This window comes from Lagenorhynchus albirostris, chromosome 3 (genome assembly GCF_949774975.1).
Source record: "Lagenorhynchus albirostris chromosome 3, mLagAlb1.1, whole genome shotgun sequence".
In the NCBI taxonomy this organism is placed as follows: Eukaryota; Metazoa; Chordata; class Mammalia; order Artiodactyla; family Delphinidae; genus Lagenorhynchus; species Lagenorhynchus albirostris.
The window spans coordinates 94,501,507-94,573,595 of NC_083097.1; the positions used below are offsets into that span (position 1 = coordinate 94,501,507).

At 40.1% G+C, this 72,089-nt stretch overlaps 2 protein-coding genes and 1 non-coding gene across 5 annotated transcripts; all 3 read right to left on the reverse strand.

Moving 5' to 3' along the window:
• Positions 1-2,837: 2,837 nt before the first annotated feature.
• On the reverse strand, positions 2,838-17,786 carry TICAM2 (TIR domain containing adaptor molecule 2). Its single transcript, XM_060143410.1, has 2 exons — positions 17,722-17,786; positions 2,838-4,738 (listed from the first exon to the last, which is right to left on the reverse strand). Exon 2 carries the CDS (start codon positions 4,681-4,683, stop codon positions 3,976-3,978), a length of 708 nt encoding a protein of 235 aa, XP_059999393.1. The 5' UTR covers positions 4,684-4,738; positions 17,722-17,786; the 3' UTR covers positions 2,838-3,975.
• A 14,729-nt stretch (positions 17,787-32,515) lies between these two features.
• Positions 32,516-51,021, reverse strand: TMED7 (transmembrane p24 trafficking protein 7). 3 transcript variants are annotated; one of them, XM_060143413.1, is made up of 4 exons: positions 50,443-51,019; positions 45,121-45,366; positions 35,365-35,538; positions 32,516-32,856 (listed from the first exon to the last, which is right to left on the reverse strand). In XM_060143413.1, exons 1-4 carry the CDS (start codon positions 50,635-50,637, stop codon positions 32,815-32,817), a joined length of 657 nt encoding a protein of 218 aa, XP_059999396.1. In that variant the 5' UTR covers positions 50,638-51,019; the 3' UTR covers positions 32,516-32,814. The 3 variants fall into 3 exon arrangements, with proteins under 3 accessions (XP_059999396.1, XP_059999397.1, XP_059999395.1); XM_060143414.1 differs by having other exon boundaries at positions 35,411-35,538; positions 50,443-51,015; XM_060143412.1 differs by having other exon boundaries at positions 32,516-35,538; positions 50,443-51,021.
• TRNAW-CCA (transfer RNA tryptophan (anticodon CCA)) lies at positions 44,048-44,120 on the reverse strand. The gene has a single exon. It is a non-coding gene; the product is annotated as a tRNA-Trp (tRNA).
• Positions 51,022-72,089: the final 21,068 nt, after the last annotated feature.

The following is a 72,089-nucleotide window of genomic DNA, read 5'->3' on the forward strand; positions in this document are numbered from 1 at the left end:
TATCTGTAAAGATGAAAATGTAAAATACTCAAATACCATAGAACTGAAATAAAGATACACGGTGAACATCAAAGAAAAAAACACCAGGGCATCTGACTCAACAGTGTGAGGGAGGGGGAGGTGATGGGAGAAGTCCGCCTGGATGCAGGTGGAGAGAATTTACAAATAATAATAAAACCAATTAGAAGTCAGATGGCTTTTTATTATCACCATAAGCAAGTTTCAACAATGCAGTGAAGAAATAGTTTTCCTCACTTGGGTGAACCACTCCCACTGTCTTATTAGGCTGGATGCTTCAATATCTGTGCTTAACACTGGTGCAGCCGTAGTACAACTTTAAGGAAAGCCCAGCTGGGAAACTGAGGATGGCAGAACAAAAAGGTGGAAAGACCATATGGGTTTTTAAAAAATTACTGTGGTAAAATATACATAAAATTTACATTTTAACCATACAATTCAGGGGCATTAAATACATTCACAATGTCATACAAACATCACCACTACCCTTTTCCAGAACTTTTTCATCATCCCAAACAGAAACTTTGTACCCATGAAACATGACTCCCTATTCTTCCCTCTCCCCTGCCCCTGGTCACCTCTCTTTTTTTTTCTCTACGAATTTGCCTACTCTAGGTACCTCATATAAATGGAACCATACAGTATGTATCATTTTGTGTCTGTCCTTTTTCACTTAGCATTGTGTTTTCAAGGTTCATCCACGTTATAGCATGTATGAGAATTTTATTTCTTTTTAAGGTGGCACAATATTCCACTGTATATAAGAACTAGGTTTTTAATGACACCTTTGAGGCACCATACCTTAGGGGACCTAATGTTAGGTGAGATAGTAAGTTTACCTTATAGTGTACAAGTCACATGGTATTGTGGTCAGGCTTTTCTGTTTCTTACAGCTGAAAGAATCCTGACACACAAGGCACAACTCAGGTTCTTTTTTTTTGCGGTACGTGGGCCTCTCACTGTTATGGCCTCTCCCGTTGTGGACCACAGGCTCCGGACGCGCAGGCTCAGCGGCCATGACTCACGGGCCCAGCCGCTCCGTGGCATGTGGGATCCTCCAGGACCGGGGCACGAACCCGTGTCCCCTGCATCGGCAGAGGGACTCTCAACCACTGCACCACCAGGGAAGCCCATAACTCAGGTTCTTCCGTGAAGCTCCAGGGTGGGCAATGAGACCCACAGACAACCAAAATGGATGCTCTCCAGCATGTGGCAAAATTTTACAGAATTTCCCTCTAAGTCTGAATCTATACACGTGTACACGCGTATACACACACTCACACGACTAGCGTCACACCTTTACCTCTTCTCATCCTCAGTTTAGCTATTTTGATAATCCCTTATTACAACGTTTAATTTCAGCATAGACAGTTATTCAGTACTTAACATCTTTATTCATCATAAAAATATATATATATAACTTCAAATCGAGTGAGACATTGTGCCTGGTGCTCTGTGGAGGAGTACAGATTGATGCCTCTTTTCAAAACACTTCTCCACAGTCTTCACTGGACTTGGAAATAATCAAGCTTAGTCAAAGGTAAAAAGCAAAAACACTTATTTAAAAAATACCATCCAGCATTAAATGTGCCAACTTTGGCAGGCAGGCAGGGTGGGTGGTTAATGTTTTATTTGTATATGAAATTGGAGATACAGGAAGCAGTGTGGCAAAAAAAAAAAGAATGCTTATCATCAGAACTGAAAGAAAAAGTGAGTAGTATGCTAATATGATAGAAGGGAACTTTGAGTCACCACACAAAGAGAAGAATCTCATCTTTGATAAGTACTAGTAGTGGGGGAGGTTTGACTTATTTGCAGGATTATGAAACGTGTTGATTCATGACTATGAAGAGGCAGACTGTAGAAAGCTGTGAGCAGACCCTAGTGTTAGTCGGGGATATGGAGAAGTGGGAATAAAGAGAAAGAAAAATAGGGCAGAATGTTTTTGCTCAAGGGTCCCTAGAAAAAAATTTAAAAATTAAAAAAAAAATCTGAGGGGCTTCCCTGGTGGCGCAGAGGTTGAGAGTCCGCCTGCCGATGCAGGGGACGCGGGTTCGTGCCCCGGTCAGGGAAGATCCCACATGCCGCGGAGCGCCTGGGCCCGTGAGCCATGGCCGCTGAGCCTGCGCGTCCGGAGCCTGTGCTCCGCAACGGGAGCGGCCACGACAGTGAGAGGCCCGCATACCGCAAAAAAAAAAAAAAAACTGAGTAAGCACGTATTGTAATATTTTTCTGTGACTATAAAAATGTAATGGGAAGCATTAGAAATCAATTACACTGTAAACATATACAATATCCTTTCATCGTGAGCATATATATGAAGCCTCCTGCAACTATTATAAAATCACGTTATAAAATTCTACCTTTTTTTGCTTGTTCCCTTTTCTGGTTCCTAGTTATTCACATTCTGGGAGAGGACAAAGGCCTTTACAGATTCATCAATCCAATCCTTTCTTTTCACAGATAAAGGAGGGTAAATAGCTTGCCCGCGGTCCCATTCATCCTCAGTGAAAGAGACTGGACTAGAACAACCAGGTCTCCTGATTCCCATCTGGTGCTTTTCTCATTACAACATGACCTGATTCACACGCCGCCTTGTCCCTGGTCTGTACCTGGTGGTTCTCCCTCAATCTCAGCTGGGGCAGAAGGGCTGTGAAAGAAAGGACCCGGTCCTCTTGGGGCCTCTGGTTTGCTATGAGTGTGGGGCACTAGAAGAGGACGCCAGAAAATGCATCGCCCACTTCTATCCCAAGTCTGAAAGTGATCTACCACACACACACACACACACACACACACACACACACACACACACACACACACACACACACACACACACACACACACACACACACACACACACACACGGTCAGGCTCTGTGATCACCTAGCTGAGAAATATTTCCTTGATAGGGCATTGTGTGAGAGAGGAATTTTTAACAGCTGCCATAGGAGAGGTTATTGATTTTAAAGGAGAACATCTGGCCAAGGATACATACACCTTTCAGAAGCTCCTGGTCACAGACAATGACCAACAATGGAGAGCTTCCAGCTCCAGGGGTCATGTCAACACCAGGCACGAAGTCCCTGACCACAATACCATCAAATGGGCCACTAATCAGTGGTGGGAGCTGCCTCCAAATATGCAAATTCAAACAGAAAGGAAACACATTTGATTGGATTCTTCTGCCCCACCCCCCCGTACGGGGGCCTCTCACTGTTGCGGAGCGCAGGCTCCGGATGCGCAGGCTCAGCGGCCATGGCTCACGGGCCCAGCCGCTCCACGGCAGGTGGGATCCTCCTGGACCGGGGCACGAAACCGCAACCCCTGCACCGGCAGGCGGACTCTCAACCACTGCGCCACCAGGGCAGCCCCTGATTGGATTCTTTTAAAGAGCCCTACCATTCTCACATCTATTTTGGGTTTCATATTTATCAGCACTCAACATTCTAAATGTTCTAGTCTGGCTATCCCTATTTCTGGGTGACAACACCGGGAACACTTTATTGCAACATTCATGAGAGGTGCCTCGAAAGTGAGGGTGCTCGGATCTCTCGAGGCCATTTTTTTCTGCGGTTCCTTTGAGAACAAAATCAGTGTTATTGTATTTTTTAAATGTCTATCATATAAGGTTTTGGTCAAGTTCAATACGAGGAATATGAATTTAAAATATCCTTTGTTGTAATCATGAACTAGGAAAACTGAGAGGAAACAGTTTTTTTTTTTTTTTTTTTGGAAACAGTTCTTGAAACTCTGACAATTTCAAGTTTATGGAAACATTGAAAAGTACCACAATTCTATAGACTGTCCTGCAGAAATTTATCTTTCTTGGGCTCCATAAGTTTCTGTAAGAATAAGGTTCTCTTTCATCTAAACTCTTCCTAGAAATTTGCTTTCTCAAGTGGAGATAAGTCATTTGTTTTACAAAACAAGAGCCTGTTGTGTGTTGTGTGTTCCGTCTCAAGCAATAAATTGCCTTTGTACCGTATTTCTGGTCTCTTTCCATATAGCCCGCTGTATCCTATATACAGAATCCTGAAAAATCCTTTCCACTTGTGTAGGAAAGCCACGACTTTCTTCCTCCAGGGCGTTGATAGTTCGCAGAGCAAAGGGAGTCCTTTCCCGGGGCAGGGGGTTGTTCAGAGGCCGCATGGGGATGACGGAGTTGTACTTGTGCTGCCTGTTAACAGAGTTCATGAGGGACGTATAGAATTGGAACTTACACCAGGTATCTCTTAAAAAGTTTTGGGTCAATAATAAGATTGTCCAGGCAGACCCATTGACAGCATCATCCAAATTCTGTAAATGCTGCCTGCCACATGGCATCTCAGCAAAGATTATTCCAGGTTTGATGCCGAAGTCATTTTCCAGCAGATTCTGGACTCGGAGGGCTTCGTCTGTGTCTTCTTCAGCATGCAGTATCACAAATTTGAAGAACACCTCTTCTTCTGCTTCCTCTTCTGGCATCTCCTCCACTCCCTTGGCTCCCTCCTGCTCCCCTGTTGGCATCTCTGCTGTATTGCTATGAGCAGCAGCGTCACTCAGGGACGTTTCTTCAGATTTCTTGGAATCTGACTTGTGCTGTCTTTGACTCGTGTCCACACTGTGGCTTTTACCCCAAGTGAGAGAAAGAGGGCAGGGATCCGTTTTAGACTTTCCGATACCCATTATAAAGATCCAAATCAGAATAGGAAAGCTTTATTTCTCAGCATTTCATTTCATTCTAAAAGGAGAAATAACAAAGCAGAAGAATACCGTAAACTTAATCAAAACATTAAAAATGGAAAATTTCATTCACCCCGAAAACCTCAAAAAGATTATAATATAAAGTTCTCTAAGAAAGAATTGCCAAACAGCTCATTGGGAAATGAAATCACTGGTCTTTTTTGAGCTTCACAAGGGCTACCATAGGTAGTCAAAGGTAAGTTAAACAGAGGGTCCAGTTTAATATGACAGGAGACATTTGGAAATTTTAAATCGTATTATAACCACACTATAAACCTCCAAATTAAAATAAATTACTTTGGTATTTTAGAGAAAAGGTACCATATCAACTCTACCCATATGGAGTTTAAATCCAACTTCTCCATAACCAAATTACTGTGTAAGCTAGAAACAGGAAAACCTAAAGAAACCAAATATTCCAACATTAAACACAAAATCTGTTTTTGTATCAAACACAAATACAAAACAGAATACAAATATCCTAAAGGCGGCTAGCAGGCAGCTCTACTGACTCAGAACAAAGAGAAGATCTGAAATGTCAAATGACTTATTGCCCAGAATTCATGGGTTCAGAGCCTTTTTGTTTGTCTAGGATCAGGCCATGTTGTAGTGGGGCTGGTGCAGAAATTGTAATAAGGATTGTGAAAAGTAAGGAATATGTTTTCCAGCTCATCTTGGGAATACTTAAGAAAACATTTATTCACCTAGGGAGAAATTAACATCTTGGTTTGGAAGTGAAATCTGGAAACAAAGCCTTGTGATTTTCACCAGTGAAATTAACAAATAATCACTGTAGTCTATACTTGTTCTTTTATTTTAAAGATCCTAAATTCAGAGTGTAAGAATTAGATCAGCTGTGAAAGAAAGGTACTCCATGTAAATCTAATTTAAATAAATCTTCAGATAATGTTGGCAATGTTGTTAATATAACCCCCAAACAGGCAGTTTCAAGGGGGGTTCTTTTTTATCAAAAGACAGAAAATTTAGAATAATTATAAATTCCATGTTTTCAAACTATGGGCCCATAGGCTATATTCTAAAGCATTTTTATTTATTGTTCGTTGGCAAAGACCAGAGTTCAAGAAGAAATCAGAATTTTATTCATTATGACCTAAGTAACATAGCTACATATACCAAAATATTTCAGGTTTAGAAGAAACCATTCAGCAAAAATGGTGAAAAACTGTTATGGGAAGAAAAAACAAGGAAAAACACAGGATTTTTTTCTAATGTATATATGGAGTGAAAGGGTTTGCTACTGCCTCTGAATAGTGAAGGAATTGCTGGCTATTGCCTGTCATTTATTCTGTCTGTACTTCAGGTTCTGATCCACAGTATATTGTGCCAGCCACCAAGTGGTAGTCTAAGGCATGACAACCTGCCAATGCTATTGATATCCCAATTAATAAACCTAAATGAACTCAGACTCTCTTCACTGGTTAGGATTAACTGCTGACTTTTTTATTGTATCATGAAAAAAGTTTTACCATGCAGAATTGCGAAAGAAGGTTCCCCTGAATTAAAAAAAAAAAAAAACTATCCAGAGAAATCTATTAAAGCATCAATTAAAATGATCTTCACTTATTCGTTGAGATAGGTTTGTTAAACCAACTTAACTTCATTATCTTCATCACTAGTTGCTGCAGATGAGTGCATGTGAAGTAATATAAAAGATTTTCACTAAAAAGTGTTGAAAACTTCTAAGGTAAAATGGTGTGTTGAGTCAGAACACAGAATCTTTTGAGATAAATAAAAATAAACAACCAAAGAATTACATTATGAATAAAAATTACAATTTTACGTCTCATTTTTCTTAAACACTGGTCAGCAAAAAACAGCAAAATACTCCAGAAATCTACGATGTGCTGTTTCAACTCCCAAGCACTCCTGCCCACCCCCACCCCCCACCCGAAGCAGACCAGCAAGAAGAAAATTAGTGACAATGTCTGAAAAGTTCACCATAACCTTCTAATTTGGAGAGGAGAGTAAGGAGTTAGCCAAGGGGAAAAGATGCGCGAAGTTCTGCGCTGGAGATCTGCCTTTCCCACCACCACGTGAGTCAGAGATGGGGAAGTGGTCCAGATTCTTCACAGGGGTTCTCAAGGCTGGAAGGAAGCGTGGAGAACCTGACTGTGCTCACCCTGAGCTAATTAACTCCATCAACAAAGAGAACAGAAGGAAGGCAGGGAACGCAGAAAGAAATAGGGGAGGGGAGAAGGCTGGCACAGAGAATCCTGCAAAGCCTCTTCAATGTCCTCCTCCTCCAACAGGGACAGTTAGCATCAGGGTTAAAACACTGAGACTTCAGCTCCTTCCCCTCATCTAAGCGGGAGGAGAGTGAAGGTGGCTGCAAGGGAGAGGCACACAGAATCACTGTTCACAGGAATAAAAACGTGTGTGTGCGTGTACATTTTTTTATTTACTTTTTTAAAAGGGTAAACTTTGAAAATATTTATATTGAAAAGTCCCACTCCCATCCTTGTCTTTCCCATCCATGCTGTCGCCTCCATGGCCTCTTACTGGTGACCGCTTTTATTAGTTTTTCCTATATCCTTCCACTATTTCCTCATGAATACATATATTTTTTCTTTCCTTTTTTTAAGAAAAGTATTAATGTATATATACACATACACTGCCAAACAGCAGTAGGTAGGTAAGTAGATAGACAGACAGTAGATGGCTTTTTCCCTTAGTAATATAACTTCAGAGCCTTCCATATCAGCACACGGAGAACCTCCTCTTATTTACATAATCTCGTAGCATGTGAATGTACCATAACTGTCCCGTTCTTCAGTATGTGATTTGTTTCCAGGCTACTATTATCATGAACAATGCGGCAATGAATAACTTTGTACAAAGGTCATTTATGTGCAAGGTCATCTGCAGAATAATTGCCCTAAACAGGATTTCTGTATCAAAGGACAAATGCATTTGTCATAGTGATAGATTTGGCCAAATCGCTCTCTGTAAGATTGAACCTTTTCCGGTTTGGTTTTGCTTTTCACTTGACAGAATGACACCTCCACCTCCATCCCTTGCCCCAGAAAAGATCTAAGACCAAAACTACCAATTACAATTGACCACAGCCCAACTGAGCTAATCACATCCCTTCAGGGCAACAGAAATGTGGAAAGATACAACCCATCAGGATGGAGCCCTTAAACTGAAGTTCTGAAGGGAAGATCAACAGGTCCAGGATAAAAAGGAAAGAGTCCAGAATGTATTCACTCTATATCTAGGCAAACAAAGGTGCCAAAGGAATCCCCCCACATTCAATAGGAGTAAGATGAAAAGAACAGCACGGCATATATGCACACTGGGCAAGTGCGCACATATGTTACAGGAAATAAGAAAGAAGAAGAATCAGAGCATGCAAGAGACAAATAAAAAATTCCATTCTCATTAAGACTACGTGCTCTGGAATCAGACTGCCTGAATGTAAATCCCAGCCCTACTATAAAAAAAACTGCAAGACTTTGTACAAATTACTGTACGTGTATCTCTGCGTTTGATTTCATCATATGTAAAATGGTGATAATTATAATACCTACCTTTAAGGTTTTTACAAAGATCAAATGGCTTAGAAGAGTGCTCCATAAATGTTAGCAGTTAGTATCGTGATTAAATACATAACAAAGAAGCTAAAGAAAACTTTACGGTTTCACTTTAGTAGCAATAAGAGAAGGCAGAACTAAGCTGTGTGCCTACAGGGGGGTGAGTCGGTGTGGCAGAGGACACCTGCAGAAGTTCCCTCTGACTGTTTCATTGTTCTCAGTAAAACAGGAAGCAAAACCCCTTCCTTAGGACTGCCCCAAACCTCAATCTCATTTTGCAGTATAAATGATACAGGATGGAGGCTACTGGGGTGAGATTACCACGTCCACAAGGTTATTATTCTTCCTCAGCCCCACCCAATGCTGATTAGTGTCTGTGTGTACTCTTGCTCCCAGCAGAAGACTTCTGTGGCTGGAGGAGAGTGAGGGCAGCACCCGTTGGGTCCTATCCCAAGACAGCCCCTCTCCATGCAGAAATTTCCCAGGAGGTTCCTCAGGGTGGTTACAGCCATCAGCCCTCTCTCCCCTGTCCCAAACTAAAAACTGAAACTTCAGTGTGAATTTCTCTTTCATACAAAGTTTACTTTCCTCACCAAGACCTTTGTGAGAGTCAACTGTATGTGTCAGCTGGGCTAGGCTACGGTGTCTAGTTGTTTGGCCAAACACCAGTCCAGATGTCGCTCTGAAGGTATTTTTTAGGTGAGACTGACACTTAAAGCAGTAGACTTTAACTGTAAAAATAATGAATCACTCTGCTGTATACCTGAAACTAATATAATATTGTATTAATCAACTATATTTCTATTTTTTTAAATAAATAAAGCAGTAGACTTTGAGTAAAGATTACCCTCCATAGTGTGGGTGGAACTTACCCAATAAGTGAAGGCCAGAGCAATACTGAGGTTCCTCAAAGAAGAAGGAATTCTGCCTTGGGATGGCAACATAGAAACTCCACCTGAGTTTCCAGCCTTCAGACTCAAGACTGCAGTCACCTCCTGTCTGTTTCTAGCCCTGCAGATTTGGGACCTGCCAGCCCCGCCAGTCACATGAGCCAATTCCTTAAAATGAATCTCCCACCCTCCCTCCCTCTCTCTCTATAAAACCTACTGGTCCTGTATCTCTGAAAAACCCAAATACAGCCCTCCTTAAAAGTTTGTTGCCCTAGAATTAAGAGTTACTGTTTCCATTTAAAAAAAATTTTGACCACTTGGGAAGAGAGGCTCCCAAAAAGCAGTTAAGTAAAACAATGATCAGTAATAATCTGATAATAAAATACATATGCATAAACCATTTTCAACCTGTCCATGCATTTACCACAGAAAAAGCTTATGTGTTTAAATTACTGCCTCTGAAATTTCACACATTTAACGAACATTTAGGCATCTAGTACTTGGATCCTTTAGCCCTGGAGAACTTTTCAGTTGTCTTTCCTATCTGAATAGCACCATCTTGTGGGAAATACATACAAAATTAATAGTTTCTTCCCTTAATTCAATTAATAAATAGGTTTTGTCATTATTAATAAGGGTTGTTGAAAACTTACTCTGCACCAAGACCTGCTGGGTTTTAGGGATGTGGACCCAGGATAAGCAGATGATTAGGACTCACTGCACTGCTGCTTCATTCAAATAACAGGTCCTACCAGAGCACTCAGGATGGACACGCAGTGGGGAGCACTGCATCAGTAAGGCCGTGAGGCGGACGGTTTCCAGGCAGTGGGAGCGGCACTTGCCAAAAAAAACCACTGAAGCACCAGAGGGCACAGTGTATTAGGATCATTTTGCACCAGGTGTTTAGATGGCTCAAGTCCAAATATGCAGGGGTGTGAGGGGAGAGGACAGTGGTGAGAGATAAGGATGGAGAGATAAAAAGGATGAGAGTGAGTAAGGAACCTAGTTTACTTGGTTCAGGACTTTGAACCTGATCGTGTTGGCAGACAGAGAGCCCCTGGTGGGTATTAAGCAGGGGAGTGACACGATCTGACTTGTTTTAGACAAGAGTAAGGAGACTAGGCTTAAGGACTGTAAGGCCCTGGATGGGGAGAACAATCAGTTGAGAGGCTGTCACAGTAACCTAGATGAGAAAGCAGAGCCCTGAACTAAGGAAGTTATGGTGGAGATGAAGATATGTAGGAGGTGCCGGGGTTGGGAGGGTGACAGAGAAAGAATGATCAAGTACGCTTCCCAAGTCTATGCCTTGTTACATTCGCTGAGTCGTTTGCTGAGACAAGCAGGGTGTGGGGGTTGGATGTAGCTGACCAGTTAATCCAGTTTGGGACACAGGGAGCTTAGGGTGCCTGTGACCTGGAAGAGGAGCTGTCCAATAGGTACTTACACATGTAGGTCCGAGGCTGAGGAGAGCATCTTGATGGGAGATAAAACCTTGACACTAGCTCAAATCTGTGAGTAACTGAAAACAAGTAGAAAGAAAAGAGAAGGAAGAGAGCTGAAGACAGAATCAATGCCTGAGGGGCACCTGGAGGAGGGGGACCCATAAAGCAGAGGGAGGAGTGGCACCCGAGCAGCAGGAAAATCAGGCACAGAATCCGGAAGCCAAGGCAGGAGAGTACCTCGAGCAGCGGTCGGCATCCAAGGCATTGAGCCCCTTGAGGTTCACCGGAGCAGTTACAGGGGATGGTAGGAGTCACCAGTATGCTCAAGAGTCTAGAGGATGAGGGGGCGGGGGAGGGGAAAGCTTAGCTAAGAAGGAAAGAAGCCAACAGCTACAAATGAACATAGGGTGGGGAGAGGATTCCATGAAGAGAGGAGAAACTCGGAATGCTTGGAAACGGAGGGAACTGGCTAGTAGAGAGAAAGGATGAAAAGTATGGATGGGAGCTTCTTAGAGCTGAGCTGTTCTCTTGGTCACTGGGCAGTTCTCTCTCCTACTCCCCCTTTCCCTGAGAGAGGAGAGAGGCCACCTAACTCCTGAGGGTGCTAGGTCCCGGGGTAATGTCTGTGATGAATACTGCAGATGATGTGGTCACCTATAGAACTTTGGGTTTTAGCTTCTTGGGAGAAGGTGAGTGCACTTTGCTTTTTTTAAAATCAGGGATGGCTGCATTATATTGTAAGAGAGCACATTTCTTGCTGGAGGTTTAGGTATGGAAAGAAGGGAAGGTATGGATATTAAGTAGCCAAAGGGGCGTTCTGTAACAGATCCTGCAGATTTGCTCACGCAAAACTTATTCCAACTTCCTTTTAGTGAACCTCCCGGTACTTCCTGTGCCACAAGTACTAAAAGCTCTATTTCCTAGACTTCCTTGAAGCTAGGGTTCTGGATGTAATTTAAGTTCTGCCAATCAGATGTACTTACTAGTGTGAGTTAAATATGAAGGGAGGCAGAGCATGAGGCAGTGACTTTGCTGGTTAAGGCTCTAGCAGAGTTGGTGTGATTCAGAGCTGGCAGCTTGCTGATCTGGCGGGAGGTTTCATGGTTGTGGCAAAAGCTCCAGCTCCGGACTTCCCTGGTGGCGCAGTGGTTGAGAGTCCGCCTGCCAATGCAGGGGGCATGGGTTCAAGCCCTGGTCCCGGGAAGATCCCACATGCCGCGGAGCAACTGAGCCTGTGCGCCACAACCACTGAGCCTGCACTCTAGAGCCCACGCACCACAACTACTGAGTCCCCGTGCCACAACTACTGAAGCCCGTGTGCCCAGAGCCCGTGCTCCACAACAGGAGAAGCCACCGCAATGAGAAGCCCGCGCACCGTGACAAAGAGTAGCCCCCACTTGCCGCAACTAGAGAAAGCCCGCGCGCAGCAACGAAGACCCAACGCAGCCAAAAATAAATAAATAAATTTTAAAAAAGCTCCAGCGCCACTACACCAATACGGTAGGTGGTGGTCTGAGGTATTCCTAGAAACTCAACCTGGACTCTAGTTCTTCAACTTACCCAGTGATACTGTACATTTTGTAATATCCTCTAATGCACACTTTTCTGCTTAAACTAGCTATAGTAGACTCTGTTCTCTGCAACAAAACTATGATTGATACAACATCCAAATCCAGGCCAGGGAACTACAGCAGGTCAGCAGCAAAACATGGTGTGCCACCTGTTTTTATAAGTTTTACTGGAAGACAGCCATGCCTATTCATTTCTGTATTGCCTATGGCAAATGTCATGCTACAGAGGCAGAGTTGAAGAATTCCAACAGGAGCCGTGTGGCCTGTATCGCCCGTGGTATTTATTGTCAGGACCCAACAGAATAGACCTGAGCCAGCCAGACAAGGAACATGCAGACTTTTCTTTCAGACTTCTTCACACTGGAAATATTTTATTAAAATAAAATCCCAACTAGGGTGATCAATATCTTCAGGAATAGGATGGGTAGAATTTGAATCCACCTGTTCTTTACTGAAATAACATTATTGAGAGTCAGCTGTCATTTATTTATTTTCTTCTTTTGGGACCTGCACAGAATCCATAAGGATAGCAAAGGCCCAGTATAAAGGAAAGGATTAATTATCAAATATTACCCATTGACACTTACAGTCTAACTAAGCTAGTGCCTGTGTTTTTCATTTTAGGTACCAGAGCTTGCATTAGAAATGTTAAGGATCTGTAGGAGTCTAAAACCCTATATCTTCCCTTCATGGCTCTAGTCACACTACAATTAATTACATGTCTGAGTATCTGCTTAGTTTCTCATCTTTCCCATTAGACTGTAAACTCTATCAGAATTAACACCAAATCTGTCTTGCTTGTCACTGTATCTCCAGAGTCTTCCACATAGTCAGCATTCAACAATACCTTCTGAATGAATGAATGAAATTAGACAATTCCAAATATGAGACCTAACACAGTTTTTCAAGTTGAGAGATAGCTGAACAGATAGCTCTTTATCATCCCTAGCATATAAATTATTGACTCAATCAGAATAGGGACCAGCCTATCCAAATGTATGGATTTTTTAATGAGCAATTATGTTACATTTTTAAAAATTGTGTGAATATAAATATGGTACATTCATTTCAAGATACAGCTCAAGGGTCATATTTGGCAGAATGCTTTTCCTTTGATCTCCAGGTTAAGTACTCCTCCTCCGGCTGCCCATAATATCTTGCTCATATTTCTTATAATATGTGTCGTACAGCACTTTTAACTTGTCTTCCTTGCTGGCCTGGGAGGTAGCTTCCACCTCATTTTCCCAGACTTCTCCACCATGGAAAATGGCGCCATCATCTGCCCAGTTACAACAGCCAGAAACCTCAGGCATCACTGACACTTTCCCCTTCCACTCCTACACTTTCACTTCCAAGCTGTCAGCAAGCCAACCCGTAAGACACATCTCAAAATGTTCCGCTTCCCTCCCCACTGCATTTTCACTCTAGATCAACATCTCTCCCCTAGTCTACTACACTGCTCCTTCCTAATCGGTCTCCTACAGCCACTCTTGGTCAGTCTAATCCATTCTCCACTCAGCAGCCACAACGATCTTTTTAAGTACATACAACTGATCAAATTACTACCATTTACACCCCTGCAATGGGTTCCTACTGCTCTTAGAATCAGAATTTCTTAATATGGCAAGGATGCCCTGCATGATCCAGCTCCTTCAGCTCCAAGCTTATCTCGTGCTTTTCTTCCCTCTGCTCCCCCAGTTCCCTACATGTGTGTCTTTTTTTGTTTCTCAAACTTGCTCAGCTTTCTCCTGTCACAGGATCTATGGAAACATTTTATTGCAATTCTGAAGTATGAGTTACATGACTATATTTTCTTATTAGAGAACCTGTACATAGTATCATAGGCTAGCCAACATTCTATTGGAGGTACACAATCAAAATGTTCAAAAAGTAGGGAATGGCAACATAAACTATGTCATATTATTCATATGGCTGAACCCTATTAAATCATCAAAATGTTTACGAATGTTACAAATTATTTTAACGACATGAGAAAATGCTTCCATAACAATAAGTGGAAAAAACAGACTATAAAATAAAATATACTGCAAAACTTTGTAAAAACAAACTATAGAGAAAATAGATTGGAATGAAGTATACCAAAAAGTTAACATTGGTTAGCTGTGTATGGTAGATGTGTGAATGTACATGTATCTATGTCTATACACCCTTTTTCTACGATGATAATGTAATCTGGAAAAAAGAAGATTTTTTAGTAAATACATTATTCTCTAGATTTTGTGTTTTTAAATAGAGGTCACATTCACTTAATGCCTCAAATAGTATATACCTTATGTGTCATATCTGCACATTTTGGATGGGTTGAGCTCACCTCCAGGTTTAACTGCTTGATCTCCTGTTTTTGTTTTTTTTTTTAATCTACATGAAAATTTTCCAATAGTCTGGATTTGCTAACTCTAAACCCAACAGGGGTCCTCCAATATCTTACTTAATTACACATACTGGAAGGCAGAATATTCATCTCCACAGTACCTAAAACAGGTCCTTGAGCAAGTAAATGTTTAATTAATTTTTTAAAAATTGCTTCTATCAGGTAGAAAAACAAAAATACACAAACTGGTCTTCCCCTGGGCACCGTCTTTTCCACCTGTGGAGCCTGTCTCTTTTCTCAGCTGCTAGGAAGGTCCAGGTCGATGAGTGCTGTCTAATCAACATACAGAAGCTTGGGGCAGGAGATTTGATCATGATTTTCCTCATGGCTTTCCTTTAACCCTCCTACTCTTTGTTCCATATTCCAAATCCCTTTATTTTAAAATTTTATTTAATCTTCTATTGTATATGTTTATTCAAGCATCTGAAATCCCAAATCTGAAATGAGAAAAAAAAAAATGTTTTTCTGTTCTTTTAAAAGAGAGGAAGGTATTGGGTTGGCCAAAAAGTTCATTCAGGTTTTTCTGTAAACTTTTTGGCCAGCCTAATAGTACCTATTCTACTGGTAACATCACAGAACTAGTTCCTTGGGATTAAAATGACAAACATTATGTAAATTAAATGGTCTTTTATTCCCCAACAGCTTTCCGTGAAGATGAAAATATTGTTTTTCATTTCCATTCCCACATATTTTAAAAACAGAACTGAATCTTGCTATGAATCTTGTTATTCTGACACTGGCTCAGTCACTACACAACTTAAAGACGTGTATAATATTCTCTGTACAAGTGCCTTCATTTTTCTTCTTCCCATTAAAACTACCTGTTTCTGGTACCACTCAACAACGCTCTGAATCAGAGACTACTGCTTCCCACTGAAGCAAAGGAACTAAAAAAAAATATTGCATATTCCTTCCAGTAAACAGAGTATTTTCCTTTCATTTTCAATATTTAAGAATGAGAACTAGCCTTAAAGGGCAAACCTTCTCCAAACCAGGAACAACATTTTATAAAAACACAGATGGTAAGGGCAAACTTGCACATTTTATCAAAGTGAGACTCAAGAGAAAGCTGCTTGTGCACTTTCAATATTAGAGAGTCCTAGCAACCAATAAGGATTTAACGGTGCCATAAGCTTCGTGGAATATTAGAGAACAGCGCTCAGTATCTAACAGCCACCAACCCAGAGGATCAGTGACAAGAAGATGTTACCAGGACTAAGGCAGTAACCCCTGAGACAGTATGTGAACAGGGGAGTGAGGAAAGTGAAGGTGTACAGCCTGCGATGGCCTAGCAGAGGCCTGCTGCAGGCAAGGAGAACAGGAGCAAGATCAGAGCCACTCCAGCTGAGAGGTCGGGGCCCGGGGCGGGGCCGGGGGCAGCAGGTGGGAAGCAGAAGATAAGACCAGGGAATCAGTCAGGGGTGAGATGACACAGGGCTTTGAGCAATGGTAAGAATTTGGTTTTTATGATTCTGATAAGAAGCCACCAGGTTTTGAAGGGACGTCAAAGTTCTGATCAGATATTTTTAAAAAACCACTGCTGTTTGGAGAAACACTATAGAGAAGCAAGGGTAGAAGCTGGAAGACCAAATCAGAGTCTTCACAGTCGTCCAGTAAAAGAGAATTGTGGTTTGTGTTAGAGAGGGCACATAATACGTGGTCGAAATTGAGCTATCTTTTCAAGGTAGAGTCAACAGAGTTTGCTGGATGCTTGGATGTGCGGTCAGAGCTGAAAAGAGGAGTCGATGATGATCCCTAGAGTTTCAGCCTCACTGAATGGCAGTAACATTTCCTGTGATAAGGAAGGTAAGTGAGGGGCAAACAGAAGAGGACTGGGTGGGTGTGTATCAGTAATTCTGTTTGGACATACTACATTTAAATGCTGATCAGACTTCCTAGTGGAGATGCTGAGCAAATAGCTAAACACATGCGTCTAGAGCTCAGGACAGAAGTAAAACTAGAAAGAAAAATTTGGAAGTCATCAGCTTATAGATGTTATTTATAGTCATGAAATATGGCTTGGGATAGAAATTGCCTTGGGAGAAAGTTATGGCTCAAAAGAGAATATGGCCAAGAACCAAGCACTGTGGCAGTCTAACAGTGGTTGAGAAAAGAAGGAAAAGCCTGGAGACACAGAAAGAGTGACCAGTGAGGTGAAAGGAAATGCAGAAGAAGGTGGTGGTGACCTGGAAGCCAAATGCAGAAAAAATATCAAGGAGGAGGGAGCGAACAACTGTGTCACAGGAAGTGGAAATGTACACAGACACTGGATTTCACAAGTGACATAGGGGTGATGGAGACAAAAAGCCTGAGATGAGAGTGTGGAGGAGGAAACAGGAGGAGGAGAAATAAAAGCTTAGAGGCAAGTCTTTCAAAGAGCTTTTTCTCATTCTCTTTCTTTTCTTTCTTTCTTTTGTCTTTTTAAGTAAAAGGGAGCAAAGAAATGGGTGGGACCTAGGAGGAGACGTTTGGTCTAGTGGGGATTATTTAAAGGCGAGTTATTTATCAGCAGGTATTTGTTAAATGAATAAATTTAAAAATACCACAGGGAGCCAATGATTCAACAGATGAGGTGCAAGACATCCAAACATACAGCTGGAACTCTGAGTAACATTTACTTTGTTTCAGGAGAATGTAAGGCATTATTCTATATATGACCATCTACTTTCTGATTTCAGTGAGATATAAAATGGAGTTGCTTATCTCTATTTATAACCAACGCACTATTTAAGATTATTTTTAAAGACTTTTAAAACCAAAGTTTACTGCCATGAAAAACTGGAGAGGTCCTAACTAACAAAATTCTGAAAACGAGCTCACAGCTGCCAGCCCAAATTATTTTTAGCCAAATTAGCTTTGGGACAAGATCCTAAATCAGCAAACCAAAACCAAAACTTTCTGCACTGGCTCAAGTGTGCCTGGAGGAGGCTCCCACAGAACCTTTAAGCCCTCTGAGACGCTGGGCTCTTTGCTTAGGGTTCTGAGGTTTCTTTAAAAGATAGGTTTCCTAGTCAAAATGAAACTTAAAAGACAGGCAGAGAGTTGGCGGGTGTGCTCCTTTCAGAGCGAGGCAACTGTGCTGGAAGGACGGCCGGCTCGCCCACCCCCACGCCCGCCCGGCCCCTAGCCCACCCGCCCGGACGCCCTCTACTTGCCGGGGAGGCGGGCGACGCGGCAGCCCCGCCGTGGCTCCGTCCTCCGCGCCCGCCGAGCGCTGCGGGACTTCCCGTGGTCGTAGGGAAAGAGAGGCGGCCCGCCCACTACGCGCCGCAGACCCCGCCCCACGCCCGCGGCCCCGCGCCGCGCGGAAGTCAGGGGGCCGCCGAGTCCCCTCCCCACGGGGACGTGCCGCCACTTAACCCTTCAAGGCCGGCCCCGCCGGAGGGAGTACGGGTTTTACGAGGCTGGAAGTCTCTGGGCGGCGGGAAGGAGAGGCCGGGAGGGCGGAGGAGGGGAACTCGCGCAGGATAATTGTCCCTGCGCTGCATTTTGTTTTCTCTCTTTTTTTTTAATGTCCCTTGAGGCCCGCCTTGGAGGCCAGGAAGGAAAGGGACTCAGCTGTCTGTTCCTTACAGACGTGAGTGCGGGCTTGGGAGCTGCATTCGCTGCTACCGCGCCTACCTAGCGCGCCCAGCATTGAGTCTGCAGCGGAGCCCGGGGCTCCCAACAGAAGCGCCTAGACTCTAAAGGGAGGAAACATCCAGTCTCACCCAAACAAACCCTCTAAGACCTTTCCCGAGGTACAGCGACTCTCCGGGCCCTCCAAGTTGGTCCCTTGGCCCTTCCTTTCTCTTTGGGGTTCTCTCACGGACTACTGCTGCAGTCAACCACATCCCTGGTTGGGGGTGGTGGCGTATCAGTACCTCCCCACTCTCAACACCAACCAAAAGCCACCTTGAGAAAGATTCCTTTCTCAGATTCTTTTTCACAGCCGGCTTTTTCACAGCCAAAATTGGAACTCCGCTTAATATTTAGGGAGAACAGAAAAGCAACCGAGTAATTCTAAGAAGGATAAAATGCCTGATAAAGCCAAATATGTTATCCTACCATATCTATCTCAGGCTCCCAATCCCAGTCATTCCCAAAGAACCCAGTTCAGAAACCACATACCCCCCCCCCAACCGCCGCCCCCGCCTTGTTTTCAGGCAATCCCTACTCACTGCCAAAGGAGGAGAACCCCATTACTAAACATCAGAGAAGACAATAGTACATTGGAATTGAAGGTCCATACCTGGATCTTAGAGGCTTACTACTGGTAGAGCTAAGTTATTTTCTCTTCCTCTCCCCACTACCTAACATGAGGATGGGCCATTGAAGGTGGCACTGGCAGACAGTAATTACTTGGTGAAATGCCCAATTAACCATCATGTCAGTATTCATTATCCACTGACAGCTGGTTTCTCCTCCTCCCTCTATTGACTTTTCAGGTAAACAGTGGCCTCCCTGTTACTAAATCTGGTACTTTTTGTTGCCTTTATTTCCCCTTCATTTCCTAATCTCCCTTTGGCAATTGACAAGGTTGATCATTGTCTCCTCCAGATACTCTAGTTCCTTGATATTAACAACCCATGGGGCCTTCATGCTTATCCTACTTGTTAAAATTCTTCTCTTTCAGTCTCTTCTGCCTGTTCCTCTTCCTCTGGCAACCCTTCATACCACTGCTTTCCAAACTTCTTCATTGAAATATCACTAATGACAAATGCGATAAACATTTACTTCCCCATTCATCACCCACATCACATGCATAAGTGAACCTAAAGTCACTAATGTCAAGGGCAAATTTACTTGAATTGTCTCATTTTATGTTTTAAATTGCTCCAAATTTTGCACTGTTCTTCATAAATATTCACATGTTGTACTAAAAAAAAATTTCAAATTGGTTACCAGTTAAATTTTTCTCCCCAAATTATCAAGTATACATGTCAAGAAAATGCACCAATCACTTATGCCACAAATATTTAGAGTCTTCTAAAGGCACTAGGGATATAGTGTGAACAAGACAGAGATGGCCCAGTCCTCATGGAGATTTTGCAGTCTAGAGCAGGAGACAGAGGACAGACATTATGCACAATTTCAGATCCATTCATTGAAAAGAATGAATGGAAGAAAGCAGAGTAAAGTGGGGAGGAGTGCTAATTAAGTCAGGAAAGAGATGGCTTCTCTGACATGTAAAATGTCTTTCCTGTGGCTTCATACCCTTAAAACCCTTGGCATTCAATGCTCGTGTTTTCAGGGTCTTGATCCACTGTCCTCTTTCACTTACTCTACCATTTCCCTGGATTATCTTACATATGTCCATCAGACTCACAGCTCAATCGGTAAGGATATAAATGATTTGAACATGATTAATGAACTTGACCTCATTGACAGATACAGATTATGGCACCCAATACAGTTTCAGAACACATATTCTTTTCACGTACATATGGAACATTAACAAAATCAGACCATGTTTTTGGCCATTGAGCAAGTCTCCACAAAGCAAATCAAAACAAATCAAAAGACTGAAATAATATGAATGTGTTCACTAACCACTAATCTGAAAAACAGAAACGAGAAAAGCCCCTATATGTCTGGAAATTAAATGACACATTTCAAAATAAGCCGTGGGTCAAAAAATAAATCACAACAGAAATCATAAAATATTTCAATTTGAATGTTACTAAAAATACTAAATATCAAAACTCGTGGGATATAGCTAAAATACAATGAGAGGGAAATTTCTGGTCTTAAATGGGCATATCAGAAAACAAAGCCAGAAAGTCAACTGTCTAAACAACCACATCAAGAAATTAGGGAAGGAAAAAAACCCCAGGAAATGAAATCCAAATAAAAAGATAGAAATAATAAAAATAAGACCAGAAATTCAAGATTAGAAAAAAAATAACAGAGGATCAACAAGAGCAAAAGATGGTTCTTTGAAAAAGACTAATAAAATTAATAAACAGCTGGTAAAACTAGTCATCAAAAAAAGAGAAGACACAAATAACAATAGTAGAAATAAAAAGGAAACATCACCACAGATCATGACATTTAAAATATGAAAGATATTAACCACTTCATTCCAATAAGCTATTTAGATGAAATGAACTGGGAGAGACAGTTATCCATGTGTCTCGTATGTTCCTCTATGTCTTACTGAGTACGTGCAGGATCCTGACTACTCTTTACCTGAGCCATTTCTCAGGGTAGCATTTACTTGAGATATGAGGTACTGTCTCCTTCCAGGATAGAGAACAAGCTTGCTTACTGCTTGCTATAAAAGTGGTGGATTCCTTAAGCTCAGTGTTCCTCAGATGTGACACAGACCCACTGCACGTGTAGCACGGACCTGGGCCTCGTGTCACCCACAGGGGGGCTTGTGAGCAAGAGGAACCATTGCAAATATGCTGATAGTAGTGCCGCTTGCTGTGCCATGAGTAACGAAATCCTTTGTCTCTGATCCAGGAGTTTTGTGTCTTCTGCCAGAATCCATGAGACAGTAATAGGCTAACTTATTAGATTGTAAGTGGGGTAAAATCAAATCCCAGACCTGACAAAATGGATAGGAGGGACTGCTAGTGACAGTGAAGATATCATCAAATTCTCTCCCCCCCAAACAAATATAAACTGGACAAAATTGTCAAAAACAATCAGTTGAGGGCTCTGGAAATTGACCAAAGGAAAACAACAAATTGAGAATCATTTATTCACTTTAAAAAACTCTGCTGAATTTTGGGTAGGAGTAGTGGGAAACTGCAGCATTCTAACCAGAAGCTGCTCTTATCTCCCAACCCCCATATACTCCTCAGCTTTGTTGGGGCAACAGTGCTACCAGCATGAGGCCAGCAATGAAAGCCAGGAGCCCCACAGCTGGAGGCAGCCAACTTGACTTGGTGGAGTAGAGGGCAAAAAGTCCATACCTAGTGGTGCTGTCAAGAAAAATTGCACCCTTGGGAGGAAATAAATGGAGAAAGCCCATAGCTGTTAGCCTGAAGTCATGATCTCACGTGAGGTGTGCAGCAGACCAGTGGATTTAAGTTCTCTTTTGGCCAAAAATTTAACAGGGAGATCCTGGAAATGAGAGAGCCACTGAGGGTCAAGATAGGCTCTTCACTTATCTCTGCGTGACTGGGAGGCTGCATATACACAGGGAGACACAAGCTTGCCCCTACAAGCCTGCCCCTGCAGACATCTGCATTTGAACCCTGGTTCTAGCACTAATTGTGTGACCTTTGTCAAGTCAATTTAACTGTTCTGTGCATCAGTTTCTTAATCTGTAAAATGGGAAAAAGCAGTTTTTAAATATAATAGTTATAATAAATACAATTTATTTACTTGAGAGAAGTAAATAAATTATGTTGAATGCAGAACATAGTACAGCAGGCAATAGTATTACAAAAGTATTTACTATTATTACTTCTCAAAATGTGGTTTAAAAACACTTGCCTCAGAATTCTGGAGGGAAGTCCAAGATTCAATCCAGGTGTACTGAATCAAAGTCTCAGGTTCAGGGGAAGGAACCTGAGAAAGATCAGTTTTTTACAAGTTGACTAGGTGATTCTTACACCACCAATGCTTGAGAACTATTATTTTTAGGTAAGATTTCTGGTTTTCTGTTTGGGGTCTATGTGCACATGCTTGAAGGTATAAATTATCATATTTACTTCAGTATCCTCATTGCCTAGTACACAGCAGACATTTAGTCAAACATCTATTAAATAACAGAAAGCTTTATTTAAAGTCCAGCTCTGCAATTCCCACAATGTGGAATAAATAACAAATTAGGCTTACAATTCAAACCTTTATATTAATATGAAAGAGCTAAAATTACTCTAATATCATACAGAGCAGGGATTCTTTAATACAACTTTTTGAGTCATGGACTCCTTTGAGAATGTGATGAAAACTACAAACTCTCTTCAGAAGACTGAAGATATATATTAAACCTTGCAAATAATTTTAAAGGGTTCACCTCAGGTTAAAAACATCTCATATGAAAACTGGCTTGTTGTCTGTCTCCTAGAACAAAACACTAAGTTCTTGTTTATCACTGAATCTCTATTTCTAGAAAAAAGGACAGAGCATACTTGGCACTAAATAAATATTTGCTGAATGAATAAATGAGTCACTGATAAAAGGATGCTATCTGGAGGTTATCTGGAACTCCTTGAGTCACCCAAGGGTGATGTACAGTAGAGAATGAAAGCACAGATGTTGTATATCTTATTCATGACCAAGATGTAACCTTGAATTTCTAGAGGTGGGTAATGAAAAAACAGGTCACTTGGACCAATGTTTCCACTTAAGATGAAATATGAAGAAACACAATAAACACCTTGAAGACGTAAGACAGAATTTACCTCATCAAATTCAGGAAGAGTTTGAGTTCAGGAAGCTACTTTTGCCCTTCGGGTGGCTGCCAATCTAGAGAAATAAGTTGAGAAGCAGAGTTGTACTGTCATCAACAAGAGTTGGAAAGACAACGGTTGGGTTTGGTATTCACCAAAAGTGGTGAAACACCCCTTGCTCTACACTGAAGCCCAAGGGCGCTACCCTGGAGTGAGGGTACAAACTGCAGTGCAGTGGGCCCTCTGGAAGGCCATAAAATCTAAAGCCTAAGTTCCAGACTGCTAATGACCACAGGTACACAGCAGAAAGAAACAAAAACCTCTTAGGGAAGAGAAAATCATCCTAGATCTTACATTATTTCTGGGTTTTTTTTCACGTTTCTAATGCAAACAATCAAAGATAATGAGGTAGAAGAATAACCAAGACAGCATTAACTAGAAGCAACATGAACTACAGACAGCAGAAACAGAACCAAAGCAGGCTATAGATATTGGGATTCTCAGACACAAAGTGTAATCCATGGAAATAAAATCCTTACTGAAAAATGCAGCAAGGGACTGGATACCATAAAAAGTAACAGAGCAGATAAGAAAAAGAATCTAACAGAAAAACAGAATTAAAAAATATAAAAATAGAAATTATGAACTCAATGAATGAGTTTCACTGCAAATTAAAAACACCTGAGGGCTTCCCTGGTGGCGCAGTGGTTGAGAGTCCGCCTGCCAATGCAGGGGACACGGGTTCGTGCCCCGGTCCGGGAAGATCCCACATGCCGAGGAGCGGCTGGGCCCGTGAGCCATGGCCGCTGAGCCTGCGCGTCCGGAGCCTGTGCTCCGCATTGGGAGAGGCCACAGCGGTGAGAGGCCCGCGTACCGCAAAAAAAAAAAAAACCTGAAAAGTGAAGTTGTGATTTAAAAGCTACATAAGAAGAAACTATCTAGGATGATCAGAGAAAATAAATATAGAACATATAGAAGAAAAATGAAGAGATATAAGAAATACACCAAGAAGGTCTAACATATGTTTACTCAGGGCCCCAGAAGACAGGAGAGAGAATATTGGGCAGAGGCAATATCTAAAGAGATTATAGTTGAGAATGTCCCAGTACTGACATGTCAGCTCATCCAAGATGCCTAATAAAACCCAAGTGGGAAAATACAATGAAATTTTCACTTAACACAGCATAATTAAACAGCAGGAAATCAAATACAAAGACAAAATCTTGAAAGCAGCCAGAGGAAAAAAGACAGATTAGTTTCAATGGAGCAAAAGACTGATAGCTGATTTCTTCAGAGTAACAAAATGGAAGCCAGAAGACGATGAGAAGATATCCCCAAGTGAATTCTATGTCCAGCAAAAATCTCCTTCAAGAATGAAGCCAAAATGAAGACATTAAAAAAACCCAAAAAAACGTGCATTTGCAACCAGCTGACTGGCACTAAAGGAAATTCTAAATGTATTCTTCAGGTGGAAGGAAAATTATTCCAGATGGAAGCTCAAAGACACAGCAAAGAACAAAGAGCAGGACTTCCCTGGTGGCGCAGTGGTTAAGAATCCGCCTGCCAGTGCAGGGGACATGGGTTCAAGCCCTGGTCCAGGAAAATCCCACATGCCACGGAGCAACTAAGCCCGTGCACCACAACTACTGAGCCGGCGCTCTAGAGCCCACGAGCCACAACTACTGAGCCCATGTGCCACAACTACTGAAGCCTGAGCACCTAGAGTCTGTGCTCTGCAACAAGAGAAGCCACTGCAATGAGAAGCCTGTGCACCACAACGATGAGTAGTCCCCTCTCACCGCATCTAGAGAAAAGCCCACATGCAGCAACAAAGACCCAACATAGCCAAAAATAAATAAATGAATAAATAAATTTACTTAAAAAAAAACAAAGAGCAAAGAAGGTGGCAAATCCATGGGTAAATCTAAATGAATATTGGCTATATAAGACAATAGTAATGACTTCTAGATGCAGAATATATGACAATATACAAATTGAGAGGGTGGTAAATGAACTCATAAAGCAATTGTCAAAAAATTCCAAAGAATTTAAATCATATACAGAATATATTATCTGATCACAATGCAATTATGTTAGAAGTCAATAATAAAAGAGAACTTAAATACTTATTTTTGGAAAGTTAAGAATAATAGTTCTAAATAATATCTATGGCTCAAATTAGAATAATGAAATCAGAAAATTCTTTGAAATTGATGGATAACTAAAACAGATATCAAGACTTGTAGAATGGAGTTCATGGTAGGCAGAATTCTAAGATGGTCCCTGAAATCCCTCCCTATGTCCATATCCATATCTTTGTGTGGGCAGAACCTATAACTTGCTTCTTACCAAAAGAATATGGCAAAGGTGAAAAGATTTTGAAGATGCAGTTAAGGTCCTTATTCAGTTGACTCTAAATTCATCAAAAGGGAGATTATTTAAGGGTAGGGCCTCTGATCTCATCAGGTGAATCCTGTCAGTCTTTTCCTGAAAGAAGAGACTCAAAGCAACATATTTCCTCCTGCTGGCCTTGAAGAAACAGTCATGATGTGAAATGCTTATGGAAAGGAGAAGCCTCCAGTGACTGAGGGCCTCAGTTCTACAGCTGCAAGGAGCTGAATTTTGTCAACAACCTGATGAGCTTGGAAGAGGACCCCCAAGCTCCAGATAAGAAGGCATTTCAGGTGACTACTTGACTGTAGCCTTGTGAGACCCTGAGCATAGGACTTAGCTAAGCTGTGCCAAGACTCTTGACCTATAAATACTGTGCAATTATAAAAGTATGCTGTTTTAAACTGGTATGATTATGGTAATTTGTTATGTAGCACAGAAAATTAACATGGAGCTAAAGTACAATAAGAGGTACATCTAGTTTTAAATATGCATTAGACTGCAAAGTTAAAAATCTGAACTAAATATCCACTACAAGAATATAGAAAAATAATGACCAACTCAACCTAGAGAAAAAGAAAATCATAAAAAGCTGAAATCAATGAAACAGACAACAAGAAAAACAACTGAAATAGTGGCTCTTGTACATATACAATGGAATATTACTCTGCCATAAAAAAGAATGAAATCTTGCCATTTGCAACAACTGGGTAGACCTAGAGGGCATTATGCTAAGTGAAGTCAGACAGAGAAAGACAAATACTATATGATTTCACTTATATGTGGAATCTAAAAAACAAAACAATGAACAACCATAACAAAACAGAAATAGTCATGGATACAGAGAACAAATAGGTTGTTGCCAGAGGGGAGGGGGGTGAGTGAAATAGGTCAGGGGAATTAAGAGGTACAAACTCCCATACAAGATAGATGAGTCACAGGGATGAAATGGATAGCACAGGGAGTATAGTCAATAATAACATAACATCTTTGTATGGTGACAGAGGGTAGCTAGACTTACCATAGTGACCATTTTGTAATGTACAGAAATATTGCATCACTATGTTCCAGGAACTGGCATAGTGCTGTAGGTCAATTATATTTCAAAAACAACCAAACAATCTCATAGAAAAAGAGATCAGATTTGTGGTTACCAGAGGTGGGGATGTGGGGATGAGGGGTGAGGGGGAACTGGATGAAGGTAGTCAAAGGGTACAAACTTCCAGTTATAAGATAAATAAGCACTAAGGACGTAAATTACATGATTAATATAATTAACATTGCTGTATAATATATATGAAAGTTGTTAAGACAGTTTTAAGAACTCCTAAGAGTTCTCATCACAAGGAAAAATTTTTTATTTTTCTTTCACTAAAATTATTGTGGTAATCACTGCATGATGAATGTAAGTCAAATCATTCTGCTGTACACCTTAAACTTATACAGTGTTATATGTCAATTATATGTCAGTAAAACTGGAAGGAAAAAAATATTGGCTCTTTGAAGAAAACAAAAGTGATAAGGCTCTGGTAAGACTGGTCAAGTAAAAAAGAAAGAAGATACAAATATTTTACATAATACACAGTGGTATAAATTTGTATACTACAAATAGCAGTAATAGGAATGAAAAGAACATCAGTACAGATTTGGCATATGATAAAAAGTGGGCAGGGATAACCCTGTGCTAATAAATTTGAAAATGCAGATGAAATGGACAGATTCTTGGGAATATTGCATTTACCAATATTATATAAGAAGTACTCTTATTAATAAAAAAATTGAATCAGTATCCCACAAAGACCAAACCAGACTCCAACCAAACACACTTCACCTCAGATTTGTAACAAAACATTTAAGGAAGAGTAATGTAAATTTTATAGACTCTGTTCCAGAAACTAAGAAAAGAAAGCCACTCTCCAGCTCACTGTATCAGGATAGATAATCTTGATATTAAGCAAAAATATTAAAACAAACCAAATCCAGTTATTAAAAACAAACAAATCACATCATGACTAGACTGGTTTTACCTCAGAAAAATGTTGGTTTAATAATAGGAAAGCAATTCTTTGACCACATAAAAAGAATAAAGAGAATAAAGGCAGAAAAACAATCATTTTTCTCAACAAATACAGAAAAAAATTGTTTTATAAAATTCAACATCATTTATGATCATAAAAAAAAACTCTTAGCAAACTAAGAATAGAAGGGAAATTTCTAAATTTAGTAAAATTACTGTAAACTGTCTACAGGATACCTTGAAAGCATTCCTAGAGAACAGGAACAAAACAAGAATGCCTATTATGACCACTTCTATTCAGCACTGTACTGGAGGTCCCCGCCAATGTAATTAGACAAGAAAAAGAAATAAAAGGTGTGAGGAATAGAAAGAAGAATCTGTCCCGGCTTGCAGATGGTACAACTATATACACAGAAAATCCAAAAGCATATACAAATTACTGTAATTGACAAGAGAATTTAGCAAAATTGCTGAATAGAAGAATCAATTTAAAAGTTGTATTTCCATATACTAGCAACAAATAAAAAATTTAAAGATTATAATAGCATCAAAAATATAAAGAAAACAATATTAATTTAACATGGGACTTCCCTGGTGGCACAGTGGTTAAGAATCTGCCTGCCAGTGCAGGGGACACAGGTTCAAGCCCTGGTCCGGGAAGATCTCACATGCCGTGGAGAAACTAAGCCCGTGTGCCACAACTACTGAGCCTGCGCTCTACAGCCTCCAAGCCACAACTATTGAGCTCACGAGCCACAACTACTGTAGCCCGCGCACCTAGAGCCTGTGCTCTGCAACAGAAGCCACTGCAATGAGAGGCCCGTGCACCACAACGAAGAGCAGCCCCCACTCGCCACAACTAGAGAAAGCCCGTGCACAGCAATGAAGACCCAACACAGCCAAAAATAAATAAATAAATTTTTAAAAAGATTAATTTAACAAAAATATACAGAATACTTCTATGAAGAAAATTAGAAAACTTTATCAAAAGATTTAAGGAAGACCACAGCAATGGAAAGATGGGTTCATTCAATGGAAAATGCACTATTATAAAGAGGAAATTGTTCACACACTAAACACAATTCCAATCAAAATCCTAACAGATTTATTTTGCTTTGTTGAAACTTGTGCTAACTCTAAACTTTGTATAAAAATACAAAGGACGGATGACAGCCAAAATCTTGAAGAACAAGGTATAAACACTTGTTTTACCAATATTAAGAATTTTAAAAGCTTTAGTAATTAAGATAATATGTTACTGGTGTATGAACAAACTGATCAATGGAATAAAACAGAGAGCCCAGAAACAGACTCAGGTAAATATGGGCATTTAATAGGTGAAAGACTTGGCATGGCAAATCAACAGAGAAAGATGAGTTTTTAAGGGGGGGCGGGGGGGGAACCTGGACACCTACCTTATCCCATTTACAAAACTCAATTCAAGTAGAAGACAAAATCATACATATTTAGAACATAGTACAGGAGAAGATATTCATGACCTCAGGATAGAAAAGTATTTCTTTAACAATACACAAAACACCAACAATATGGGAAAAGACTGATATTTCACTAGGAGCAGAAAGATAAACACAAACTGTGAGAAGATATTTGAAACCAAAGGATTAATCTCCTGAATATATAAAGGAATCCTTTTAACCAAAGCATCCAATTATTTTTTAAATGGGCAAAAAATGTGAACAAGGACTTCACAAAAGAGGAAATCCAAGTGGTAGATAAACCTGTGAGGAAAAAAAAATTAACCTCATAGAAAAGCAAAGTAAGCAGCAATGAGGTATAATAGCATTTTCTTTAAAAATATACACATATATCTACAAAAATAACTGAAACACATCAAAATGCATAATGGAATTACGGGTGGATTTTATTCTGTGAACCATTATTTCTCAAATTCTTAAGTGTTGCTTTTACGACATTACAAACTCATGAGATTTTCTGAAGTTTTAAAGTCTGACAACACGAATTTGGAACTTTCCATTGTTACTGGTGAAAGCACTGATTGATACAATTGCTTTAGAAAAGTCAGGTGTCACCTAGTAAAGATGAAGATATATGTAGTCTATCAGCAAACGATTCCACTCCTAGATGTACTCTCAAGGGATGATACATATGTGCAACGACATAATATACAAAAATGTTCATAGTGGCTTTGTTTATAACAGCAAAAAACCTGGAACAATCCAAATGCCACCATAGTAGAAAAGACACATAACTTTGGTATATTTATATGATGGACTACTATGCAGTAATGAAAACTATAGCCATATGCATCAAGATGGATGACAGCAAAACAAAGTCACAAAAGAATATGTGTAATAACTAATTCATTAAATAGAATATTCCATTAAACTTTATTTATTCAGGTTTACTTTTGCCTGATTTTCTTAGACGTTTTTCAGGAACATAAACATCAGTACTATTCAAAGTATGGTCCAACAACCATACTGAACTGTCAGTGGCTGATGAAGAGAGAAGCACATAAAGTGAGAGTAAGCATGCATAGAAAGTAAGCATTTGGAAAGGCTGATAGCAATTTGCTATTACCAAAACATTCAAGCACAAGATTTTGTATTTACAAAATTATGAGTTTGTGATTACTTGGAAATTTTTTTTTTTTTTTTTTTTTTTTTGCTGTACGTGGGCCTCTCACTGTTGTGGCCTCTCCCGTTGCGGAGCACAGGCTCCGGACGCGCAGGCTCAGCGGCCATGGCTCACGGGCCCAGCCGCTCCGCGGCATGTGGGATCTTCCCGGACCGGGGCACGAACCCGTGCCCCCTGCATCGGCAGGCAGACTCTCAACCACTGCGCCACCAGGGAAGCCCGGAAATTTTTTTTAAAGTAGTTTGAGAACTAGTATACATAACTGGTAAAAAGAAAAAGAAAAATTATTTTCATTACAAGCAGAACATTGGTTATCTCTAGGGAAGAAATTGAGAGATGTGATCAGCCTTTTATGGTGCTGACAATATTGCATTTCTTAACCTGAGCATTGGTTATTATGAGTATGTGCTTTATAATTTTATCTCTTTAAATTGTACATGTTTAATACCCTCTTCTGTATTATCACAAATTTCACAATTTTTAAAAGTTTACAAATTTGTTATAAACAATACCAATTCTTTAAAAATATATACATTTATCTATGGAAAAACTGAAATACATCAAAGCAGATGGTGGATTATTGGCAGATTTTACTCCTCGAACCATTATTTCTCAAATTCTTGCGTTGTCTTCTCTTTGTAAGGTAGTAGCAGTCACTAGGAATTACCAGCACTAAAAACAGATTATGCCAGGCCTAATATATGTTGATTTCAGCAAGGAATATAATCATCCTAATGATGCTATCTTATGGATAAAATGGAGAAACGCAGACTGAAAAATAGCACATTTGGTGGTTTAGGGATAACATCCCTATATTTTCCTCCAGAATTTGGAAACAACTGAGATGAAGTTATTCAGATCAAAGATCACCTTTACTAGTAACAAAGTTAAAGAACATGTTTTTTGATCTGTACCGAGGAGTCCACACCCCTGAATTAGGGATTAATTCACTCAATTGCTGGCCTAGCTAGACAACTATGCACCACTCCCCATACCTGGAGAGGACAAAGTGAAATTCCTTAGGGAACAAGTCTTTTGATCTATATATTTTTCTCCCTCCTCTAGCATCCTATAAAGGTCTTAGAACCTTCAAGTCCATTCTGCTTCATGACTTGCTTAACATTAGTTTCTTACATAGCTATCCTGTCTCCCCCGACAATTATGTTCCTGGAGGTCAGATTATCTTACTCATTTTTGAAACTTCTAGCAGTCTATTATGTACATGATAGACTTTCCTATTTGTTACATACTATTCAAGAGCCCATATGAGTTGAAGCTACAGTAAGAACTTTAAGAACTAAAGAAAGATCAAGTGATTAAATTGGACCAATGACAAAAATATAGCTATTATTTATTAAGGGCTTGTATATGATAGGCACTGACCCTAAGTGTTTTATGAACATCTCATTATATTCTCATTATAGTAGATATTACCTTAGTAATAAATGAAGAAACAGAAATGCCGAGTTAACAAAATCATTTGTGTGAGGTCACCGACCATGATCTGAACTTGACTATGACTCCAAAGCCAAAGCACTGAACCGCTATTTTTTTAATTAAAAACTTTTATTAATTTTTGGCTCTGTTAGGTCTTCATTGCAGTGCATGGGCTTCTCAGTGCGGTGTCGTTGCCGAGCACAGGCCCTAGGCGCCTGAGCTTAGTAGTTGTGGCTCACGGGCTTAGTTGCTCTGCGGCATGTGGGAGGCCGATTCTTAACCACTGCGCCACCAGGGAAGCCCCTGAACTGCTACTGAGGTATACTGAAATCAAGACTGCTAAACCTTTGGAGATCTATCCTTAAGTGGTGTTTGTAGATAATTACTGCATAGTGGTTGAGAAAGGGGGGTCTGGAGCCAGACTGCCATGGTTCATATTCCAGATTTTGTTAATTACTAACTGTGATATAGGCAGGTTTCTTAACCTCTCTAGGCCTCCCTTTCCTCATCTGTAAAATGGGAATAGTATCCTTACTTCATAGGATTATTGCAAAGATGAAACGTGTCAATACAAGCAAAAGACTTATCACAGCAGCTGGCACAAGGAAAGCATTCAATAAGTGTTAACCCACTGGGTTGGCCAAAAATTTCATTTGGTGAATGAATACGTTGCTCAATTTAGTTCCTGGTGAAAATGAAAAATGTCTTTTTACTTAAAACCGAACGAACTTTTTGGCCAGCCCAATATATTATTATTTCTCTGCTACTTTTGTACTTGTGCCTAGGAATCAGAACGTCCCCCATAACATTATAATGGGGAACAAAGTTCAGAAAACTTGGCATTATACAACCAAAGGTTAATTTACCTAAAAACTAAGAGCTTTTTAGGGAATTGAAGGCTTAACTTCCTTTCACCAAAACTTTCAGTAAGAAAAGGAAAAGTAAGGTTAAAAGTGAGGTGTTTACAGGTTGTATTTCTCTTCTTTAACTTTCTTTCTTGGTCAGTCCCTGAGATGTTCCAATGAAATATCAAGTAAATTATCACTCTCTTGCTACAAAACTACACTCCAGGCTGCAAGCTGATAAGGAGCTTCAAAAAGATTTAAATCTTGACAGAAATAAGTGAAGTCAGTTTGTTGAAATATTTTTTTATTCTACAAGAATTGATTGGTGCAATCCTGCAGAACCAACATTTTTAATTTAGAGAAATTTTTCTTTTCAAAAGTAAATGAAAACCCCCTTTGAATAATTTATATATCAATTTGTTTAATTCTTGAAAACAACAGTCATAGGGTCTGCTTTGTCCTATTTAACCATAAATGTTACACATTTACAAACTGAAGCAAAAATGGATAGTACAGAGATTTAAATGAAATCTTTCAAAGAATAAAATTGCTTTTCAGTCCACTGTGTTTTCAAAGTTGATTATCATCAAGCCAGGATGAAAGCTGTGAACCCCAAACCATTTGTTTCCTTAATAAAAAATGAATATTTAGATTATTAGCAAAGTAATATCTTAAAATGTATCTTCACACAGTTGGAATTTTAGTATAAACTTATATATCAAGTCCCTTTCCATTATTTATTCTACTTTAAAAATATATACAGCTAATGATGTTTAAATATGTATTCTGAGCCATATGTCCAAACGTAAATATTTGGGGAATTCAAACTGTTGCAACAAGTTATGAAAGGATTAAAGAAAAAAGATGAGCTACAAATTATATAGGGGAAGGAAGAAAAAAGTTCTTACTTAACATTCATGTCTAGGTAGATATGTATTTTCTAATTTTAATATACATACCTAGTTGAGTATAGGCAAGCCATCAAACTTTAACCAGTTACAAACAGACTAGACTAAGTCAGTACTATTTTCTACAACAGGTAACAGTGGTGATTTAAAAAATTTTTAATATATCTCAATAGTTTCACCGCAACTTATCTGTGGTAATAATCTTTAAATATCATGAAGTTTTGATAGGCACAGATTAAATAACTGCATTATCTATGCCAAACTCGGCACACTTATGATACCCAGCTCTGCTGAATTATGGTGTAACTATCTGAATACAACAGAGCAGACAGGCAACCAGAAAAGGACATTTAACATACTCCCATGTTTATCACTTTAACATTAGTGTTTAAAATTTGCAAATCTAGAGGGACATTTAAAAAGCTACAGGACAACTCCAATACAAGAACCCCAATAGATAAATCTGCAGAATCTTAAACTTCAGTTCTTAATCCACTGGTATATATTGTTGAAGGAGTAGCTATTTGGTCTTCAAAAATTTTAGAATTAAAAGTCTGAAAATATGTTCATCCCTTGCTACACTGTAGCACTTGAAATTAGCAAGCAGGACAACCTGAATTCATTTTGCTCTTACATGCAGCAGTGTATATGCATCTTAAGACAGCTTAGAATTAAGAGTTAACTTCTAGTCAGTAGTGGTAAGTGACTAGAATTGCTATCCAATCAGTATTCTGTGGTACCACATATCAAAGTCCTAACAATATGACAGTCACGTTCAGCACTCATCACTTTTAGGTGGGGGATAGAAGCATGGCAAAAAGCAGTTGCAATTTTTTTTTTTAACAGCATAAAAGCTTTAAACCCAATTTTGCATCATCTTGTATTCCATTCTAGAATACTTGGAATCTTATTTCAATCAGCTCAATGTATGCAAGTTATAAAACACAAACACAGTCTAAACCCTATAGTCTACAGAAAATGCACTAATACTCGTTAAATGCAGTACAGTCAATGAAGATTATCAAATAAGAAACACATACACGGCATTCTAAATTTTTAACATCATCTTAGGGCTGTTAACCAGAGATTGTACAAATTACATGTGCAAGACAAAAAAACCAAAAAAGAAAGAAAGAAAAAAACCAAAGTAACTAACTTCTCAGTGCATCACACCCATTAGGATAAAATGTATGGCACTTTTATAATACTATATTACAACTCTCAATTTAAGCTGGGAGTGACTCAGACATTAAAGCCACATAAGAGCAAGAACTAGCCAATTCAAATGTTTAAAATGAAACAGATCACCTTTTTTCTTTGTAAAAGCACTGAAAATGTAATATGTGCAGATAACTCACTAAAAGTCTTCTCATTTCATTTGCCCCCCATTGTAGTGTCTTAAATTATTCTGTAATTATTCTACCTGTTACAACAGTCTGACTTTTAAGGCCTGTGTAAACTCTATTATGTAATTGAAACATACTATTTTCTGTGTGGTAAAAATGTCTTTATGAAAAAAAATAACACATCTGGTTATAGATCATAGAATAAACCCAAACAATAAAAACGATATTTTCCAAGCTACTGAGAAATAAATTAAACCATGATGTATCAATTTAAAACTATATCAATATTAACTAACTAACATTTCTATGGTAGGTTTTTTTCCTCATAAAATTAAACAGTGCAGAATAGGGCTTGGGCTATAGCTAATCACAACTGGTTTTCTTAAAAACAAAACTTTATTTCCTATAAACAACTGAAAGGTAATTTTCTTCCTCCACAACACATGTAGACATTAAATTGAAGGTTTTAAAAATCTCCACTACTTACAAGAAAAGTATTTTTAAATGGCTAAAAGGAACCAAAATACCAAATCAAAATACTTTAGTGTGCGAAGAGCAGATAGAAACAACCAAGAAAAGAGTAGATCATTGTGCTGAATATTTATGAATAGCCCAAAATAAGTCCCAAAGTTTTTCTACCTTTACAAATAAAAAAAGGTGTCCTTTCCACAGCTTGGGGAATGCATCGTACATCCCTCCACAACAAGTGTATGAGTAAGATTCTAAAAATGTTGCCAATATTAAGTTCTTCGGTACCTAAAATTAATTAGAGGACAGCAATATTACAGCGGCAATGGTGGATCAATTCTCAAAACGTAGTTACGATCCAACACGAGTTGTCGTGGTTCTTTTATCTGAGAAAAAGCTTTTCAGAAGAAATACCTGCCCTATGCTAACCACCAGAAGAATGAGGGCTTCTCCTACTGACCAATAGGCCACTCTTGTATTTAGATCCTCAGCTCGGCTTCGGCCTTGGGCCTCTCTCAAACGGAAATGAGTCTGATAGTCAATGACAGATTTCAGAGCTTCGTGAATTGAAACACAGGCAGATTCCATCTAAAGAGAAAGATTTTCAGTTAGTATGTTTTAATACTTTCTGTACAATCCACCTAGCATATTCATCTTTTCTTTTAGTTTGATCGCAATTCCTCATCTGACTAACATTCTACTAAACTGGCACTCATTCATTCACTCATTCGTGTCAATGGTCCTGGCAAAGCAACGCTTCTACGCATTCTCACCAGGATGACTGGTAAGGCTAGAGATCCCATGAAGCAGCTATTGCCCCAAACTGGAACGTCCCAACTGTGGCATCTGTTAAGGTGGCAGATGGAACATGAAGCTAACAGTAGGAGAAATACTAAGCCGTTAAGGTTGGTAGCTACCGAGTTTCAAGGCCAGGTTTCTTAAAGAGGAAGAATTAGGAGGAAGGGAATGGCAGGTCAGTAAATTTGACCAATTATAATTATATGAATCAAAGTCCAAATATATACAAAACCAAACGAAATATGGCATAAAAGTAGATTGTTAGTCAAAGTTATTTCAACTATCTTAAAAGCAGCTGAAACTGAAAAGTGATAGGTCAGAGTAGGAATTTTTTTTTCACGTTTACCACTTTGCTAAATAAGTCTTCCTCGTGCCAGTCAACAAAACTAATATATACGTTCTCAACAGGACATAAGTTTCATTTTCACTGTGTAATGAGTTTGTAGGCCTTCATCTGATGACACCATAGCTTTTTCTAAATTACACTATCTGCTTTGAGATAGGTTAAGAGTAATTTTTTTGTTGTATACCAGTTTAATGTTTTTCTACTGCTGAAAACTTAATCCTGGTGATGAAATATATGCTTTATTATACTTATTTTACATCACAAACCATGTATTAGTTTTTTATTTCAATTTTTGTTTGTTGTAATTTTAATAATAGACATTAGAAAATAATTTAAACACTTAATAAAGTTCTATCAAAGTAAGTATGAAAGGAATAGTTATAAAAATATTTCATTAAAAGTTCGTTTAAAAAGTATGAGAGATGAAGACTGGCGTCCCTCACTGCCACCTGCGCTGGGCCTGCAGCAGCTCTTCTGTCCTGTGCTACAGACTCCCCAGAAGAAACAGTGTTTTCTTTGCTGCTTTAACAGTGGAATTAGATGTTAAGTGTGTTGACATCGGTGCCCAGTATCCTGGTGAGGTAAGGAACAAAAGATCTTGGAATGAGGAGACCTACAAGATGGCAGAGGAGTAAGACACGGAGATCACCTTCCTCCCCACAGACATACCAGAAATACATCTACACGTGGAACAACTCCTACAGAACACCTACTGAATGCCTGCAGAAGACCTCAGACTTCCCAAAAGACAAGAAACTCCCCACGTACCTGGGTAGGGCAAAAGAAAAAAAGAAAAAACAGAGACAAAAGAGTAGGGATGGGACCTGCACCTCTGGGAGGGAGCTGTGAAGGAGGAAAAGTTTCCACACACTAGGAAGCTCCTTCACTGGTGGGGACAGTGCGGGGGGAAGCTTCGGAGCCACGGAGGAAAGCGCAGCAACAGGGGTGCAAAGGGCAAAGCGCAGAGATTCCCGCACAGAAGATCGGTGCCGACCAGCACTCACCAGCCCGAAAGGCTTGTCTGCTCACCCACCGGGGCGGGTGGTGGCTGGGAGCTAAGGTTCAGGCTTTGGAGGTCGGATCCCAGGGAGAGGACTGGGGTTGGCTGCATGAACACAGCCTGAAGGGGGCTAGAGCACCACAGCTAGCTGGGAGGGAGTCCAGGAAAAGGTCTGGACCTGCCAGAGAGGCAAGAGACCATTGTTTTAAGGTATGCGAGGAGAGGGGATTCAGAGTGCTGCCTAAACGAGCTTCAGAGATGGGTGTGAACCGTGGCTATCAGCTTGGACCCCAGAGACGGGCATGAGACGCTAAGGGTGCTGCTGCCGCCACCAAGAAGCCTGTGTGCGAGCACAGGTCGCTATCCACACCTCCCATCCTGGGAGCCTGTGCAGCCCGCCACTGCCAGGGTCCCGTGATCCAGGGACAACTTCCCTGGGAGAACACACAGCCTGCCTCAGGCAGCTGCAATGTTACACTGGCCTCTGCCGCTGCAGGCTTGCCCTGCAAACCAATTATGACTACCATACCCCTTCCTCTCCCCAGCCTGAGTGAGCAAGACAGCCCTAATCAGCTGCTACTTTAACCCCGTCCTGTCTGGGTGGGAACAGACACCAGAGGGCAACCTACACACAGAGGCGGGGCCAAAACTAAAGCTGAGCCCCAGGAGCTGTGCGAACAAAGAAGAGAAAGGGAAATTTCTCCGTGCAGCCTCAGGAGCAGCGGATTAAATGCCACAATCAACTCGATGTATGCTGCATCTGTGGAATACCTGAATAGACAATGAATGTTCTCAAAACTGAGGCGGTGGACTTTGGGAGCAACTGTAGACTTGGGGTTTGCTTTCTGTGTCTGATTTGTTTTGGTTTTATCTTTATCTTAGTTTTAGTGCTTGTTATCACTGCTGGATCTGTTTATTGGTTTGGCTGCTCTCTTCCTTTTATTTATTTTTATTAATTTTTTAAATTTAATTTTATTCCTTTTTTTCTCTTTTTGTGAGGGTGTATGTGTATGCTTCTTTGAGTGAATTTGTCTATTTAGGTTTGCTTTTACCATTTGGTTTGAGGTTCTACCTGCTAGGTTTTTCTCTCTTCCTTTTCTTCCGAGTTGTGTGGCTGCCAGGGTCTTGGTGCTCTGGCCGGCTGTCGGACCTGAGCCTCTGAGTTGGGAGAGCCGAGTCCAGGATACCGGACCACCAGAGACCTCCTAGCCACACATAATGCCAATCGGCGAGAGCTCTCCCAGAGATGTCCGTCTCAACTCTAGGACCCAGCTCCACCCAACGGCCAGCAGGCTCCAATGCTGGACTCCCCATGCCAAACAACTATCAAGACAGGAACACAATGCCACCCATTAGCAGAGAAGCTGCCTAAAGTCATACTAAGTTCACAGACACATACCAAAACATACCACTGGACACAGCCCTGCCACCAAAAGATCCAGCCCCACCCACCAGAGCATACGCACCACTCCCCTCCACCAGGAAGTCTACACAAGCCACTGAACCAATCTCACCCGCTGTGGGCAGACACCAAAAATAATGGGAATTACGGACCTGCAGCCTGTGAAAAGGAGACACCAAACACAGTAAGTTAAACAAAATGAGAAGACAGAGAAATACATAGCACATGAAGGAGCAAGGTAAAAACCCACCAGACCAAACAAATGAGGAGGAAATAGGCAGTCTACCTGAAAAAGAATTCAGAGTAATGATAGTAAAGATGATCCAAAATCTTGGCAACAGAATGGAGAAAACACAAGAAACATTTAATGAGGACCTAGAAGAACTAAAGAGCAAGCAAACAATGATGAAGAACACATTAAATGAAATTAAAAATATTCTAGAAGGAATCAATAGCAAAATAACTGAGGCAGAAGGATGGATAAGTGACCTGGAAGATAAAACAGTGGAAGTAACTGCCACAGAGCAGAATAAAGAAAAAAGAATGAAAATAATTGAGGACAGTCTCAGAGGCCTCTGGGATAACATTAAACACACCAACGTTCAAATTATAGGGGTCCCAGAAGAAGAAGAGAAGAAGAAAGAGTCTGAGAAAATATTTGAAGGGATTACAGTTGAAAACTTCCCTAACATTGGAAAGGAAATAGTCAAACAAGTCCAGGAAGCACAGAGAGTCCCATACAGGATAAATCCAAGGAGAAACATGCCAAAACATATATTAATCCAACTAACGAAAATTAAATACAAAGAAAAATTATTAAAAGCAGCAAGGGAAAAGCAACAAATAACATATAAGGGAATCCCCATAAGATTAACAGCTGATCTTTCAGTACAAACTCTGCAAGCCAGAAGGGAGTGGCAGGACATATTTAAAGTGATGAAAGGGAAAAACCTAAAACCAAGATTACTCTACCCAGCAAGAATCTCATTCAGATTTGACAAGAGAAATTAAAACCTTTACAGACAAGCAAAAGTTAAGAGAATTCACCACCACCAAACCAGCTTTACAACAAATGCTAAAGGAAGTTCTCTAGGCAGGAAACAAAAGAGAAGGAAAAGACCTACAAAAACAAACCCAAAACAATCAAGAAAATGACAATAGGAACATACATCTCGATAATTACCTTATATGTAAATGGATTAAATGCCCCAACCAAAAGACACAGACTGGCTGAATGGACACAAAAACAAAACCCGTATATATGCTGTCTACAAGAGACCCACTTCAGACCTAGGGACACATACAGACTGAAACTGAGGGGATGGAAAAAGATATTCCATGCAAATGGAAAGCAAAAGAAAGTTGAACTAGCAATTCTCATATCAGACAAAATAGACTTTAAAATAAAGACTATTACAAGAGACAAAGAAGGAGACTACGTAACAATCAAGGGATCAATCCAAGAAGATATAACAACTGTAAACATTTATGCACCCAACATAGGAGCACCTCAATACATAAGACAAATGCTAACAGCCATAAAAGGGGAAATTGTCAGTAACTACAAATCGACAGTAACTACAAATTACTGGCACTACTACAATAATAGTAGGGGACTTTACACCCCACTTTCACCAATGGACAGATCATCCAAAATGAAAATAAACAAGGAAACACAGCTTTAAATGAAACATTAGACCAGACGGACATAATTGACATTTATAGGACATTCCATCCAAAAATGACAGAATATACTTTCTTCTAAGTACTCATGGAATATTCTCCAGGATAGATCATATCTTGGGTCACAAATCAGGCCTTGGTAAATTTAAGAAAATTGAAATCGTATCAAGTATCTTTTCCAACCACAACGCTATGAGACTAGATATCAATTACAGGAAAATAGCTGTAAAAAATACAAACACATGGAGGCTAAACAATACACTACTTAATAACCAAGTGATCACTGAAGAAATTAAAGAGGAAATAAAAAAATACCTAGAAACAAATGACAATGGAGACACGACGACCCAAAACCTATGGGATGCAGCAAAAGCAGTTCTAAGAGGGAAGTTTATAGCAATACAATCCTACCTTAAGAAACAGGAAACATCTCGAATAAACAACCTAACCTTGCACCTAAAGCAATTAGAGAAAGAAGAACAAAAAAACCCCAAAGTTAGCAGAAGGAAAGAAATCATAAAAATCAGATCAGAAATAAATGAAAAAGAAATGAAGGAAACGATAGCAAAGATCAATAAAACTAAAAGCTGGTTCTTTGAGAAGATAAACAAAATTGATAAACCATTAGCCAGACTCATCAAGAAAAAAAGGGAGAAGGCTCAAATCAACAGAATGAGAAATGAAAAAAGGAGAAGTAACAACTGACTCTGCAGAAACACAAAGGATCATGAGAGACTACTACAAGCAACTATATGCCAATAAAATGGACAGCCTGAAAGAAATGAACAAATTCTTAGAAAAATACAACCTCCCAAGACTGAACCAGGAAGAAACAGAAAATATGAACAGACCAATCACAAGCACTGAAATTTAAACTGTGAATAAAAATCTTCCAACAAACAAAAGCCCAGGACCAGATGGCTTCACAGGTGAATTCTATCAAACATTTAGAGAAAAGCTAACACCTATCCTTCTAAAACTCTTCCAAATTACAGCAGAGGGAGGAACACTCCCAAACTCATTCTACGAGGCCACCATCACCCTGATACCAAAACCAGACAAAGATGTAACAAAGAAAGAAAACTATAGACCAATATCACTGATGAACATAGATGCAAAAACCCTCAACAAAATACTAGCAAACAGAATCCAACAGCACATTAAAAGGATCATACACCATGATCAAGTGGGGTTTATCCCAGAAACACAAGGATTCTTCAGTATACACAAATCAATCAATGTGATACACCATATTAACAAACTGAAGAATAAAAACCATATGATAACCTCAATAGACGCACAAAAAGTTTTCAACAAAATTCAACACCCATTTATGATACAAACTCTCCAGAAAGTGAGGGAACCTACCTCAACGTAATAAAGGCCATATATGATAAACCCACAGTCAACATCGTTCTCAATGTTAAAAACTGAAACCATTTCCTCTAAGATCAGGAACAAGACAAGGTTGCCCAATCTCACCACCATTATTCAGTATAGTTTTGGAAGTTTTAGCCACAGCAATCAGAGAAGAAAAATAAATAAAAGGAATCGAAATCAGAAAAGAAGTGAAACTGCCACTGTTTGCAGATGACATGATACTATACACAGAGAATCCTAAAGATGATACCAGAAAACTACTAAAGCTAATCAATGAATTTGGTAAAGTAGCAACATACAAAATTAACGCGAAGAAATCTCTTGCATTCTTATACGCTAATGACGAAAAATCTGAAAGAGAAATTAAGGAAACACTCCCATTTACCATTGCAACGAAAAGAATAAAATACCTAGGAATAAACCTACCTAAGGAGACAAAAGACCCGTATGCAGAAAACTATAAGACACTGATGAAAGAAATTAAAGGCGATACAAACAGGTGGAGAGATATACCATGTTCTTGGATTGGAAGAATCAATACTGTGAAAATGACTATATTACCTAAAGCAATCCACAGATTCAATGCAATCCCTCAAACTACCAATGGCATTTTTCATAGAACTAGAACAAAAAATTTCACAATTTGCATGGAAACACAAAAGACCCTGGACAGCCAAAGCAATCTTGAGAAAGGAAAATGGAGCTGGAGGAATCAGGCTCCCTGACTTCAAACTATACTATAAAGCTACGGTAATCAAGACAGAAATATAGAGCAACTGAACAGGATAGAAATCCCAGAGATAAACCCATGCACATATGGTTACCTTATCTTTGATAAAGGAGGCAAGGATATACAATGGAGAAAAGACAGGCTGTTCAATAAGTGGTGCTGGGAAAACTGGACAGCTACATGTAAAAGAATGAAATTAGAACACTTCCTAACACCAAACACAAAAATAAACTCAAAATGGATTAAAGAGCTAAACGTAAGGCCAGACACTATAAAACTCTTAGAGGAAAACATAGGCAGAACACTCTATGACATAAACCACAGCAACATCCTTTTTGACCCACCATCTAGAGAAATGGAAATAAAACCAAAAATAAACAAATGGGACCTAATGAAACTTAAGCTTTTGCACAGCAAAGGAAACCATAAACAAGACCAAAAGACAACCCTCAGAATGGGAAAAAATATTTGCCAACGAAGCAACTGACAAAGGATTAATCTCCAAAATATACAAGTAGCTCATGCAGCTCAATATCAAAAAACAAACAACCCAATCCAAAAATGGGCAGAAGAACTAAACAGACATTTCTCCAAAGAAGATATACAGATGGCCAACAAACACATGAAAGGATGCTCAACATCACTAATCATTAGAGAAATGCAAATCAAAACTACAATGAGGTATCACCTCACACTGGTCAGAATGGGCATCATCAAAAAATCTACAGACAATAAATGTTGGAGAGGGTGTGGAGAAAAGGGAACCCTCTTACACTGCTGGTGGGAATGTAAACTGATACAGCCACTATGCAGAACAGTATGGAGGTTCCTTATAAAGCTAAAAATAGAACTACCATATGACCCAGCAATCCCACTACTGGGCATATACCCTGGGAAAACCATAACTCAAAAAGACACACATGTACTCCAATGTTCACTGCAGCACTATTTACAACAGCCAGGTCACGGAAACAACCTAAATGTCCACTGACAAGATGAATGGATAAAGAAGATGTGGTACATATATATAATGGAATATTACTTGGCCATAAAAAGGAACGAAATTGGACCATCTGTAGATGTGGATGGCCCTGGAGTCTGTCATACAGAATGAAGTCAGTCAGAAAGAGAAAAATAAATATCGTATATTAATCGATATATTCCACGCATATATGTGGAATCTAGAAAAATCGTACAGATGAACCTATTTCTAGGGCAGGAATAGAGATGCAGACATAGAGAACGGACATGTGGACACGGCTGGGGGGGTTAGGAGGGATGAACTGGGAGATTAGGTTCGACATAAATACACTACCACGTGTAAAACAGATAGCTAGTGGGAACCTGTGGTATAGTACAGGGAGCTCAGCTTGGTGTTCTGTGATGACCTAGACGGGATGAGGGGTATGGGAGGGAGGTCCAAGAGGAGGAATATATATATATATATATATATACACACACATACAGCTGATTCACTCCGTTGTACAGCAGAAATTAACACAACAATTAAAAAAAAAGAATAGAATAAAATGTGATACAAATAAAGGAGGTTAAGCGGTCCTAAAAGCGTTTATCTATGTAGGTTTTTATCTACCTATCTATCTTGCCTACACCAGGTCTCAGTTGTGGCACGTGTGATGCTCGTTGTGACATGTGGGATCTTTTTTAGTTGCGGCATGCGGACTTCTAAGTTGCGGCATGAGGGCTCCTCAGTTGCGGCATGCAAACTCTTAGTTGTGGCATGCATATGGGATCTAGTTCCCTGACCAGGGATTGAACCTGGGCCCTCTGCATTGGGAGCGTGGAGTCTTACCCACTGGACCACCAGGGAAGTCCCTGCTTAGGTTTTTAAAGCAAACTATCTTATTTTACAAATTAAAACTTATGAAGGTTAAGTTATAAACAATGGCCCCAAAGAAAAATCTTTTTACAAAGTGCTGTTCACACATATTGCTAAAATAAAGAGAACATTTCTAAAAATGAGAACATTGAACACATCTTATTAATGCTTACAATAGGTTTATGAATTAAGGCTCTTACACATTCTTAAAAACTGCCTCTATCACTACATGATTTTGACCAAGAGACTACCTGGAACCTGGAAACAATGAAATCCAATTTAAGGTTTTAACAAAAAGGTGATAAATAATTCCTTTGAATACCAAACTACCTTTTAGACATACTCTAAGCTCAAAATGTATCTGAACTAGAAATAAAACAGCTCTTCTCATCACCTGAGCAGTATTTGTTCACTGACTCTAAATTTCTTTTGCTATCTTTCCCTCATTAAGCTATTCTTCAAAATAAAATCCAATTTAGTTACCTTAACTATTTTTGTTAGATGACTTACTATTAATCTTTACTAGTTTACCTTCAGTTACAGCAAAAGTTACTGTAACAGCAGTTTGAGTAACACTAAATACTGGTATAAAAGTATATATATATATTAATTAAAGCATCATTTTTGCTTCCAGTTATACCAACCTGCTAAGTTATGGTAGCAACATTCCTCCATGAATTATAGAAAATGCTTCATAATGCCAGAGTACTGTTTAGACTTTTAAACTTCCTTTGCCATTGATGTTTCTACCTAAGTGATCCCCCTATTTTAATGTCTATTTTCTTTTCATAAAATCCTTTAACACTCTTCTTCACTAAAAAAGTCTGAAGTTCTCTGTGAAATGCCTAATCTACTGTAAGAGTTAAGATACTTCTTAAACGTTGTGTTAAAGTCACAAAATTCTGTATTCCATCAATGAGTTAATGGATATTAAATTATGCTTTTTTTTCCCTTTAAACATATCAATGTTGTGTTACTGACTTTTCATTACCTGGGTAAGAGCACTGACTCGGTTCTCACTAGGAAACAAAGGTGGGTCTTCTCCAACTTGAAAATCAAAATACACGGTTTTATGTGTGAAAGTAGAAAATTCATTGCTGAAGCAAAATTTGTATGTCCCATTTTTGGAGGCTGTGAAGGTAAAACTATCATACTGTTTCTTCATCTCTTTGTATAACACATTACCATCAGGATCTTCTAATCGACAATCTACATCATAGTGACCACCAGTAATCACCTACAAAAGAGAAAAAAACAAACAAAAAATGAAGAGATCACTGCAACTAAGAAGTTTGAGAAATCAACCAGGTTTCCTGTTGAAATGGCTATAAGGTTTTTTTTACCATCACAGGCAATTTTACATTTCTTCTTTTTTTTTTTTCTTTGCGGTATGCGGGCCTCTCACTGTTGTGGGCTCTCCTGTTGCGGAGACGCACAGGCTCCGGACGCACAGGCTCAGTGGCCATGGCTCACAGGCCTAGCCTCTCTGCGGCATGTGGGATCTTCCCAGACCGGGGCATGAACCCGCGTCCCCTGCATCGGCAGGCGGACTCTCAACCACTGCACCACCAGGGAAGCCCCATTTCTTGATTTCTACCAGTGGATGGAACTTGGGAGGCAGATCTCAGTTCAACTAAAGCTTTACAGAAACTGAACAAATTTCCTCATGACAGGAGAGAGGGAACTAACCAACTATCCAGACAACTGTTCTAGTTACTAGAGGCCTCTTACATCACTTAATTCTCCCAACAACCCTACAAGACAGTATTTTTCCCTCAATTTGACAAACTGAGTTAAAATAAGTAAGCTACCCAAGATTTTTCACCTAGTAAGAGGCTGAATGCCAAATTCATACTCTTGACCCTTAAGCTTACTACCACGTAATATTTTCCTTCCTCAAATTTTTTCATCTAGTTTCCTATTAGCACCATCCAAGCACTCTCAGATAGTACAGTGAAGCACTTAAGTAGGTCAGTCCTTAGCCTAACACCCCATGCATACTTCTTTTAGAGAACTTAAGCTCATTTTACTGCCAAATTACAAACAGGCTGTGTTTCTTAAGTTCTTTTATAGGTCAGTTATATGGAATTTGATACATACTTTGTTTTGAATTACATTTTGAGCAGAATAGACTTGTGGCCTGTTCCAAGAGTATATAATTATTTACAAACTTGTTTCCAAGAGAAACATAAATGATTAAACTACATTGTTTTAACGCCTGTGATTAAAGCAAAACCAAAACAGAACAACATGAAAGCAAATAAATGTTTTGTTCCTCTGCACAGTCTGTGTTTAAGGCAAAGCATATGAAAGGAAAGCCAGGGGTAGGTGAAAAGCTGCTGAAGAGGATTTTGGAGCTATTTTCAAAGGCTTATGCTTAATCAGTTACAATTTGAGCCATCTGAGTTATACAAATGAAGAGAAGAGGGAGACATTTTTCCTGAGGTTACTTGGCAAGCATAAGAGAGGAAGAAGGAAAAGGATTAAAGAGGAGAAAAAATTCCTTATATGAGAAAACACTGACTGGGAAAAAGAGGGAGAGGAGATAGGAGAAGAAACATAGGGTGCCTGTATCCACCTGAGGTAATGAGGAAGAGACATTGGGTTTGGGGGTTTCCAACCACCATGAGATATATTTTCAAGCTTGAACCTTCTGGGTTAGCATAATATTGACATTCTACATTTGTGGAACACAGAGATCAAACTTTGGACTTCAGAGAAGATTGATTATTTATATGACCTTTTGTCACTAAAGAGATAAGATAAATAACTGAACTATGTTAAAAGATCATTTTGATAATTAAATGAAATATAACTAGGCACTGAGGAAACCGTAGAATACGCAAATATTAACATACAGATATAACGTTTGACATAAAAACAGTGTCTTATCAATTGGGCATTTACCCCTCCCCACCAAAAGTCGACAACCTTTCTTCTAGTTAAAATAATGACTTCATTTTATATACCCAATTATTCATACTTAACCATAGTACTTTGAATAATCAAAACATACATACAAACAAAAATATAGAACCAGAACTGATCATCATGCCACTTTTCTTCTATCAAACTTTAAAACAAATAATCTTACTTCAGATAAAAATCACCCTTAAAACCTATCTGGTCACGTAAGAAAGAAACTGAGGATCATCTCAAATTATGTGTCTACCTGTCCAGTTAGTCACAGAAACCTCTCGATATTATTGCCTCTCTCAAATTCACCCCATCTCTTCCATTCCCAATCCACAATCCAGATGGGGACTATTGGCTCAACTTCCTAAAAGGTCTTCCCATAATCCAATCTCTCCTCCCTCTAATCCAGGGTTTCTTAACCTCAGTTATTAGATTATCTGGGGCTGGGTAAGTCTTTCTTTCAGGGGGCTGTGTTGCCTGCGCACTGTAGCATACATAGCAGCATCTCCAGTCTCTAACCACTAGATGACAGTAACACCTCCCTCCCCACATGTCTCAAAACCTTTTGATAATTCCTGTGGCCTACAGAAAAATCCAAACCTGTTAACAACAGCATACCACACCCCTGTACTTCCTCAAGGAAGTCTCAGCACCTTTTACACCCTTTCTTACTCTATGTTCCAAAAATACCAGAATGCCAGAAATTCTCTGAACAAGTCTCTGCTCTACATCTGCACTAATAGTGACAAATTACACGGGGTTTGTTTGCTGAAGAAGAATCACAGGACCCCAAATGACTACGCTTATAAATCTACAGTTTATGAGAGGGAGAGAATACAATATAAAACATCACAGTCAAAAGCTGTCTCACAGCAAGAGGACAGAAGAGATCAGGTATGGGCTCCTTTGTTCTCCCTCTGTGAGGGATGTGGCCAGAAATATACCCTCTCAGATCAGGAACCACCCAAGTGTGCAAGAACACCTTGGAATCAGTGAGCCCAAAGTAGAGTCTTGACTGGGTTTTTTTATATTTTGCTTTTCCACATAAGCATATTTTTGCCGTATAACTATTCTCAGTAGCAGATTCTCCGGGGGTCTCACTGAGACCAGGTACAAATCATCAATCTCACTGTCATCGATGAGCAATGCTGACAAACTGGCACAAACCTCCCCCCTAAAGCCCTCAGACCCACAGTTACAAAGCAACCCTGTGATTCAGTATTTTCAGTGCCGACTCAGGTTAATTTTCAGGCTTGCTGGAATTAAGTCTCACAAGCATAACATATCTGGTGAGGAAGTCCCGCCCCGCTCTGCCACCCTGTAGTGTAACTTCTATTTATCCCTCTAGACTCAGCTCATACATCAGACCCTCAGCTAAATTTCCCCTGATGATCCTCCGTCGTCAGCCAGCACTATATCTAGTGGGTACTTTCATTATTGCATTTAACATTACATGACTATGTGTCTATGTAAGGTCCCTGAGGTCAAGTTCAGCCTTATTTGTTTTTGGGAGGTAGTAAAATGAAGTGGTTAAGAGCTTAACCTGGGTGGGAGGGAGGAAGACGCAAGAGGGAAGAGATATGGGGATACATGTATACGTATAGCTGATTCACTTTGTTATAAAGCATAAACTAACACACCATTGTAAAGCAATTATACTCCTATAAAGATGTTAAAAAAAAAAAAGAACTTAACCTGGAACTGCATACTGATTCTGCTGTTACATTTTGTAACCCTGGGTCTCAACTTATCGAAGCCTCAGTTTCTTCATCAGTAAAAAAAAAAATAAAAACTCTCTAATAAACCCATCTCATATCGAGTTGTCCTGAGAATTAATACACCTGAAATGCTTGCTATACTGTCTGCCACATAATAAACGCTAATTTTTTAGCCCGCAAGAGTAGTATAGTAGTACTCTCACCAACAAGCACAGCATCTGCACGTAGAAGTCAAGAAATGTTTGTTAAATTCAAACAAATAAAATTTTCACTGACACTTTATATTACAATTCTTGCTATCATCTTTTCTGTCTCCTGGTCCTAACCCATGAAGTTAAGCAAGCCTAAAAGTCATCCTTGGCCTCCCTCCCTCCCTCACTGTAGCCAAATCATCACCAAGTCCTGTTGCTTTTACCTAAAAAGTATCTCCCATCCTTTCACTTTTCTCCTTCCCCAGTGCTACCACCCTAGTCTCAGCCTGGACCACTACAATAGCCTCCTAATCAGTCTTCTACATCTACTTGGCAACACTCCATAATACCTTCTCTACCTGCACAAGTTAACATCCGTACAGCTACCAAGAATACTCAGAACTTGTCACTACACTGCTTACAACCCTATGATAGCTTCTCATACTCTTAGGAAAAACAAAAATCCTTTACCTGGCCAGCTGGGCACTACATGGTCTGGCCCCTGCTGACCTCCCTTCTTCTGGCTCCTTATTCCTCGCTATAGTGGACCTCTCTGTGTTCTTCAAATTCCCAGTCACTGTTACCACAGTGACCTTGCAAAGGCCATTCCCTCTTCCCCCTCCCCAAAGCATTTACAACTCATCTTTTACAGTTCAGCATCAAATCACTTCCTAAAGGAAGCCTTCCCAGATTCCAATGACCAGACCGTATATCACCTATTCTCTGCTCTTAAAGCACAATTCTGATGAATGAACAGGTACTAATTAAGAAAAGAACTGTAGGATGGGTAGGGAATCAAGAATGATGGCAGCGACCCTATCTATTTTGTTCACTTCTCTATCACCAGCACCTAGTACTCAACAGCTGTTCAAACACGTTAAGTCTACCAACAAAAATAGAAACAGTAAAGACTGTTCTAACCAATTTAAGAAACTACGTTTTGTTAAATAGGCACTTTTTATATAATCCCTCAAATGAAAAGGGGCCTCTCATTTATCACAGCAATTCCTTCTACAAATCCTTTGGCAGATGGTCTTCTGGTCTGGAATAGAGCTCTTCCAACGACAGGAACCACATTAACCAATAATCCTAATATCAATGGAAAAACTGAAAAGCAACGGAGTTAGATACCGGCAGCACTTGAAATCTGATTAAAGTGGAGGTGCGGATTAGACAGCGGCGGACTGACGTTGGGCACTATGGAACAGGAATACATTTTTCTTTTAAAAGGAAACTCTTAAAGAAGAAAGTTCAAAATGACGGACATTAGAGAAAAGACGGAAAAATCACAGCCACAGGAAGCATTTCTGGAATTTATATACCTTAACATCTGGTCTTAAATGTCTAATGCGCAAGGTTTCGGACAGGAAAGCCAAATGGCCTGCATCAGCTACCTAGATGTGATTCCTGAATCAGCCAAAGAATGAGAAAACAGTCTCGACCCTGGAACCGCGAGCTGGGGCCCGCGACCGCCTGAGCCCGTAGTACCTGGAACTCGAGAGTGCACTTGGTGCCCTGCGTGATGTCCTCGTAGAAACACTGCTTGGCATTGTCGGGCAGCTCGAACGTGATCTCAGAGGCGCCGCAGGGCCCCGGCACCAGCAACAGCAGCAGCGCGAGCAGCCTACAGCCCCAACGGCCCGCGACGGCAGCCCAGCGCTGCGCGGACCACAGCCGGGGCATCCCGAAGCGGCGGCGGCGGCCTCAACCGAGCTGCGGGGAGATGCGAGCTCACGTCTCCACGGACTCACGGCGCGCGGCAGGCCTCACCCCAAACGGCACCGCGAAGACGCACCGCAGAGTTGCTCCGAGCCCCGAGAGATTCGAGATGCGCAGCGAGTCGCTGGTTACAGGGTAGGGGTGCTGAGGGACCAGGGCCTAGACGCCAGAACGAGCTAGGGAGCGCAGATAAAGACGGCAGAAAACAAGCGGAAAAGACTTGAGATAGCCGGAAGCTGGAACAAGAGACTGGGGAAAGAGGCGGGGCTTGAGGCACCTGCTCCAGCGACCCGGATGTGCTCTCCCCCGGCCGCGGGGAGAGACGTTGGAGTGTGTACGTGGAAGCTAGCAAGGCGTCAGCTCGCCTCCGACAGCGCCTGGGCCGAGAGGCGTGGCCAGCATGGTGAACGTGGCGGGGCGGGGCGAGGAGAAGGGGTGTGGCCTGTGGTAGGAGCTGCCGGCCCGTGAGTGTTTCTGCTAGAGCTAAACGCTAGGGAGGCTCAGAGGGAGTGATGAAGAGCCGATATTGCTCTAGAGGGCTAATCACCGGTGGTAGAGCGCTTTGTAATTTGCAGAGAATTTTCTTGTAAATAATAAGTTTGGGGGGAAGCAGCTTTGCTAGGAGCGCGAATTCTGTGACCACCAGACTGCAGTAGTTCTAATCCCTACTCTGCTGGTTACTGGCTGTGTGACCTTAGACCAGCTGCTTAACCTCTCTACTTCAGTCTTTGAATTTGAAAAATGAGAAAAGTAATAGTACCTAACCCAGAGGGTTACTACAAGGCTTCACTATTTGAAAAAAACCCTAGAAGAGTGGTTGTCATACAGGAAGCATCATACAGTAAGCATGTATCTAAGAGCCAGGCAGGGAAGTCAGAGGGTGGTGGGAAGGCTGGGTGGGGAGGTGGAGGCGTTTGATGAGGGGGGTGATGAAGGACCTTTAATGGCCTCAGGTGCCCAAAGCCTCTGCAGGGGGAAAGGAGCCCCCAGGAGATGAGATTTGGGGGAGATTGCACCTTCCTGAGACCAAGTGAAACAGAGCAGGACCCTATGGGGCCTTCCCAGGACAGACAACCCCATGCCCTAACCGCCCCAATAGTGCCATGTCCTCAGCCTGCCTTTTGTCTGTAGAAAAACTTTAGTCAAAGAATAAATTTAATCAAGAAGTGAAAAACTGCAGAAGCAAAAGAAAACCGTCAAACAAGACAAAACAGCAATAGTCATTAAACAATGTCAAGGACATTTCGTTCCTTCTCAAGGGCTATAGATAATATTCTGAGCCATATCCTTTGAGCAGCTGTCTTGTAGATAATGAAATCCCCACCAGGTGGAAGAAATTAACTACATGATGACCAGACTGTAGCCATGACATAAGCTACCACAATTCCGAGAACTGGCCTCAAAGAAATGGGAACAAACTGACCCTGGAACTGAAGACTAACTGTACTTAAAACAATCGAGGTGACACTGGTCAGACCACTGCATGACTAATTGCAGGACAACTGTCAGAGGTGACTGTGCTGTTTCTGCATGTAGCCCCCTCCCTCCACCTATACACACCTGAAACTCCCCTTTAAAAGGTCTTGCCCACTGATTGATTGTCAGTGGAGAGTTGATCTTCGGAGGTTGCCGGCCTCTGAAATAAAGCAAACTTTCCAACCAATCTTGCCTCTCGATTATTGGCCTTCAAGCGGCAAGCAGCTGAACCCACTTTTGGTAACGCTAGGCCAGAAAAAGAAGTAGTTTTTTGTGTGTGTCTGTGAGTGGAAAGAAGAATGAATTTCAAAGTAGAAAGCTTGGGTTCTATTTTCTAACTCTTGACTCTTGGCAAGAAACATTGCTCTTTTAAACCTCCATTTCTTCATGCATCAAGTGGCAATACAAACAAAGAATGAATGAATGAATAAGATTAAGACCATAATGCAATACAGTACACACCACCAGAGAGGCAGATAGACAAATTTTTAAAAATACAGCAATACCAGATGTTGGCGAGCAAATAGGACAACAAGATCCCTCATACATCGCTGGTGGAAATGTAAATTGGCCCAACGGCTTTGGAAAACAATGTGGCATTATCTAATAAAGTGAAAGATACATATATGGCCTAGAAATTCCACTTTGCATATACTTTAAAGTATGTACTTTACAGCAGTGGTTCTCAAAGTGTGCCCCAAAGACCTTTGGGAGACTTTGAAACCCCTTCAGAGGATCTGAGATTATCTACTGGAGGTTGGATTTCCATCATACATCTCAACCAAAACAACATACAACATATCGAATGTAAAAGCAGACGAGCACCCAGCTTCTTGTATGAATCTAGATATTAAAGAGATTCACACAAATGTAAAGCAATGTGATCCTTATCACTAAATTTTCATTTGGACAATATTTCTCTTTTTCATGTTAAAATGTGTTACCTATGTTAACATATGTAGTAGGTGAAACTGTGTACCCCAAAAAAACATATGTCCAAATCCTAACTTCCAGACCCTGTGAATTCGACCTTACTTGGAAATAGGGTTTCTGAAATATAATTAAGTTAAGCATCTCAAGATGCAATCATCTTGGATTTAGAGTGGACCCTAAATCCAGTGACTGGTGTCCTTATAAGAGAAAGGAGAGGGAGAACTGAGGCACACAAACACAGACACACAGGGAGAATGCCACGTGAAGACAAAAAGATTGGAGTGATGCACCTATGAGCCAAGGAATGCCAAGGACTGCCCACAGCCACCAGCAGATAGGAGAAAGGCATGGAACAGATTCTCCCTCAGAGCCCTCCAGAAGGAACTGCCCTGGAAATACTTTAATTTCAGACTTCCGGCCTCCTCAACTGTGAGAGAATACTTTTCTGTTGTTTTAAAACACCACCTTAGTGGCAGTTTGTTATGGCAGGCTCAGGAAATGAATATAACACATAATGGGTTTATTATTGTTACCTTATTTGTTTATTTTTAATTGAAGTATACTTGATGTACAAATTATGTCAGTTTCAGGTGTGCAACATAATGCTCTGACAATCAAGTACGTTGCAAAATGATCACCACACATCCAGTAACCATTTGTCACCATACAAAATTGTTACAGTATTATTGACTATACTCCCTATGCTGTATATTACATCCCAATGACTCATTTATTTGATAACTGGAAGTTTGTGTCTCTTAATCCCCTTCACCTATTTCATCCAACACCCACCTACCTCCCCTCTGGCAACCACCAGTTTGTATTTTGTATCTATGTCTGTTTCTGTTTTGTTTGTTCCTTTGTTTTGTTTTTAGATTCCACATATAAGTGAGATCATATAGTACTTGTGTTTCTCTGACTTATTTCATTTAGATGACTACCCTCTAGGTCCATCCATATTGTTGCAAATGGCACAATTTCATTCTTTTTTATGGCTAATATTCCATTGTGTATATATTGTTGTTATTTTAAATAAATTATTCAATAAATATTTTGTCTCAAATCTCTATAATTTAAATTTTTCAGTAAATAATTTTTATTAATTTATTTTATTTTATCTGATTTTTAAGATTCTGGAATCAAAAATTTGAGAACCACTTATGCACAGGTATACCACGATACATAGGCAAGAATACTTAAAGCCAAAGTCTAATAATAGTCCCAAACTGGAAACAGCACACATATCCATAAATTTGAGTGCAGTCTGAAATGCAACATTACATAGCAATGAAAATGAACAGATTATAGCTACACAGGACAACATGAGGGAATCTTATAAACACAATGAAAAAGAAATCATATAGAACATAAAGGCTGACATCAGGCAAAACTAAATGATACTGTTTCCCCTAATACACAGTGAAACTATGCAAAGAAGCAAGGGAATGATTATCTCAGAAGTCAGGATAGTGGGGAAGGATAGGGTGATAGGTGAGAAGCAACATTGGGTGGAGAATGGGGCAGCTTCTTTGGTGTTGGCAATGATCATTTTCATAGCCTGGGGGTGGTTACATATATTTTCACTTTATAATTACTTGTTAAACTTATTTATTTTTATATGGTTTTATTTTTATATGCTTTTCTGCATGTGTGTTATATTTCACAATAAAAGAAGGAAAACTTAATATGCTGCATGCATCACTTAGCCATTATTGTGGTAAAAAACACCTCAGAAAGTGTGGCTTAAACAATATGTATTTATTACTGCTCGAGAGACTATAGGTCAGCTGATGGGTCTGCTCTCAGGTGGGCTCAAGCATCGTCTCTGGTCAGCTGGGGGTTGGGTAGGCAGCTGTGCTTATCTTGGTTGGGTTTGCTCTTATTTGGGTGGGACAGCTGGTTATAGGCTGGTCTAGAATGGCCTTGGCTAAGACAACTGGGCTCCCCTCTGTGTAGTAGTCTCTCATACTCCAGCAGGCTAGCCCTGGACGGTGCACGTGGCAGTTACAGAGTTCCGAGAGAATGTGCAAGGCTTCTAGAGGCCTAGGCTCAGAAATGGGCCCTGTCACTTTTGCTTCATTCTATTAACCAAAGCCAATCACAAGGCCAACCCAGATTCAAGGGACAGGGAGGAACTGCAAAGACATTGTGTCAGTCAGGGCTCCATTAAAAGAAGCAGGACCACTAGAAGAAAAAACGACAATAACAAATATATAAATGAGTGTGTGTGTGTGTGTGTATATATATATATTTATTTATTTATATATGTATATATATTTGTTATTGAATATAAATATATTTAATATTTCTATAAATGTAAATATATGTGTGTAGACATATAAGATAAAGAGTTGACTCTAGGAATTTGACTTTATTAATGTGGGAGCGGGTTAAACAGTCTATGGGAGGCTGCGGCTTCTTTGTCTGGTTCTGGAGCCTGAAGTCTGTAGATAAAGCAGTCGAAAAGGAAAGATGGATATGAAGTGGAAAAAGAAACTGGGCCTGTGAGGATGGGCCACAACCCACATCACTTTCTCACTCCCTCCAAGCGTCTGATTTCAGTGATGGCGGATCTGCAGGAAAAGCTGGTGTTCTTTACGCACCTGGCTCAGAATCAGAGAAGATTCAGGTGTAAAAAGTGATATCGTGGCTGCTTCATCCCTTCTGTCTTTCAGAATGTCTTTTGTGGTTCACTAACCTCCAACTATGTAGGGAATGGAATTCTAGGAAAGACTAGTTCTACTTCAGCTAATTTAATACACTACAAATCCACCATATACATTTTGCAAAAGTGTTGGGGGAGGTAGGTGTGAGAGAAGAATTTTGTTGATTTTTGCAATCAATCTACTCCACTGGATAAAGACAGAAAATGAAGAAATCTATATTCTTGTTCTTGGAAGGTTCATAAACTAGAAAGTAGAAATTTAATTGTGTTCCAGATTTTTAGTTTATCTTTTCATTTCTCAGGATTAATCTAAGAATCAGAAAGAATATATATGTGAAAAAGCTTCATAAAATACACAAATTAATATCATCTTTATGTCAGGTATACCTCCTTACTAGGGACTACAAGATATTATACAAAAAATTAACCATTATTTGTTTAGCTTACGGTGATAACACAGCAATGCAAATTTTGACTCAAACATAGTCTTTGAGCCTACATAACGTAGGAAGTATAATGTAGTGTAAGCTTGGGGAAATGACCTGCCCTTTCTGATACCTAATTTCTTCATCCATAAAAAGGAGGTAATTATACCCATTTTGTAGGTGGCTGAGAGGACTGAATGAGATGAAATAATATCCATAACAGTGCATGAAATGCAGTAGAGATTCTCTATATAATTCTCCTTCAAAAGGTTACTATTTAAAAAACCCTTTATTTTTCTTATTACTCCTATAGATGGGGGGGCTCCTCTTATTTCTGTATGTTAAAGTATTAGCTCAGATTAAGTAATTAGATTAGAAATAACATAAATCTAAAATCAAAGTTTCAAATGACAAGGTTTAGGCAGAGGGAAGGGACATTGCCGTGACCTCCTTGGCGTCAGCGTCAGATACAGATCAGGGAAGCTCTAGGATTAAGCATTTGGCCTCGCAGAGATGAAGATGGCGGTTTAGGCAGCCCCTGACATAAGGGAGCAGGGACCGAAAATGTCAGCATCTTCATGATTCTCCCTACAGCCTGCATTCCTCTTTATCTGAATCTGAAATATTCCTGAAAACATGTTGGATAGAAATTTAGGCACTAGAGTTAGCCTTTAATCTAGTATTTTTAGAGGTAGTCTATATTCTAGTATTTTATTTTATTATTATTTTAAAAATTTTATTTTATTTATTTTTGGCTGTGTTGGGTCTTCTTTGCTGTGTGCGGGCTTTCTCTAGTTGTGGGAGTGGGGGCTACTCTTTGTTGCGGTGCGCAGGCTTCTCATTGCGGTGGCTTCTCTTGTTGCGGAGCACAGGCTCTAGGCACACAGGCTTCAGTAGTTGTGGCTCACGGGCTCAGTAGTTGTGGTGCGCAGGCTCAGTTATTGCGGCGCATGGGCTTAGTTGCTCCACGGCATGTGGGATCTTCCCGGACCAGGGCTCAAACCTGTGTCCCCTGCATTGGCAAGTGGATTTTTAACCACTGCACCACTAGGGAAGCCCCTATTCTAGTATTTTAAATGGGAAAAATAATCATGCATTCCATATTCATACAAAAAATCCAACTAATTTTCCTAAATATCACTAACTACACTCTTTAACTTACATAACATTCCATTTATTATATCTACATGAGATAAGCATTTAAAATACTGATCATCCTATCACTTATATATGGAATCTGAAATATGACACAAATGCACTTATCTACAAAGCAGAAACAGTCTCACAGACATAGAGAACACACTTGTGGTTGCCAAGGGGGAAAGGGGTGGGGAAAGGGATGGACTGGGAGTTTGGGATTAGTAGATGCAAACTATTATATATAGAATGTATAAACAACGAGGTCCTACTGTATAGCACAGGGAATTTTATTCAATATTCTGTGATAAACCATAATGGAAAAGAATTTTTTAAAGAAAGTATACTTGTGTATAACTGAATTACTTTGCTGTACAGCAGAAATTAACATGACATTGTAAATCAACTGTACTTCAATAGAAAAAATTTTTTTAAATAAAATACTAATCATCCCATTATTCAACACCTGATGGGCTTATCAATGGTATGTTTGTATGCAGCTCTCAAAGATAGTATAGAGTATCAGAGTTAAGTTGTGTCTTCCTTCTACATTGCAATGAACATGCACTGTAATGTGAACAAACAAGGACGAACTATGTTAAAAATACATACTAAATCTTGGAAACTAAAATTTTTATAAAATGAGGCAATTTAAAAAATAGTTCCTTTCCAATTGCCCAAGTGAGCTTCAGTGATGGGAGGGAAGGGGGACTGTGGTCTTGGTAGAGGTTTGGTGATGGGTGAAAGTTGAGAGAGAGTGAGCTAGTGAAGGAGTGAAGTAATGCAGTACATGCCACAGGTGTGTCCAGGTCTAAATTCAAGATATAGTTAGACAGTCTTCTCAGCTTGGCAACTGAGACTCAATGCCAAGGATTCTCAATTGAAAATCCTCACCTGAATCAAAAGGACAAATACTAAAATAGACAATAAAACAGCTCCTCAAAATGGATAACATTCCCTTATCCTGCAGTTATGTGGCTCCCAATAATAAGATTGTGCGTGGGAATGCATTTCTGAATGTAATACTTCTGCTCATGCTATAATCACAGTTATTTATAACACTAATCATTTCCTGTGCGTGAGCTAAAATATCTTTTAAACATCTGGCACAGGGTATTCAGAGTTGCTCTTCGTCCCCTTTCTCTTTTTCTGACTAACAGTGAGCCTTAAGTTGAACAAGTTTCCTTTAAGTTCTTCAACATCGTCCCTATGTAACTATAGCCATATAAATATAAGGTTAGAGTTATATAAAGGCATATACTTAGCAATAAATACATTTGATTAGCAGCATCTGTGATTTTTTGGCTTGCAGTTGATCACTTCCCCAAAATGTTGATAGTTAGCAACTAATTGGCAGGATTGGTTTCCTGGAAGACATTTTTACTTAATGTCTCAGTGCATTTGGGTACACTGCTACAGACTGGGTAGCTTATAAACAACAGAACTTTGTTTGTCATAGTTCTGGAGGCTGGGAAGTCCAAGATCAAGGTGCCAGCATGGCTGCCCTCTAGTGAAGCTCTCCCTGGCTCATAGCCAGCATCTTCTCACTGTGTCCTCACAAGATGGAAGGACCTAGGGAGATCTGTGGAGTCTCTTTTGTAAGAGCACTAATCCCATTCATGAGGGCTCCAACCTCATGACCTAATCACTCCCCCACCTCCTAGTATCATCACTTCTGGATGTTAGGATTTCAGCATATGAATTTTGGGGGGGTACACAAACATCCAAATCATAGCCCTTAATAATGTGAAGATGATATCTACAATGTACAACCCATGTAAACAGGGACAGCAAGGATTCATCCTATCAGGAAAAGGTCATTTATTACAGTGGGTTTTGATTTAGAGTGAATTTGGAGTAAAATTGTTTGCAATCTTCAGATGGTGAGAATTCAGAAAGTCAGGGATGCCTGTATTTTTGCCCAAGCTCATAGATTGCTCCCTAGTAAAGACTTAGCTGGTATCTCTGACATTTAAGAGAAAGTCAAATGGGCACATTAATTCATTATTCTTCACAGTTCCTTAATCTATTTGAAGAGATAGACACAGAGATAAGCAGGAAGGGTACTTATTCAGACTCTTGTGAATACCCAAATCTGTGAGTACTATTAAGGCATATAATTTTTCCACAGGAGGCAATAAATTTGAAATTTAAAAATTGATGTCACCTCTTCAGAATCTTGCTGAGATTAACTGCCTACTTGATAGTGAATAAAGAACAAAACCACAAGGAAATCAATCCTGTTGGTCAATCATGTAAATCATATTTGTGTCTCAAGGAAAGAACAGATTCAGAAGCCACGGAGTCTCTCACCAATGGCTGAATGGAAAACACGGAATCTTTGGAAGCCAGGAATCCACTCCACTATATTGTCAACTCACCAGAAAGCTGTAGTCAGACCATGTTTTTCCCTCTCCAAAGTAATTTCTCAACATTGTAGAGTTAGGATTTCAGGTTATGAGCATGTTATGGGGCAATATTTTAAATATGCATTTGAAAAATGTTTTTGTACTTTAAAAAATTGAAGTTGGAGACAGTAACAAATACACCACCTTCCTTGGGAACACCAGTTCTGCATTCTCCAAAATGCAGGAAGCAATGGAGGAAGAATCTCCACTTGTAAATGGGCAAGCGGCCCTCTAACACACTCTGAGGTTTTCAGATTCACCTCTCACCCTCAACGCCCCACCAACACCATACTGACCGCTAGGGGGTGCTGCTCCCTTTCTAATACTTCTGCTCAGGTACAAACATTCAATTGTTTCTTTTTCATCTGGAATTTACAGCTGAAATATTTAAGCAAAAACTTTGCTCAAGGGACCAGGATAACAAAAGAAAGATGAGGATGAAAAGTGATTAGTGAATGTATTACAAAACTTCTGGAAAGTCATGTTAACAGGTTTGGACTTTTTCCCAGGGCAATGCAGAACCACTGAAAAATTTTAAGCATGAAAGAAGCTAATTAAAGTTGTATTTTCAAAAGAGCATTCTGGCTACCACATAAAGACTGGATTAGAGAGGTGAAAATATTGAAACAAGGAGACCAATTGAAAGACTATTATAGTACCCAAGATAAAAGATGGTGGTGACCAGAAATAAAATAGTGTGTCTGGTGATGGCTGACTGGCACCTGTTGGGATGGGCATAGGATGGAAGAGGATATGAGTCAGTACAGTAGGAGATGAAGAGATACTGGACAGAAACAACTGAGTAGAATTCAGAAGATGCTGTGGGATAAAGTGAAAGAGCAATTTGACTGACTGACCTGATGGATTTTCTCTGAGATTGAGGAAAGCGTTCCCTAACTGAAGCCAAGCTACTCAGCTATTCAGAGACATCCTGGTGATGCAAAAGAAACTGGAGCAGCCTGGCAGTAGAAAGCAGAGAGCAATCATTTCTGGGAAGACAAAAATGTGGCATTCTATAAATGAGCATCTCTGTTTTCTAGGCACTGTGCTAGGTGTTTGAAATACACAGAAGTCAAGCATCCTTATTTTTATTATAATTTCCTCCTTTAAAAAATCACATTATAAGACAGAGAATTGTCTTCCCTTTGCTCCATTATTTGGCACATAATAGGTGGTAAATAAATATTGGCTGAAGGGATGGGTGGATAGAGAATACAAATGATAATTGTTTGGATACAGAGCACTGTATCCAGAGCACTGTATTCAGAACCGAGCTCTCTCCTTTTCTATTGTGGCAATCTTATTTTAGCCATTTGAAAATATTAGGATTATATATGTGTCATTTTCCAACAACTATATTGACTAGGTTACCCTTAATCAGATAATAATCATCATTTTCATTTGTAGGGATATCGCAGTTGGAAACAAAATTGCATTGACAAATGCAGAGGAACAGCTCCAGATAGGTGGTCAGGGCAGGAAGCAATTGGAGAGAACCTTAGTTCATTTGCATTGAGCTTAACTGGCAAGGCTTACAACACATCGTGTCTTACATATCATATTATATAATTGGGTAGCAAGAACCAATAATAAAACAATGTCTTTTAGCTTAACATTGGCACCTGGAAAATTCAGCCGTGGTCTTGCTGAATGAGACAGTCGATGCGTGTAATTAAGAAGAGACTAGTTAGGGCTTCCCTGGTGGCGCAGTGGTTGAGAGTCCGCCTGCCGATGCAGGGGACGCGGGTTCGTGCCCCGGTCCGGGAGGATCCCGCGTGTTGCAGAGCGGCTACGCCCGTGGGCCATGGCCACTGAGCCCGTGCGCCCGGAGCCTGGGCTCTGCGGCGGGAGAGGCCGCAACAGTAAGAGGTCCACGTACCGCAAAAAAAAAAAAAAAAAAAAAAAAACAAGACCCTAGTTAGAATTTCCTTTGAAAAGGTCATCCTCTAAGACACTATAAACTACAAATTACTCAGGATTATACTGCTATATAAGACACATTAAACAGAAAAAAGAATACTAGTCTGTTTCTGAGCAATAGCCTCATTCTATTGTTGTCACATCCATTCCCCTAGAAATCTGGGAATCATCCTTGATTTCTCTGTTTTCCCCAGTATTGCTTTGATTTAATGTTTTGATAGTGAGAAGGAGCTATAATAACTCCCATCTGGGGCTTCTTGCCATAATTTTCCTTTATGGATCAGAAGCCAACCTGGAAATGTTATCAATTGTTGTTATACCAACCTTATAGTCAGGAGCTGAGAAAATAACTACAGAATGTACCTTGGGCCCAGCTGGGCTTAAGGTGAAGCAGACTTGGATCAGAATCCCATTTATTACTTGCCCCTTATAAACCCCTGCTCTAACTGATGAATCACTGTGATGTTTAGAATTAGTGTTAGCTAGTTAGTATCCAATCATCCTTGAAATTAGAATTATTTCTCCAAGTGCATGATTTCCAAGGTAAATGGCCAAAATCCCTAAAAGGAAGGCAAGCTGTATGATCATGGAAAGGGCTTTTCTCAAGGACATTCAACTTCTTATTCAAAACATTCTAGGGCTGGGTAGACTCAGGTCTGAAAGTAGATGAAGACTGTGGTTCTCTGGAGTGGAAGTTCAGGTCAGATTTCTTCCAGACTTCACCCTACTTGGAGTCTGTGACTGTATAAATCAAGTAGGACCTTGGTAGGTTGCTTACCAATTTTATTCATGTGGACCCCATGAATTAACCAGAACCAGAAATCTCGGCATAGTATACCCTATTCTAGGTCTAATTCACAAACCCACTCTGGGAACTACCCTGGTGGTCCACTGGCTAAGGCTCCACGCTCTCAATGTAGGGGGCTCGGGGTTTGATTCCTGGTCAGGGAACTAGACACAACCCCTCCCACATGCCGCAACTAAAAGATCCTGCATGCCGAAACTAAGACCCGGTGCAGCCAAATAAATAAATAAATAAATATAAAACCCCAATAAGGCTTAGGAAAAAACCCACTCTGCTGCGTGTTACAATGGGCAGAACCATATTTTTTATGACACGCTGTCTTTAGAGACCCTTCCGACCTCACTGAGCTCAGGGAGCCCAATTTTTTGGCTTTTCCTACCAGTCTTCTCAGCTTACTAAAGACAGCCAGTAAAGCACATTTTAATGGCAGTGGTGTTTTCGTCACCGATCTAATGATCATGGCAAGATGGAGAGTCTTCAGGGCTGAAGTGATGGTGAGAGGGTGGGTGGAAAGGATGCTTATAATACTGAATCCAACATGGATGTCCTCTGAAGTCTTTGAATTCATGCCTCCACCTCATGCAAAGGAATTTGTCCTCTTCGATATAATTTAATGCAATCAGTCATTCGTTGTAGGCTTGTATTCGTTAATCTAGTCAACACACTTTTAGGATCACAGTTGATTTCCTGAGCCAGCTCAAAGAATGGCAACACTTGCATCGAAATATAAGCTATCTGAAAATATTCCCTCCTCAACCAAGCATCTTCAAAATCCATTTTCATTAATATTCTAAAAAATTTTATGACGTGAATTAGTAAATTCCTGCAATCCCTTATCCTGTAATCCTCATTCTCCCCGCTCTGGTACTATGTTTCACTCTGAGCTTGAATTCCGGTTATCAGCCAAGCCACAGGGAGACTCAGGGGGCTTGACTGTTAGCTTTCTTCTGCAAGGGAGGTGAGCTTCCCTAGCACAGGCAAAGAGAGACGAGCACAGGCAAAGAGAGACGAGTATCTCAGAAGATTTGGGGGGGGCGGTTTAGACTCTCCATGTCCTAAGTGTGTCCTAATAATTGCTCTTCTAATTGTCAGGATCCTAGTTTTTCCTGATCCTTGTCTTAATTGTTTTACTTAATCCTGATCATTTTACTTGAAAGACATAGTGAGGTTGTGAATTCAACTAATATTGTAATAAAGCAGCCCTAGAATTTATCTTTAGGTTTGATTTTCAGTGATTTCAGGCTCCATCCATCACTGGAAAGATTTGGAGTTTCATACTGTGCTTTGAGGAAAACTTTTTAAGATTTGAGAGTGCCTTTGAGAACAACTCTCTTGCCTAGTACCCCAGAGATTTGCCCCAGGTGAACACAAACTGGAGATTACCTGTCCCACCACTGGGTACTGTTGGCTTCCCAGCCTGGAATCTGAACTTTTGTCACTGCTTCAGTTCGATTTTTTTCAGTTCGAATATGCATGAAATATACTATAATAATCATTTGGGTCGGTGAGGGGCTTGTGATTTTTAAAAGTTGAACAAAGTGCTAAGTTATTGGGCATTTTGACATTTATGCTGACTATATGTGAGCTCTTGGACTTGTCTCCAAAGGCCCTGACAAAATGATGACAGGCCATCTCTTCAGAGAATATAGCTCATCAGATTGTGTGATAACACGTGCTCAGAATTTCATCTAATTATTGCCCATCTTCAATCCACTTTAGAATACGACACACATAAGTTAAAAAGAACTCTGGGGCTTCCCTGGTGGCGCAGTGGTTGAGAGTCCGCCTGCCGATGCAGGGGACGCGGGTTCGTGCCCCGGTCCGGGAAGATTCCACATGCCTCGGAGCGGCTGGGCCCGTGGGCCATGGCCGCTGAGCCTGCGCGTCCGGAGCCTGTGCTCCGCAACGGGAGAGGCCACAACAGTGAGAAGCCCACGTACCGAAAAAAAAAAAAAAAAAAAAAAGAACTCTGATAATTAATGACTCATATTTTTGTTACCTCTAGCTTTACACTGATGATAGCTTATTAAATTTCTGTGACTTGTGACATATAGAATCTGATCCCCATCAAGAAAAGGCACAGAGGGGGCTTCCCTGGTGGCGCAGTGGTTGAGAGTCCGCCTGCCGATGCAGAGGACATGGGTTCGTACCCCGGTCCGGGAAGATTCCACATGCCGCGGAGTGGCTGGGCCCGTGGGCCGTGGCCGCTGGGCCTGCGCGTCTGGAGCCTGTGCTCTGCGACGGGAGAGGCCGCAGCAGTGAGAGGCCCGCGTACCGCAAAAAAAAAAAAAAGAAAAAGAAAAGGCACAGAGGGGTTATGTAATGCATGCCACATAATCACCTCCAGAATATAAATATGATTAGACAACCCCACACTGACCTTTCTGAAGAGATAAAAGAAAACGTTCGTTGGCCATGCCCAGATGGCATCACTGGCTATCTGCCCAATATATAAATTTCTTACCATACAGCTGACTAGGCAAGAAGAAAAAAAAAAATCTACCAGTAATTTGACAAACATTATATATAATACTGAGTGTTCATATTTCATATTTTAGGCAGTCACTTAATTCAGATGGCAAATAGGGTCATCTTTAATTTTGAGACTTGTGATTTTCTTTGTGATAAAAATGAACCCATTCCTGGTTCCTCACTCACTGGTTACATGTGATGAAGTAGTTAATCTTGAGGGTGGGTGAAATTACTGAGCTTTCCTAATGCTAAACCGTAATAAATTTTTATTTTATTTTGCTTTCAATTTTATTTTATTTTTTTAACATCTCTATTGGAGTATAATTTGCTTTACAATGGTGTGTCATAATAAGTTTTTAAATGGATTTTAAAACAGGGCAGGGATGCAGTTTCTGAGTTAGGCTCCACCATATGTATGTATATATTTGGCCTGAAAATTCACTTCAGAGACAGGACAAGGAAAAAAAAAATGACAAGATAGTGTGTCAAAGGTGAAGATGACAGAGAAAGGGCTAGGGTCTAGATAGTAATCTCACATCAGCTTCCTTACTACACAGGAATAAAAGATAATATATTATTTTTATATCACTGTGGTCTATGTTGTCTATATGTGCTACTATATAATACTGTGTTTTCCCTAAGCCCATACATAATGATGCTTTTTATATTTATACTTTTATAAAGTATAAGTTATACTTTTATAAATAAATAAAAGTATAACTTATACTTTTATAAATAAGTATAAAGCCCATTTTATACTTATTTATAGAAAGAAGCCATGTTTCTAAGGACTAAATGCAAGAATAAATACTACAGTAGGTAGACTAGCTCAGGGAGCAGAAGTCAAAATTTCCTGAGGAATTGTGATTACAATGTGAGGTCCTGCCACAAAATGTGACAAGGAGCTGCAAAGAGCAGAGAATTGTAAATCTTTGGGGAAGGTGGTATGGAGAATTAAGTTTGGGTATGAGATGCAAACCGAAGCCTATGCATGAGGGGCAACCGTGAAGTGACATGTCAGATTAAACTCATGCGCCACACCTAAGTGTGGTCTCCTCCACCCTCAAAATTGTAGCCTAAGGAATGCTTCACGGTGCAAAAGATTCTCTATAGGGCTCCTCCTTTGTGACTACCCAGAGCGTATTCTTTTGAATTTATTGGCATGGAAAAATTTTAAAGAGGAAGATGCTTTTTAAGAAATAACCAAATATCATTGGAATGTGGACAATTTAACTGGATAGTGCTATTTTTTAGAAGAAGAAGGGGAAAGAGAAAGGAGATAATAAAATAATAAAGATGATTTTCTTGCATATCTGATAAATTAATTTTAAAATAATTACATTTACAACTTATATATGCATGCTCCTACGTGTACTGCACATCTACTCAAACATTTATATTTATATTGATATAACATTACATTATGATATATGACATTGATATAACATTATATTATGATAATGATATAACAACATTACATTAGTTGTTCTGAAAACAGGAAAAGTAATTAATTTCAATTTGGACTATAGGTTTTATGTGATTGATTCACATAGAATATGTTCACAGCGCCCCTGTCAACTCTGGGGATGGATAAAAATTATAGAGAAACAAAATACATGGAGAAAGCATGAAACTTCGTGTAAAAACCATAACTAATGGTAGCTTTAACTGCGTCAAGACAGTAACCTTGTAAAAAAGGAGCTGACACAAATCAGCTCTCAATACACCATACATGAGATCAGTCAGTGGGTGGAGCTGCCACTTAGAGCACTTACTGTGTACAAAACACTATCCATTACTTTACATACATTATCTTGTTTCTTTCTCAGAACAGTCCTATTACATGGGGATTACTATGATTGACTTTAAATAGAGGTTTAGAGAGGTGAACTAAGCTCACACAGCTAATTAGTGGCAAAGCCAGTTTTTGAAACTGTGTCTGTGGAACGCCAGATTCTCCACTCTTAATCCTTTAAATCTTCCTTAATGTTTTTGTAAAAAGTAAACAAGAGGTATTATAAAATGGATATGTTCTGATTACATTGAAACCATTACTCTAAAGTCTGCCCTTGGAGCAAGTGCACACCTGTGTGCACATGCACACAACACTTACTGACTTGCACGTGCGCGCATGCACACACACACACCCCTCATCCAGATGAATGAATTCCTTCTCTCTTGCCTTTTATCATTTGTCTTCTCTCACTTCCTCCCTGTCACCCTTCCACCAGACTCTGCCTCAACCTTGCCATTACTACTCATTTCACCTAAATCCCACCCTTACTTCTCTTTCTCCCCAAAGGCAGAGACCTTGGTGTGTGTGTGGGGGGTAATAGAAAGAGGTCCCCCACACCCAGCTCCAGGCCATGGATCCATTTAACTGTGTCTGAGAAGTCTCATTTCCCAGCAGACTATGTGCCTCAATCCCAAAACCCTTCTCTAATCCATAGGCAGAGATGCCCCGAGTTATCTCAGTGTCATTTTCCTCTGAATTGTACCATCTTCCTTTAGGTCCTAGGAGGCATATCTTCACCATCTGTTTTCTTTTCTTAATGAGGTTAGGAGGGAACACATGGCAAGGGGTGCAGGAGGAAACCTTTGCTACACTTAGATGGTTTCTAAAGTGTGTTACACTCCTGGATAGAAATAAGCCTGTTAATAGACTATTCAGTATGCAGTGCTATACGTCAATTATATCTCAATAAAACTGGGAGAAACAAAGTATTCAGTAAGTGGGGCTGCTGACCTGATACTGCCCACTCTGGGCACCAAGTCTTGACCATAATAGGCAGGAGGTCAATGACTGTGTCTATCTTCCAAAGTGCTCTGGGGAAAGGGGGGTGAGGTGGAGGGGGAATTCTTCGACTCCAGATTTCATTAAAGTACCAGCAGGATTTGTGAGAAACGACTGAATCCACACTACGGAATAAGAACTAATTTAACCATAATTATGTATGATAAACAAATGCTACACATTGTTCCTAATATTAATTTCCAATTCCTTTCTCAATAAAGAATTGCTCTAAAAATGCCACTGGTTAAGAATGGCTAAAAGAATAGTCTCTGTTCTACTCTAGTCTAAATGTCTCTTCTCCAATATGTTGTCCAAATTATCTTTTACTTTCATTTAAATTATTATTATTTTTTATGATACTCAAGACTGTTCCTGTCCCATACTGGGATGTCATATCTGTCTCTCTGCTTCAGGACCCTTGTTACTAATCAGTAAACTATCACTATATGCAATTGCTTAAAGTTCAGATTTTAAACAACAGAGTCATTATCATAGAATTGCCAGCATTTGTTTTCAATATGTTTGTGAAGATGCCTGAACTGAGCAGTTTTTGCTCCAGTAATAGTGTAAAGCAACTAACAAGCCTACCGAAATGAGCTTAGTGGGGAAAAGGCAAGTTAGCAGAAGGATACAGGGGTACCTTATGGTCTAGGATAGGACCTAGGATAGGAAATGCAACTAGGCTTCTTCAGTAGGGACTGGAACTTGGAACTGGAAAGTTATAAACCAGTTACTCTGTCCACATTCATGTGATTTCTTGTTTCTGCTTCTCTGTGTGCAAATGCTTCACTCTCTCTCTTCCAGATCAGCTTTCTGCTTCTCCCAGTGCATGGGAGAATGCGGCCACCCCATCGGCCCAGACTGTACTTCCCTTCCAATTCACACATTCTGTGAAGATCTGGAGTCTCTACAGACCAAATCCATATTTGCAAGAAAGCGAAAAGATTGACCAGTGGGAATCAGATTTCCACCCTGGGGCCAACAGAAACCAGGGTGTGGGCCATGATGGGAGTCAGGTTTCTGAGAAGGACGTGAGGGAAGGTTCTTTAGGGAGAGGCCTTGGGATGAGAAGAACAATGGCTTCTTGCTCTGGGATAAATGGCTTCTCTCATGGTATGGTGCTGATGGGGTTCCTGCTACCACTTCTTTCTGACTGCTCTTTTCTTTTTGCTTCCGTATCCTTTGGCCGGACAAAAAATTTCCGACCAAAGTCAAAGGTGCAAACTGATCAGCCACTGGGTTTCATAATGAACTCCAGGACAAGTCCCAGGTATTACCATTAAATATGTCCCTGGCAACAGCAGCTCAAGGGTGTAGCTCATCAGCCATGTCTCCTCTTGCTTCGGAGACAAGAGTAGAAGCAAAGAGGGAGGAGTAGAATCAAACCTCTTTCTTCGTAAGCCAAGAATGAAGGAAAGAGCAGTTAGAACAAGACAGTGTGTCTCCTTCCCTGTTCTAGGTTGTAATCTCCAATCAGGATTTAAATCAGGATTAAATCAGGATTTAAATCTCTCCTCCACAGAATGAAGTCTAGAAACTGGTCAATTAATAGAGAAAAATCAGTTAAATGGGAAATTATAAAAAATAATACATGCACACCTTAAACATTTTGTTTTAACTTAAAACATGCATATCTCATTGGCAAATATTTTGATGTAGGCCCAAGGCCTTTTCTTTCAATATAGAATCATTGCTTGGTGTTTTCCTTTGTACTTTTTGCCTAATCCCCAGCCACATTCTATGATCTCAAGATTTGGTTTACTTAACATGGAATGAGGGACTTCCCTGGTGGCATAGCGGTTAAGAAGCCACCTGCCAATGCAGGGCACACGGGTTTGAGCCCTGGTCCGGGAATATCCCACATGCCATGGAGCAAGTAAGCCCACGTGCCACAACTATTAAGCCTGCGAGCCACAACTACTGAGCCCACATGCCACAACTACTGAAGCCCATGCACCTAGAGCCCACAACAAGAGAAGCCGCCACAACAAGAAGCCCACACACTGCAATGAAGAGTAGCCCCCGCTCGCTCCAACTAGAGAAAGCCTGCATGCAGCAACGAAGACCCAACGCAGCCAAAAATAAACAGATAAATAAATAAAATTAAAAAATAAAATAAAATGGAATGAAGACCTTTATGAAAGAGACTAAGTTCAAAACACTAGATGCTTACTACTTTTTCTCCCTCTTTCAAGAACATTTTTAGTGACTTGTGTTCATTGAGTCTTTCTGAAAGATTCAATTTAGTTTTCATCAAAATAACAATTCTCTTTCTTTTTGCCCTCATAATTCATGGTAAATATAATAATAAATTAAAATATGTAACTAGAGTGACAAATACAACTGGCATAAACATATGTGGGAACCAACCCAGCAGTTTCTTGGTAAAGCAACAACTCAGCTGGTGAGAGTGAAGTTGCATTGTGCACGGAAACAGTGCTGTGCAAGCTTGAGTGTGCATCAGAATCACCTGGAGGGCTTGTTAAAGCACAGATTCCATCTCAAATATGACACAAATGAACTTATCCAGGAAACAGAAACAGACTCACAGACATAGAGAAGAGACTTGTGGTTGCCAAGGGGGATGGAGGGTGGGGAAGGGATGGATTGGGAATTTGGGGTTAGCAGATGCAAACTGTTATATATAGGATGGATAAACAACAAGGTCCTACTGTGTAACACAGGGATCTATAGTCAATATCCTGTAATAAACCATAATGGAAAAGAAAAAATAATAGAAAAAAAGGAAAAAAATATCGAAAATTATGAAAGTCTAAAAAGATGGTTAACTTTAAAATGATCTAAAAATTTATGTTTCAGTTGGTTAAACAATAAATGTCTATTGCTGTCTGGTAGGCCTCGACTTCTCTTAATGGGCTTAATTCATTGAATGTTCTATTTTTTTTTCAAAACTTGCCTTAGCTAATATTCTAAAGGATAATTTCCCAAAATAAAGTCAATAGATTTCTTCACATTAAAAAAACACACACGGGCTTCGCCGGTGGCGCAGTGGTTGGGAGTCCGCCTGCTGATGGAGGGGACGCGGCTTCGTGCCCTGGTCTGGGGGGATCCCACATGCCGTGGAGCGGCTGGGCCCGTGAGCCATGGCCGCTGGGCCTGTGCATTCGGAGCCTGTGCTCTGCAACGGGAGAGGCCACAACAGTGAGAGGCCCGCGTACTGCAGTAAAAACAAAAAACAAAAAAAACACACACACATACATATTGTAGAACTTTATCTGGTCTGATCTTGCATTTTTAACAAGTTATCAGAGGATGCTGATGCTTCTTGTCAGAGGGGAGGGTGGCAGACTTTGAGAATAACTGTTAACTGATGTAGGCAACATTTTGGACATTTTAAGAGTGATTGTTAGTGCCATACAATCCAGTAGGCTGATTAGATGAAGTGTGACTATGAGAACTCTCCCTGTACTTCTCTATCAGTCCCTCACCTGCTTATCCAGGTGTTCTGTGTTTAGCTTCAGAGGCTCAGTCACCCTGGGCTCTGGTCCTGTCTTTGTAAGTAAATGTGTGATCTGGGATGGTCACTTAACTTCAACAATCCCCAATTTACTCATCTGTAGAAAATTGGTATAATAATCTTTTTCCAGGGACAAATGACTTTATTACTCATTGCACAGCAAGTGGCATGAGCATCAACATGTTCATGCTGGTGGATTTGGCCACCAAGTCTCACCAGGTATGACACAATATGAGCCAGATGGATGCTATGCACACAGTGGATTTGTGGTGCAGCTGAGGAACACTGAGCTTGGAGAATACACTGCTTTCATAGCAAGCACTAAACGAGTCTGCTCTTGAGCTAGAAGACATTATTTCTCAAGTTTACCATCTGTATAAAAATAATCCTGAGAAATAGCTCCGGTAAGAGTAGACAGGGCTTTGTAGTCCTGGAAGACACAGCAAGAGTAGTACAAGAGGCCCAGGAAGGAATGTCTCTCCCAACACTATGCACTTGTACAAGGTGCAGAATTGCTTTATCCAAGCATATGCACATTTTACAACCTGACACCCATTGCCAAACTGCCCTTCAGAGAACTTGTACCAGATTACATTCCCACCAAGACTGCACAAGAGGGCCCATTTCTCCACATTCTTACTGACACTGGGTATTACAAGCCTTTTTAAACAATTGAAGTACAGTTGATTTACAATATTGTGTTAATGCCAGATACAACACAGCGATTCAGTTTTATATATATATAAAACTATATATATATATATATATAGTTTTTCAGATTCTTTTCTATTATAGGTTATTATAAGATATTGAATATAGTTCCCTGTGTTATACAGTAGGTCCTTGTTGGATATATATTTTATATATAGTAGTGTGTATCTGTTAATGTCATACTCCTAATTT

Bases quoted from the DNA above. Each gene is read 5' to 3' on its own strand.
- TICAM2 (XM_060143410.1), bottom strand. From the start codon at position 4,683: ATGGGTATCGGAAAGTCTAAAACGGATCCCTGCCCTCTTTCTCTCACT.
- TMED7 (XM_060143412.1), bottom strand. From the start codon at position 50,637: ATGCCCCGGCTGTGGTCCGCGCAGCGCTGGGCTGCCGTCGCGGGCCGT. The intron at 45,367-50,442 runs GTACTACGGGCT...TCTCTTTTGTAG, and splicing joins AGTGCACTCTCGAGTTCCAG to GTGATTACTGGTGGTCACTA. The intron at 35,539-45,120 runs GTAATGAAAAGT...CTTTCTCTTTAG, and splicing joins GAGTCAGTGCTCTTACCCAG to ATGGAATCTGCCTGTGTTTC.